This window comes from Kogia breviceps, chromosome 3 (genome assembly GCF_026419965.1).
Source record: "Kogia breviceps isolate mKogBre1 chromosome 3, mKogBre1 haplotype 1, whole genome shotgun sequence".
NCBI lineage: Eukaryota > Metazoa > Chordata > Mammalia > Artiodactyla > Physeteridae > Kogia > Kogia breviceps.
Window position 1 is genome coordinate 132,488,589 of NC_081312.1, and position 71,459 is coordinate 132,560,047.

Genomic DNA, 71,459 nt, shown 5'->3' on the forward strand with positions numbered 1-71,459 from the left:
GACCCTGAATGGGGCTTAAAGAACGTGTGAAAGATGTCACTCAGACAGTGACAGTCACTGGAAGACAGACCCTGTGTGAGGACATCCTGCTCCATCCATTCAAATCCCTGCGATCTCTGAACTTTACGTGGCTACGCAGGATTGTTAGAGCAGGTGCGTGCGGACATATCTGGGGCACAATTCAGTCTGCAATCAACTTGCAAGTGGTTGCAGAAAACACACAGGTGTGCGCAAAGGTAGACACAGCACACACACAAACATATGCATGCGCACAGCACAAATATATTCACACACTAGCCTATGAACACACACGCACGCGTGTACCCACGCACACACTAATGTGTGCCAGTGCACATACCTATGCACATGCACAGCACATGTACGCATACAGGCACATGCACACACGTAGCGCACACACAGGGAATAAAGTGAATCCGTAAAGCATTAATTCCTGAAAGCAAGTGAAGCTGACATGTATTTTTCCCTTTTTCTTAGCTTTGATGTTTTTCACAATAAAAACTTTAAGAAAAGAGTTAATGGCGAATGACTTTTTTTTTTTGCACAGGTGTCGCGGACTCCTCAGAGGCAGTGACCCAGGACTGAGGCCCCCGAGCGTCCTTCTGAGGGTCGTGGCCCCGGTGTCCCTCTCACGGGAGTTGCTGTCAGCCTTGATGGTCGAAGCAGCCATGGTATCGAGATTTCACTGGTAGAAACTATTCCTTTTCTTCCCTGGGAGGAGCAGGTCTCCTTCTACTTTGTTGGGGAGACTCCCTTTTTACTAAACAAAAATGAGAAGCTGTAAGTACATATTAAGGTTTAGGTTATATACATGTAAAGAATAATCATAAAGATCAAGGAACAGAACATGATGAGTGGACACCCAGGAGTGCCCTTCCCTCGTCACAGCCTCCTCCCCACCGTGAGGGAGCTGTTCTCCTGATTTTGTGCCAGTGACTTGTCCTCAGAGTTTTTGCCCAGGGACGCATCTCTGCGCAACGCAGCCCAGCTTTGCCTAGTTCCAAAGTCGGTAAATGCGTGTACCGTGCATGCTGCTTTATTGCTCTTGATGGCGCAGCATCGTGTCCATGGGATTCCTTCACCTTGTGAATAGAGATGTTTAAAAAATAATTTTTATAGTTTTACGAACTTTAAACAAAATGTACTCCATTGCTGTGGAATATTCCTTCATAGGAGCGTGCATGGTTCATTTCTGCATCTGCTTGTGATGGCCTTCATGTTCTTTCCAGTTTGGCTCCTGTGGCTGTGGAGTCCATGTCCGTGTGTCCTGGTGCAGTGCCGGTAGGTTTGTGTTCAGCTGGGAGGAGCCCTGCGGGTCTGCGTGCGTGCGCGGACTTCGCTCTCTGAGGCCCGATTGTTTCAGAAGCGGTTGCATCGGCCCGCTGCGTGCCAGGTTTTCCATTGCCCCACAGCCTGCTGATATTTGATACTATGTCTTTCATGTCTGCATTCTGGTAGGTGTATGCACAGTATTTTTCTTATGGTTTTAATCCCTCGGTGGTTAGTGAAGTTGTGCATCTAGTAGTATTCATACACTATTTCCTGTTCGTTTTTAAAAAGTTTTAAAAATTGTGGTTCAATACACATAACATAAAATTTAGTATCTTAACCATTTTTAAATGCCATTTCAGGGTCAAGAAGTAATTGGCGCTGTTGTGCAAACCTGACCGCCATCGTCCTCCAGAACTTTCTCATCTTGCAACATTGAAACAGTCCCCATTAAACACGCACTCCCCATGCTCCCTCCCTCAGCCCCTGGCACTCAACATGCTACTTTCTGTCTCTATGTTTCTGACTGCTCTAGGGGCCTCGTGTGAATGGAGCCAGCACTGCGTGTTGTTTTGTGTCTAGCTTACATCACTGAGCATAATGCACTCGAAGCTCAACCCTGCTGAAGGCTGTGTCAGAATTGCCTTTCTTTTTAGGCTGAACAACATTCCCTTGTATCGAAGGACCGTGTTTTTCTTCTCCATTCATCCATTAGTGGACATGTGTAATATCTACATTCATTTCTCATTTCATAATAATTGTGGAATAACGTCAGAAAGTCCTTTGAATCTAAAGTCATCTGCCATTAACTCTTTTCTTAAACTTTTTACTGTGAACAACATCAAAGCTAAGAAAAAGGGAAAATACATGTCAGCTTCACCTGTATTCAGGAATTAATGCTTTACAGATTCACTTTATTCCCTGTGTGTGTGCTACGTGTGTGCATGTGCCTGTTTGCCTACATATGCTGTGCATGTGCATAGGTATGTGCACTGGCACACGTTAGTGTGTGCGTGGGTACATGCGTGCGTGTGTGTTCATAGGCTAGTGTGTGAATATATTTGTGCTGTGCGCGTGCGTATGTTTGTGTGTGTGCTGTGTCTACCTTTGCGCACACCTGTGTGTTTTCTGGAACCACTTGCAAGTTGGTTGCAGACTGAATTGTGCCCCAGATGTGTCCGCACGCATCTGCTCTAACATTCCTGCTTTTCCACATAAAGATCAGAGCTGTCAGGGATTTGAATGGATGAAGCAGGATGTCCTGACACAGGGTCTGTCTTCCAATGACTGTCACTGTCTGAGTGACATCCTTCCCACCTTCTCTAAGTCCCATTCAGGGTCCACCTGAGGCCCCCATTACATTCAGTCACCTGCCCCAGGTCCCCTATAAACTACAATGTCACAGTTGGAGAATCTGCCCAGGGCTGGGGGGGGCCCTCCTGTTGGCCTGGCCTCCAGGCCCTGCACATGGCTCCTGTGTTCCCATCTGTCAGCCAGACCCCGACTTGGATGGGGCACCACATGTTTCATCACAGGGTCCCATCGCCCAGTCAAGGGGGTTCATTCTCCCCAAACGGAGCATCAGGAGTGGGAGGGGCGACAGTCCCCACTGAGTCTACTTCATGTGAGACCCTGTGCTGTTGAAAGAGCAGGTGCCCTGCCCTCGGGGGTGGGGGCTGGGGGGGACATTTGGCCCACGATGGGCTCTCGGGTCCCCGGGTGGGGCCAGCCAGTGTGCAAGCGTTTCCACGGTGGGTTCTCCTCTCCAACGGAATCTGGGCCCCTACCTCTCCCCGTGCCTCCCATCGGAGACAGCACGGTGCCCGGGACGGGAGTCGTGGGAGCCGTCAGCCACTGCCCCCTCTACACACACACACACATACACGCACACGCACATGCTTCAGGGAGGCAGGACTTGAGCGCGGGGCTCTCAGCAGCCCTGAGCACCCCGCCCGGAATCGGCCAGTGGAATGGACAGACAGGCTCTCCTGGCCCGCACCATGCAGAACTGCCCTGCCTGGGCCTCCTGTGCAGCCGCCTCCTTCTGGAAACCTGGGAGGCTGGAATCAGGCCACTTCTTGTCTGGCCTGGCCGCAGACTGGGCTGCACTCTAAGAAATTCTTGGATCACATGTGGATCCTGACCATCAGGTGGCCAGAGACACTGGTAACATTTCTGTTTTGCCTGTTGAAATGTTTAATGACAACGATATTGTTCAGTTTCCTGATGTGGGTGTCCAAAGATGAGAGACCCATATGTGTGATCTGTACCTCCTATGAGCTCAGCCCTAAGCTAGTTGAAACATGATCAAGTTCTGTCTACACGGTAAATTTAGACCTCTCCATGTGCTGACTACTGTTTATGTTTAGAGCTGACCATGTGTTGTCTATAATAAGAAGATTTAGACCTGACCATGTTCCGTGTACGCTAGGAGTATGGAGAGCTGGGAAGAGAGCCAGCCTGGCCTCAGTACTGGGAAGCTCCGTGCCTGCATTTGAAAGTCAGTGCTTAGATGTCTGGGTCTGGAGCCGAGGTGGGCTTGTCTAGGTAACACCCTCTCTTCTGAGTGTGGTGACCTGGTCCTCCTAAGGGCAGTGCTATGGTCGGGGCCATACTCTTTATTCCTGCAAGGTTCACCTTCCTTGGGGCTCGTGGATAACCCTCAGGAGGGCTACCTGCTGATTATTCCAATTTACCAGCACGTGCATGGTGCGAAGGGAGGCAGGTTTAGCTGGTGAATTGATTGCAGGGCACGCAGATCGGGCAAAAGGCCGATGGGTAACAGCTGAGGCTGCTGCTGAGCTCTCCTTCCCGTCTGCCGTCCCTAGTCAGCAGCGTCCAGAGCTGCCCTTCGGCTTTCAGCCCTGCTGTCCTGTGAGTTTTCTCAACAAGTAAGTGAGACAAGAAAGTGAGACTGTGCCTGCCAGAACCAAGTAATGTGTTCAACTCTAGCATGAAAGCTTTAAAAAGAGGTAAAATCACACAGAACCAAAGTGAAAAGAGGAGGACTTCTGTGGGACAAGTGTGGGGACAGGAGACCCACCTTACACTTTTTCTCATCCCAGCAGGTCCCAGGAACCCAGCTTGTTTCCAAATTAGGGAGCCAAGAGCAGAGCTATGGTGCCCTGACCAAGGGGACATGTGACCCCAGGTGCACAGTCTGGTGAGGTGAGGTCACCCTGGAGGATGTGCACGTGTGACCCCAGTTGGGGGAGTCTGCGGAGGGCAGTTCACCCTGGGACTGTGGACATGTGACCCAGGTGGAGGGGTCTGAGGAGGTGGGGTCACGTGTTGAGAGAGAACGTGTGACTTTAGGTGCAGGGTCTGGGGAGGTGGGGTCACTGTGGTGAGTGTGGATGTGTGACCCCAGCTATAGGGTACGGGCACTGTATGGGTCTCACCACATCTGCATGGGTCAGGATCACATGTATGCGGAGACCCCTATGTGCTCTTTGCCTGCAGTGTGTCTTTACCCCTTTGACATTTCCAACCTCTGCCTTAAGGGTGTTGCCCTGATTAACCGGTGGTTCCTTTTCTTCCCTTAATCTTGTCGCATTCATATGAGGTCATGCATGTTTGAGTGGGGTGCTGCTCTGTGTGCTGCTGAGTGACAATGTTCGGTGGTGTCATATGAATATCATAGCATATCATATGTCTAATCTATGGGGGTCACCACTGCCTGGGTCTCCCTGGACAGAGGTGAGGTGAGCACAGACTAGGCCCCCGTGAGAACGGTCTCCCATGTGCCATGTGAGGGCACCGTGATGGCCCCTAAGGTAGGGGAATGTGTTTGGGTCTCCGACATTTGTGATGAACGGGAGTCGAAATGGACTCTGATTTAAAAAGACATTATTTTATGAATTTAAGTGAAATAAAACACACGTCACATACCCTTTACCATCGTCACCATTTTAAGTGCACGTTTCTGAGGCATCAGATCTATTCACTTTCTCGTGGAGCCATCACCACCACGCCTAGAACTTTTCATCTTGCAAAACCAGCATTCCACAGCCATGAAAGTCTCACTCCCCATCCCCTCACACTGGCCCTGGCACCGATGTCCCCTTCAGTCCCTGAGTTGTGGACTCCAGGGCCCCCACTGGAGCGCAATCCTGCAGTGTTTGCTGACGGGTCATTTTGGAAGAGCTGACTTTCAGTCTGAGGCTCTGCCTGTTTGCATCTGAAGAATCTGCATTTCAGGAGGGGATGTATGAGGAAGGGGCGTAGGAGGGACAAAGGTGTCCGGGATGCAGTTGAGTCAGGACCTGATCAGCTGCCTTTTGTGTCCTCTGGTCGCATCTCTTGGTCTGGGCCTCATCTGCATCATCACTGTCCCCGCTGGCACCCCTGGGTGTTGTTGTCTGAGTGAGATTCCCCTGGTGCCCCTGCTCTCCTCCCCTCCTCCTGCTGGTTGGGGAGCGAACTGCTTGCTGGGTGGTCTCTACTCCTGAGGCAAGAAGGACCCTGTAGCATGGACCTGCAGAGTGTGGGTGTGGTCCCCACAGCATGGTGCCCACATAGGACACAACATCGGGGCGTGACAAGTGCTAGGTTGCCTCATCACTGACAGGGAATGTTGCCAAGATCCTGCTCGGGAGGGTGTGGTGTGGGTGGCCTGGGACCCCAGAGGTCCATTAAACCAATAATGGCCCATTCCTATCCTGGAGCTTGGAGAGTGCATCCCCATGGGCTCCAGATTCACCCGTCATCTCAGCCATATCCCTCTGGCCTGTCTTTGAACTCAGGAAAATGAGCTCTCTTGTCTACAACATAGGCCTGGTCCTGTTGGTATTAGGATTCTTTAATTTAGGCGTTCTGGGATAGCAGCCCTTTTTAGGCCTGAGAAGGAACAGCTCAGGAGTGTACAACAATTTCAGATGAAACTAATATTCTATGACTCTCTCTAACTCCGTGGTTGTTGACTTCTATTAGTCATTATTCTCCTGGTTTTAGCCCTGATGTGGGGATTACAGAGGAGCCAACATTTAAATCTTCATAATCTGTGTATTTGTAGCTTCAGTATCATTACTGACCCATCGATTTTATGGTTTGGGAAGAGTTATTGATTTCATGTATCATGTAAAGGATTCACAATGATGATAGAGCAATTAAGATTACAATAATGGCTGATAAATTGTTCACATTTTCTCTACCTGTGCATCTATTATATGTATATGAGTTAGTTTAGTTGTCAATGTTAGAGAAATAATATAGAGAACTAGTTTCAAAAATCACTATTAATGTGTGATGATGAGAATGTAAATGTTCTTCCATAATCGGTGATGTTATATCTTGAGATCCTAGATGAAATTGATATGCCTTCGTGATATACAGGATTTTAGCCTCTGATTTAAGTTTGACAAAGCTACATCACTTTTTACTTTTATCTCATTTATTGAGAAAGACATAATTGTTACGGTGTTGGCTTGAAAGTGGTTGAAAAGGACTTGAGACCTTCCTTATTTTATATTTACATAGGTAGGATCTTGAAACATAGGATATGGTGGAGGGCATTTATGTAACAATTCTAGGTTAGGAGTATCAGTTTCTAGTGCTTAGCCTTCTTGTTTAGATGCAAATGCTTTTCAAAGTATGAAGATTATGATTAGCATTACTGCTGCTATTGAGATGAGTGAGCCAAAAGACACAATATTTCATGTTGTGTGTGCCTCCGAGTACTGAGACTAAAGTAATGACATTCCTGAGAGGCCAGAAAGTGCTGCGGGAAGTCATATTTACTACTACAAATATACGCGTGAAGTGACTTTTCGCTCATGCTGAGTTCACTGTGTAACCTGAGAATAGTGGGAATCCGTGTAGGAAGCCTCCCGTAATAGTGAAGCCCGCTCCCATGGACATTAGGTCATGGAAGTGTGCTGCTACATAGTATGTATCCTGGAGGATAGCGTCCGGGGATGAGTTCACTAAGATGATTCCTGTGAAACCTCCTACTGTAAAAAGAAAAACTAAAGCCTAAAACTCATAATATATTGGAGGTCATATAATATTACCTCCGTGAACAGTTGCTAACCAGGGACTTCCCTGGTGGTGCAGTGGTTAAGAATTTGCCTGCCAATGCAGGGGACACGGGTTCGAGCCATCGTGTGGGAATATTCCACCTGCCGTGGAGCAAAAAGCCCATGTGCCACAACTACTGAGCCTGCCCTCTAGAGCGTGAAAGCCATGCTCTGCAATAAAGAAAGCCTTTTCAGTGAAAAGGCAATGCACCGCAGCGTAGAGTCGCAACTGCTCACTGCAACCAGAGAAAGCACACTCCTGTCGGGATAGAAGCAATTATGGTAGCTTTTGCCAAGTATGCTCCTGAGTGGACAGCTATCCCTATGGTAAATATATGATGGGCCCACAAGAGAAATCCTAAAAAGCCAGTGGGCATGACTCATACTATTCCTAAATAGCTGAAAGGCACCTTTTGTCCTAAATAGTGTGTAATGATGTGTGAATTTATAACAAACCCTGGTAGGCCATGAATACAGACTTCAGAGTGACCAAAGAATCAAAATAGGTGTTGGTATAGGATTCGGCCTCCCCCTGCAGGGTCAGAGAAAGTAGTGTTGAGATTTCTATCTCTTAAGAGTATGGCAATTCTGGCTGCTTGGACTGAGAGTGGTAATTATAGTAATATGGCTATAGTTGGGGAAGATTAAACAAATAATGGTGTTTGGTATTGGGGTATGACTGCTGGTTTTGTATGAAAGACTATAGTAATAAAAGCAATAGCACCAAGAATTGAGGAGACACCTGATAAATGTAAGGAGGAAATGGTTATGTCGACAGAGGCTCCTGCGTGGGCCAGGTTGCAGGCTAGAGCTGAATACACGGTCCACTGGTACCAGAACAAGCTTCTACTATTGGTGACATGAGTAGGAGTAAGAACGATGGGGGAAGTAGTCAAAAATTTACATGGTTTACTCGGGGAAATGCTACCTCAGGTGTGCGAGTTATTAGTGGCCCAAGTGAGTTTTCAAACCCTGCAATATAAGGGGTACAACAATAAAGAAAATTATTACAAGTGCAGGGACTGTTGTGACCACGTTACAGATTTGTGCGTCTCCAAGTAGCGCTCCAGGTTAGCATAGCTCAGCCTGGATTAATATTCTTAAGGTGCTGCCTGCTACTCCAGCTCAAGCACCAAATAGTAATTATAAGATGCCGATATCTTTGTGATTTGTTGAAAATAATCAACAGTGTATGAACAGAGGTAAAATGACTGAGCTAGCATTCGACTGTAAATCTGAAGACAGAGATTGAGCCCTCTTTCTCACAAACCCTGTGGTGAATCAACAAATTGAATTGTAATTTCAGAGAAGCAGCTTCAATTCTGCCAGAGATTTTCCTGCCTTTTTTCTTTTTTTCTTTCTCAAATGAAGAAGAAGCAGATTGAAGCCAGTTGACTAGAGGATTTGCCTGTTAACTAAAGTTTCCTGGGGTTAAAACTCATCAGTCTCCTAAAGATTTGGCTTAACTACAATGTTTGCTTTACATTCAATTGATGTAGGATGAAGTCTTTCAATCCTTATTTTTAGAAATTAAGTAAATTTTACTTGTTTTGGGTTATGAAAGCTCTTGGTCTGAACTAACCTAAATTCCTAGTCCAGCACGGATGGAATGGGTGTTCTGTGGAGTAATTGTCTGGGTTTTATGATTGGTAATGATAGGAAGGTTATTTCTTTGAATGTTCAATGTGCTTTGTTTTTGTGTTGTTTCATGAAGGGAATACAGTTAGTGATGTGGAGTATGTTAGCTGCAAGTAGAAATATATGCTGAGCACTGCTGTGATGGCTATTAATGTTGGTAGAATGATGTTGTCATTTTTGTTATCTCTTGGATAAGTATTCATTTGGGTAAAAACCCTGATAGTGATGGACTATGTCCTAATGATACTATAATGGTGAGGAAAAGGATTGTGATGGGAGGTGTTTTACCTCATGTGTGTGATAATGACACTCTTGTAGTCCATGCTCTGGGCATAAATAATAAGAAGAGAGTATTGTTATGATATAAATTAGTATGTTTAGGATTGTTATAATCGGAATATACTTTATAACGGCTGTTATTCATCCTATATGGGCAATTGATGAGGAGGGTTTAATTTTTTCCAGGTGAGTCTGACTAAATCTCCCTCAGCCTCCAGCTATGATTTATAATATCACTATGATTAATAGTATATTTAGGTTGATGGATGGTGACATGTGGTATAAAACTGACAGGGGTGCACTTTTGTCATATTAATAGCATCAGGCCTGCTGTTCATGGGACGCCTTGTGTGACTTGAGGCACTCAGAAGTGAAATGGGGAAAGTCCTACTTTTGTGACAAGGGCGATTGTCATGAGGGTGGATGCTGCTGGATGAAAGATTTTTGTTATTCATTGTGTTCCATGACCAGAGTATATTAGATTAATGATACTAGCCATTATAAGTAGTATTGGTGTGGTGGATTGTTTTAGGAAATATTTGTTGGATGCTTCTGTAGCTTATGGGTTTGTGTTTTTTATTAGAATGGGGATACCATTAACCAGTGTGAGCTTCTTATACAATTATATTTCCTGTGATAATGGTCAGTAGAATGATAGTAAAAACAATGAGAGTTTATTAGTACAGGAAGGATCTACGACAACATGTTGGGGGTATGGGCCTGAAGCTTACCTAGTGAACCTTAGTATATAGCATGTGCTGTAATGTGGTAACATGGAGAATATAAAATTCTTAGGAAGAATTCAATTCCAGGAATAAGAGCATTGAAACCTCTATAATTTACTCTATCACAGTAACTCTTTTGTCAGACATATTTCTTAAGTTTGTGGTGGGTTGCCTGGTATGATGACAGGTAGTGAAAACTCTCATATACATCGGGCTAATGTTAGTAGAAAAAAAATTTTTATACGAGATGTAGACGTTGATCATATCAAAATTGTGGGTAGGATGCTCAAATTCATAGAAAGGAGATTGTTAGATGTGTTTTAATGATGACTTGGCGTGTATATAATTCTGGCACCTAGGGATTGTCGAATGCTCCTACAAATGGATTGTTGTGGAAATGTTTATTATAAGGAAATTGACATATTGTCTAGCAAGGAAGAGGTGAATGGGCCTGCTACATCTTCTACATTGAAGTCATATACAGGTTTTGATTCTACTTCTGTTGAATCAAGTGAGGCTTCATTGAATCTCTGCTACTGCGGAGATAATAAAATTCTGAGTAGGGGTCAGAAGAAAATAGTCATAGGTGTTCCTGTGTAATAATTACTGTTGAAAGTGTAAATGATCCATTTATCAGTAAGACTGAGGATAGAATAACTGCTACATTACTTCATATGAGATTGTCTATGCTACTGTCCCTAGAGCTCCAGTGAGTGAGTATGTTGAATGTGAAGCTCATCCAGAACTGAGGACGGAATAAATGGCTAGGTGTGATATGGCTAATATAAAGAGTATGCCTACATTTATATTAATTAGTGGCTAAGATATGGGAAGAGGAATTCATGTTGTGAGAGCCGGGGTTAAGGCTAGCATTGGGGCAATAATATATAAATTGATGCTGTTGATGGACATAGTGGGTCTTTAATAAGTAATTTGAATGCCTCAGCAATGGGTTGTAATAATCCATGTGGGCAGATGATTTTTGGCCCTTTCTGGATTTGTATATAGCTTAGGATTTTCCATTTAGTTAATATGAGGAATGCTATGGTGAATTAAATTGGGTAACTTGTGAAAGAGTGTTGATTATAAACATATTCTTAGGAGGAGGACTTGAACCAGTGCAGATAAAAGTTTCAGTTTTACATAATTACCGGGCTCTGCCACCGTAACAAACCCTGCTCTACAGTAGGGTATGTATAAATTAATTGAATGTAGATTATGTCATCATTTAGTTTGAAGACATTGTGTAAAGTAAGCCGTATTGCTCTTGTCCTTTCATACTGGAAGAAATCTGCAATAGACAGAAACCAACCAGGAGGGCTCCAGTCTGAACTCAGATCATGTGAGACTTTAATCATTGAACAAAGAGACAATTAATAGCAGTTATACCATTGAAATGTCGTGATCCAGCATCAAGGTCAAAAACCATATTGCCGATATGAACTCTAGAATACAATTACACTCTTATCCCTAGTAAAACTTGTTCCATTGATCAGTGTTTGAGAAGAACAGGTGATAAAGAATTTTGACTAGCTGGTCTAAATTGTAATCACTCAGAGGTGATTTTATTCTCTAAAAATAAATGGCACACAGGCTCAAGGTGCACCAGCTTCAGTAGTTGTGGCACGCAGGCTCAGTAGTTGTGGCCCACTGGGTTAGTTGCTCCGTTGCACGTGGGATCTTCCCAGACTAGGGATCGAACCCGTGTCCCCTGAATTGGCAGGCTCAGTCTTAACCACTGCATCACCAGGGAAGTCCCAGAATCGCCGTCTCCCTTTTAATACACCTTAAGCCCAAAGAATCCATGGAAGGTTGTTACAGATGATAAGAGAATAAAATATTGTAAGGACTATAACAGAAACATATAGTACACTGTTCATATAGACACATCCCAAGCAGTTACAAAGTATATTAAAAAGGAGGCTGCAATTTGCAAAGAATAACATAAATTATACCCACAAACTCCCAATATTTCCTGAAACGTTGCAATCTGAAACCCTATTGTAGGAAGCAGAACATTCCAGGAGACATTCTACAAATGAAGGACTCTAAACCCTGTGGGTGGATAAGGAATTCTGGAAGGAAGGTATCCTCACCCAAGGAGAGCATGATCCTATACTTTTGTCACATCACATCCCTGTACAATTCCCATTGATCTCGGTCCAGTCATTCCCAGTTCTCTTGAGAGAAATCTATGGGCACATCCTGGGATGTCAGCAGTCCCTGAAATTAAAAGTACACATGACATGTGGCCACGGGAAGAGTTCATAATGTGACCCAAGAAGAAAAGAGCAAATTAAGAGAACTGGTTTTAATTTAGAAGAGTGTCTTCTATTATCCACATATATATATATATATATATATATATATATATATATATATATATAAAATTTTTTTTACAAAGTAGCTTTCTCTATTTCTAACTACAAAAAAGAGTATGTCATGTGATCCATAAAACCAGTATAGAGACTATAGTTATCTGGAAAAGAAATGATAAAATGGTGGTTTCAACACGGACATATGCATTTTTGAGTGTTTTATTTATATCAAACTGGATAAAATGTGCGTATTTCTCAGACAGAAAAGACATGTCGAGGTAGAAATGTACCTTTCAACTATTCATGGGTCCACAAGTACACTGGAGAGAGTGTAAAATTGCAGATTCTGATACAGTAGGGCCGGTGGGCCTGAGTTCTATTTTTTAAACGAGCTCATTTTTAACTAGTGATGCCACAGCCTCTGATTCATTAACGACAATTGTGAATAGCAGAGACATAATAAGGAAAGGTAAACATTCATAGTTAACTTCTAACTTCAAGTGTGTTATGGATTTCCCACGTTTAATAGGATAGTAAGCACAGCAGCAACCACCATTTGTGAACATTCACTGTAGACCGTGTGTATCTTTCTGACTTTTTGTGTAGGATTGCAGGGAAAAGGCCTGCGCTGCGGCCACAGTGGGCGGGGCCCTCAGGCCGGGCCGCCCCTCCAGGACCCCCGACGGGGCCCTGAGCTCCTGGCGGCTCCTCCCCCGGCGCCCCGCTCCCTCCCAGGAGGCCTCAGGCAGAGCGGCCCCACCCGCAGCGCCCAGAACGGAGCCCGCGTTTCCTCAGAGCTGGAGCTCCCGGCTCGGGGTCTCTTCCCTCCGCCGTCACGGAGCTGCCCTGGAGCCCGAGGGGAGGGCGGCCTCACTGACGCTGCCGGCTGCGGAGGGGCCCCGGCGGCCGAAGCCGCGACAGTCGTGGGGACGGCGGGCCGGGTAAGTGGGTCCCGTGCCCGGGCGGCCGCGCAAGAGCAGCTTCTGAGGGGAAGCGTTTCGCTGCCACCCGCCGCTGCTGTGCAGAACGAGCGGCCTCGGGGTCTGGTCCCGGGGAACTTCGGCCCCTCCTCTCGGCCCTGCCCTCGGCCTGGCTCGCGGGGCCCGGGGGGCGTGGGGAGAGGGCGGCTGAACGTCCTGAGGGGACACGGGGCGAGGGAGGCGCAGGGTCCGGCCGCAGCGTCAGCGACCCTCCTCCCGACGGCGGGGAAAGCGGCCGAAAGTTCCTCCCGAGGCTCCCAGGCCTCTTGTTCAGCCGAGGCCCTGTGCGCCCCTTCCTCCCTGAGCTAAAGCACCGGGGGGGGGGGAGGGGACAGGGCGGGGGGCTGGCGCAGTTGATGGGGGACGTGAAAAGGTGATTGTCAGCTAAGGAGAACCTGCTCTCCCAAGGTGAGCAATGCAGGGCTTTCCTTTGTATGCGAAGATGCCGGAGTCAGGCTCAGAATTCCTTCCTTTGATATGCACCTCAGCTCTCTGGGGCCTGCATCCTGTAATTGCATATCCTGAGTTCCTCAGGGCCTGCCCGCTCACATTGGAGAGGATGACTGTGGCATCTTTTGTTTACTGAGATGGCAAGAAATATTCCATTTCTCACAGGCTTGAGGGGTAGACAGTGAAGAAGCGTCGGAGAGTCTCACTTGGCATGTACTTTGGTTTACATATAGATAATAGTTATACTTACTTAACTGTGCTAATAGAGGCTCTGGAGTACAATCAACTTGTACTACTGCCCTCTATGTATTAATTTCATCAATATCATAAGATAAATGCCTGTAGAATTGACTTAATCCAGTTAAATAGCATAATGATTTTTAAAGGAAACATAATAGAAATATAACAACAAAACCTTTACCACTACAGGCTGGGTCTGGAACAAGGTAAATAAATGTTCCATTGTTAAAATATTGAAAGAGTATTCAATAGAAATATCAAGAAAAATGACAAATAATAAGGGCAGCAGAATGTTGAAATGTTCTATCTTTATCATTAAAGTGGCAGAAAATCATTTATGAGCAGGCACTGGGGCAGAAGATGCCTGATTTTATATCTTTGTCATATTTGTGCAGTTGTTTCAACAAGTAACTTAAAGACACAATGGAAAAGCCAGGAGGTTTGTGCCTGAGATCATGTTGATGTGAAACCCGGGATGGCCGCCTTGTGCCAGGTGAGTTAAGTTTACCTCGCAGGTAGACCCCAGAGCTCCTGAGAAACAAGGGCTGGAATTTTTTTTCTGCGATGAATAGGAGCTGTTGAGTCCAGTTCATTGAGCAAGGAGTAGGTCTTGTCTATTACATATTTGGTTTTTGGAACGGTATCTGTGCTAATTTCAAACTCTTGTTTTATGAAAACCCCCCCTCACCTTTCCCCTGAAGCAGGCATAAGTGTGTTTTCTAAAAGCGTGACTCTGTTCTGTTTTAATTCAGTTCTTTGTAGCCATGTTTACATTCCCTCTATAAGTGATATGTTTTGATAAATTTCTTTTTCTGTGTGACCTTTTTCACTTTGAATTATCGTACCTAAATCCACTCATTATGCTGCTACTAGCCTTATGACATTGATTTCATGGCTGAGTGATATTCCATTGTACATAAGTTTCACAACTTCTGTATCCATTTTTCTCTTTCCTGGGATATGGAACGGGTACCGAAGTCGAGGTTCTTGTAAACAGAGCAGCCCTAAGCTTTGGGGTGCCTGTGTCTTGTTGATTTTTAGTCTTCCCAAGATATACGCCCATGAGTGGAAGTGCCCTATGCTCTGTAGCTCTGTTGTTTAGATGTTTTAGGAAACACCATACACTTTTGTAGAGTGTCTGCGGCAATTTTCATCCCGCCCGTCAGCATAACAAGGTTTCCTGTTTTCCATGGCCTGTCCTGCATTTGTGGTTTTTTACACTTTTTTCAGATGGCCGTTTTGACCGGGGGGAAGTGAGACTTCTTTGTAGTGCTGATTTGCTCTCCCAGCTTGCTTGGTTGGCCAAAACGTGTGTATGCTTTTTTACCTGAATATATTCAGGAAGGAACACATACTCCCTTTTTGGCCAACTGCATCATTGTCCAAGTTCTGCCGCTTTTCATGTGCTTTCAAGGAAACTCCAATCTACCTCTTGAAATCTGTTTCCTGCAATTCTGCCTTGCTTTCAAATCCTCTTCGTTGCCTTAACTCAATGTATTTTTGGATGGTAGTTGTCATTTATCACTGTGCAGGTTTGTGAGTTGCAGTGCCCCTGAGCTCCATGTTTCAACTGCCCTTTTTGTGAGCTGGCCCAGAAAACCACAGCATCGCCTCAGGCCCTATCCTGGTTTCGGGGCTTCAGGCTGAGCCTTTGGTGAATTCTTCTTCGTGATGGGAAATGAGAGTAACATGTGCCCGACCAAACACCTCCAGCGAGTCTCTCATTGGTTCCCCCTTTTCCCGTTCATCCTCGGCACATATTGCAAACTGTTCGAAACAGGAGGTTAAAGGTGCTGATTCTCCAAGTGGGGAGATTGTTAGTAAAGCGGCTGGAATGGTGAACCCGAGCACCAGGAGATGAAAAATGAGGTGCGCTGTCGAAACCTTTCATCATCACACGGTGTATCATCCTCTGGGCTTCCCATGCATCTTTTAGCTGTAGGAAGGTTGCGTTGCACCTGGAGAGTTGGGACCCATGGAATGGGTAGCACACAGTATTACTTTAAAGGGTCTGCATTTGCTCACTCAACCTCACCAATCCTCTCAGTCCCAAGAGTGTCCAACCTTATGTCTCATCCTGCTGTGTGTCTAGGTGTGTTCAATCCATGTTGCATCATAGCCCCTGAGCAAAAGTTATAAGGGTTTTTATGTCTGTCACTGTCTTTTTCTACTATTGTTATATTGGTTACAGCTGATTTTCAACGCTGTTTGTTGCTGTTCTACATCCACTTGATTCACGTAGAAACAGACATCAATAAATTCTTTTTCAGATTCTTAACAGTCGTATAGAATTTTTTCTGGTGACTTGAATGTGCTGAGTGCAGTTCTTTGAGGTTCCGTGTAGGCCTCGTCTATTATCAATTTGGTATTTGGAACGGTATCTTTGCTAATTTCAACCTCCTGGATAATGCCTCACCCCTCCCCACCTTTCCCCTTTGGCAGCCTTATGTGTGTTTTCTACATATTTGACTATGTTTCTGTTTTGTAATTTGTTTCATGTGTAGCCATTGTTGATTCTACCTTTAAGTTATATCTTACGATATGTGTCTTTTTCTTTCTGACTTATGTTACCTAGAATGATCTTACATAACTCCTCCTGAGTTGATGCAACTGGCCTTATTTCATTGATATCCTGGCTGAGTTATATTCCACTCTACATATGTACCACATCTCTTTTATCCATTTTTTCCTTCCAGGTATATTTAGGTTTTATCCAAGTCGAGGCTCTTTTAAACAGAGAGGCGGTAAACGTTGGGGTGCCTGTATCCTGACGATTTTTGTTTTTCCCAAGATATTCACCCATGAGTGCAAGTGCCCTATGCTCTGTAGCTCATCTGTTTAGATGTTTTAGTAAACACAGTACACTTCTTCAGTGTGCCCGTTGGCAATTTACATTTCCACTATCAGCCTCACAGGGCTCCCTTCACTCCTCGCCCTGTCCTGCATTTCTGGTGTTTACACTTTATGAGGATGGCTCTTCTGACTGATGCGAAGTGTGATACTTTTTGTAGTATTGATTTGCAATGCCCACCTGTTTGGTTGGCTGAAAAGGGTGTATGCCCTTTTCTTGAATATATTCAGGAAAAAAGCATACGCCCTTTTTGGCTAACTGCACCGTTGGCGATGTTCAGCCCCTTTTTTGTGCTTTCATGATGAGTCCTTTTTACCTCTTCAAATCCCTTTCCTGCCATTCTCCCTTGCTTACAATTCCTTTTCGGTGACTTCCCTCAAGACATTTTTCAATGATAGATATTTTCAACTCTGCAGTTTCGTGAATTTTAGTGATCCTGAGTTCCATTTTTCAACTTGTGTTTTTGGGAACTGGCCACAAAACAGTGGGATTTCCTCAAGCCGTATTCTTTTTCCATGGGCAATCTTAGCCTTTGGTCATTTCGTCTTCCTGATTGGAAATGAGAGTGACATGTGCCTGTCCGAACACCTAGGACTTTTCTCTCATTGTTTCTCATCCTTCCGCTTCATCCTCTGGACAGATTCCAAACTGTGCGCAACAGGAGGTTGAAGGTGCTGACATCCCCAAGTGGGGAGATTGTTAGGAAAGACACTGGGGGGGTGAACCCGACTCCCTGGAGATGAGGAGATGAGATGCTTTTTCCAAACTCTTCCCGATCAAATGGTGTACCACCTTCTGGGTGTCAGAGTCATGTTTTAGCTGTAGGAAGGGTCCCGTGCATGGTAAGAGAACACCAGGGATGTTTCCAAATCAGTGTCTCCCTGAACCCTAAACTGGGGAATTTTACACTATGGCTACACGTATGTTCATTAAGGGCCTTGGGCAGTAGGCAGAGTCCGAACTTAAGATGATTAAAGTCTTCAGGGTCAGAAGCGCTGACCATCGGCCTCCGTTAGGGTACATTGTATCTGTCATTGATAGATGATGTCAATAAAAATATCTATTCGTTTTCAGATTATTCCCGCTTCTAGGTTATTACAAAATATTGAGTGTAGTTCCCTGTGCTGTACAGTAGTTCTGTGTTGATGATCTATTTTATACATAGCAGGGTGTACGTGTTAATCCCAAACTGTTCATTTATCCCTCCCTGCACCTTTCCCCTTTGGTAATAATAAATTATAAGATTTTATGCTTCTCAGAAATGGGGGAGCTGAAAGAGAGGTATCATTTTCAATGGAAAAGCATTCAAAACTATATTGAAGCTTCAGCCAAGATTATTCGATGTACATCCTTGGAAAGAAATCACTTCATTTCTCTAATGTTGACCTGACAAATAAGACAAACCCCTTCACTGAACTTGCCTATACTAAAGTGATGGAAATATCAAATGGAAGTGTTGGAAACATCTTATTTTACCCGAGCCTTATACACGGCTCTAGGTTAATTACAGTTTGGCTCACACATCTGTTCATTGAAGTTACAATGTTCTCAATTTCTGTCACTGATCCTGCAGAGTGGGCCCCAACAAGGGTCCCCTGCCCCGTGTCATTGGAGCCAAGAGAACGAGACTGAGTTTGGTTCAGAAGCAAAGGAAACTTTAGATTCTGATCAGAGAACGGGGAGAGGTGGGAGCGTGCGCTCCCCCGAGGGCTGTGGGCGGGGCTGCTGTGTGGGGATCCCGGCAGCATCAGCGGGACGGAAGGGGCGGAGTCTCGAGGGCCGGGTTGGCTGGAGCTCAGACTCCATGTCGCGGAGTCTGCATGGGGCCCCGCGAGCTGAGGTGTCGGCCCAGCCATTTTGCACCAGGAAATAGGTTCTGAAGTGCCGGGTGTGGGACCTCTGCATGTGGAAACCTAGGGGCAAGTGAAATTAGACAAAGCACAAAGGAATAAACGTTAGACTTTACTTTATTGCCCGGATTCTATTTTTATCTCCCAGGATTTTTTCATGGGCTCTGCCGGTGACAAACCCCTCCTCTGCCTTTTGTCCCATTCCTCATTGTTGGGGCGCTGAGGGTGCAGACCCCGCTTCTGTAACTGCTTCGTGCTGAGTCGGGAGGCCTCATACCCGGGGGGAGGGGCAGAACTTCTCCCCAGCAGCCTCCAGGTGAGGTTGACTGTCCCCAGGGCTCTTCCCTCACTGCTCGTCCGCCTGAGCCCCAGCATTTGAAGTGTTATAGATTCTAATGACCTTTAAGGGTGCAGGAAAGAGATGCGCAGAGACTCTGGGGTGGCCGGTTTTACCCCGCCCACATTTGTTCGGCCACCTTAGGCAGACGGTTTCTGCCAGCCTAGATGCTCTGACCAGTAGTCTGCGCTTTCTTCAATTAGGCCCCTGAATTAACGTACAAACAGCACCAGGTGTCAGAACCCTGCCTGCTCAACTCCCACACAGTCCAGGGCCGGTGGTGATCCAGACCCATGACGGCCACTGAGTCAACGGCCTTTTCAAGTAGCCAGGAGTGCAGCCGGTCTCATCGGCTGCCGCCTTCACCGCGGTGTCTGTAGGCGTTTCTATGGTGACAGCGTTATTTAGGGTTCCCCCGCCAAGCTTATGAGCTCCGCTCTGGGTGCAGTAAGTCCTGCAAGCAGTAGTCTGCTCTTTTGGGGCACGCTCTTGTTGTTTTCTGAGAGAAGATCCACGTCAAGTGATGGTCACACGGGTCATCATGGGGACCCGTTGCCCCCAGTTGTCCCTCTGGAGGTTGGAGTTGGAGGGCTTCCTCACTCGAGGTCAGTGTGCCCACGGAGCGACGCCTGCAACTTCAGGGCATGGTGGGTGGTTAGGATCACCGCGTGCGGTCCTTTCCCCTTAGGAGGGAGTTGGCCTTGCGGGCTGCGGATTCCAGGTTTTTAGATACCCCCAGTATCTTGGCCGGATGGGGCGGCGGGCCAAGCCCTTGGTGACCGTACTTTCTCCTACCTGGAGGGCATTCTTGCATTGTTCCATTTCAAGAGGTCCCAGTTTTTGCACTAATACTCCAAGGGCGATTCACTTTCTACCCAGAATGTAAAGGTCAAAGGGTTTAGCTAAGTTAGGGAGGTCCAGGGCAAGGGTCTGAATTAACTGCTCTTTCCATTCTTGAAAGACTGCTTCTGGATTCTATTCGAACAGATCATCATCTTTTCCTTTCAATGTTTCCTATAGAGGCCCAGCTATTAGACTGTAGTTAGGGATCCAGATGCAGCAAACCCCGACCTCCCTAGGAACCCTTAAGCTGTCTTCTAGGTTTAGAAGGGGTAAGGCTGCAAATGACTTCTTCCCTTTCCTGGGATGGGCTTCTCCGACCTTCTGTGAGAATGAAGCCCAGGCAGGTCACCTTAGTCTGTGATATTTGAGCCTTTGTCTTGGACACCTTCTATCCTTTATTGGCTAGGTAGTTCAGAGGCCTCCTTAGTAGGGCTGGGGATCAGAATGTCGTCTGCATATTGAAGGAGGGTTCCCTTCTCCAGAGGTAGATCTTTGAGGTTTTAGTTAAGTTTCCCCAAAGGTGGTGCGGGAAGTTTTGAACCCTTGGGGGAGGACGGCCCAGCAGTACTGTCTTCCTTGTATGCTGAGTCCTGCCAGTCACAAGCCAAAATTTCTGTGACCTCTGGGACTAATGGAATACAGAAGAAAGCATCATGTAAGTCTCATACAGAATACTATGTCCTGGGGGATGGTACAATGACCAGCAGGGTGTAGGAATTAGGAACTATTGGATGCATATCCTCAGTGGCTTCACTGACTGTCCCGACATCTTTACCAGTTCCCCAGTAGCCCACGGGGCTCTCGTGGTCAGGCCCCTCGCAGGATATACAGCTCACCTGGGCAGGTACCCAGCAGCCCACGGGGCTCTCGTGGTCAGGCCCCTCCCAGGGTATGGAGCTCACTTGGGCAGGTACCCAGCAGCCCACGGGGCTCTCGTGATCAGGCCCCTCCCAGGATATGGAGCTCACCTGTGCAGCTACCCAGCAGCCCATGGGACTCTCGTGGTCAGGCCCCTCCTTGGATACGGAACACCCTTGTGCAGGTACCACGGCAGGGCTGGGCACACAGGAACCGTGCGCATAGCCCTCATTGCAGAGCACCCCCATCTCACCTGTCACTCAGAGCTGACACAGAGCACCTCAGAGCAGGACTTGAACTAACAAACAGCAGCTCCGACAGGTCTGTGACCCTGGGCTTCACTCTGTGTGGCCTCCCTCCGCCTGGTCTTCCAGAGACTTCCACTGCAGCCGGGGCACCAGGTCTCTGTCTCCACCCACCACCCCTCCTCTCCCTGACTCCTGGGTTCCTTTTATTAGGAGAGGGTCTTCTTGAAGTTGTCTCCCACTCATGGGCCAGATAAAATGGTTAGAAAACAAGCCAGGGCTGCAGCCCCTTGTCTATCCTGACCCTCAGGACCTACACGTGTTCCTTGGAACTGACCGGTGCAGCAAGGTCCATTTTATGCAACTGTGAGCCCCTGAGGGGCGAGGAGTGGCTGACCTGGGCAGTCTGACCCGGCCGGCCAGTCCTCCCCAGGTGTGCCTGGGCTGAGGTCAATATAAACACCGCTCCAGGCAGCAAGAGCCCCTGCAGCTGTGCCTGACGCCATATTCTCTGCCCCATCGGCAGTCTCGGGGCTGGGCTGGTGGGAGGGAGTAGGGCCCACGGCTCTGTGCGTGGCCCGGTGCGAGTGGGGCTCTGGTGGACTTTCTGCAGGAGTTGCCGCGCTGCCACCTGCTAAAGAAGAGGATGTGTCACCCATACCTGCTGCTGGAATTTCTCCCCGGGCAGAGGTGAGGACGGAGAAAAGCGGTGGGGGCCGGGACAGGAGGGGTACATTGGGCAGGGAGATGGAAAGCTTCCAGAAGAGCGCCCGGGGCCAGGACCATGCTGGCTGGCCTGCAGGCCCCAAGTCGGCCTCCGTGCTGGTGTGGCTCCATGGCCCTTCCTCTAGGCTTTCAAGTCCTTGCACACATTCAGGTGTTTTAGCTGGGAAGGGTGGGAACAGTTCAGCAGCAGCTGGCCTGGGGGTCAGCTCATGTTTACTCAGGGACGCCTTGACATGGTCCCCCAGCTTTGCAATGAGGACGTTCCTTGCGGGGGGGCTGCTGGCTGCATGAGAGATGATTCCCCACCTCTGACCAACTTCAGAATTGTTTACCACTGGAGCAAGGGTTTTCCTGATAGGGTTTTCCTCTGTGTAACTAGTGGGTTCTTAATTGGCAGCGTGAATGGTGATATCAGAGGTCCTGAATCAGGATGGAAATACTTATCCCCAACTTGTACAGGCAGGCATAAAAACCTGGGGAGGCCGTGTGCAGCCGGCACCCTTAGGGATTGGCTTCCGACTGACCCCTCAACGTTCTGGTGTCCAGCCACTGCTTTAGAATTTCTGGGGCCCAGTGCTGACTCTAAGGGTTCTGTAACCCAGCCTCTGTTGGTCTTTAATGAGACCCGCACTTCCAGGGTCCCACAGAGCAGGGTCCGTGTGACTGTTCTGTGGCTTCTGTAACAAATGACCACAAGCTGGGTGGTTTAAAACAACAGGAATTCATCCTCCCCCAGTCCTGGAGACCAGACATCTGAGATCAAGGTGTTCCAGGATGGACGTCCCTCCAGAGGCTCCAGGATAGGGCTCTTCCTGCCTTTTCCAGCTTTGGGGGGCTCCAGGCATCCCCAGGCTTGCGGCTGCAGCCCTCCTGTCTCTGCCTTCACGTGGCTTCTCCTCTATGTTTGTGTTTCTCCTCTTTTGTCTCATAAGGACTCTCTCAATTGGATTGGGGGCCACGCTAACCCCAGATGGCCTCACCTTGGGACCCTTAACTACATATACAAAGACGCTTTTCCCAGATATGGTCCGGTTCCGGTGTTCTGGGGGGAACATATTTTGGGACCAGCATTCAACCCATTACCTGTGTATAAAATAACCCTAATTTTAGGAGATTACCAAGGTCCCGTATAGATAGCAGCCAGCAGCCATGTGGGTGGGGGTCTGGGGAGAATGAGGACCCTGGAATCACCTGGAAAGGATGAAGTCCTGGCTGCATTAGGTGAGCTCTTCCACCACGGGGCCCGTGGAAACAGCCACTCCACTCTGTCTGTGGAAAGGGACCCAGTGCCGAGTCCAGAAATGGTGATATTGCAAAGCTGGCTCTTCTGGGATGTCATCATCAGTAGCATCATGTAACCAGTAACTACGGGCTTGGAGGAGTCACCCTGTGGCACGTGATGACAGCACTGTCACTTTAGGCTCATCAAGCTTAGAATAGGAATGTTTGAAGGAGAAGAGTTTGGGAGATTGCGAAGCTTGGTTGTTAAGGAAACTGAGCAGGTTTGTCAAGGTAGGTTGTCAAGGAAACTTCTCCCTTAAACTGAAGGCAGGGCGGGGAGAGCTGAAATCCAGGGATCTTTTAAAGGGGCTGCTCTGAAACACCATCACCTGAGAGGTGGTCTCAGCGTGAGCTGGTGTTTGAGAAACGTGTGATGAGATGAAGCCTGACTTTCTGTGACAGCTGGGGAGGGGTTTGTAAAGCAACTTAGCGTTTAAGGCCAAGTTTGTTGCTGGAACATAGTGTCTCCCAAAACTGGGCTGAAGCTCAAGATGTCTCTGTCCCCTTCCTGTGAGAGTCCAGGGCAGGTGGGTGTCAGTTCCCAGGCTCTGCCCCCACTTTGTTTCTCCTCCCTGCTTCCAGGTGAGTGTTTCAACCAGCGGGGTGGGGTGACCACAGGGACATCGTGCCCTCCGTCCTAGGATGCAGGCTGGCCAAGGCCCTCACCACCTCCACCCCTTCCCCTTGGTAACACGAGACACTGTGCCCCAGCTGTAAGGGGTGGGAAGGCTGGGATGTGCAGGGTAGCTGTGCACAGGAAAAAGGGAAATGGGTTCTGATGGGCAGCTGTGCGGCTCTGTTGTGAGGGTCGCCCAGACACTAGCGCACAGATTCTGGGTTCTGTGAAGCTTCGATGCTCTGTGGTTCTGGAAATCCTATAGGAGATGGTCCACAGCAGGTGAAGCTAATGCTCGCAGTGGAGGTGGTGAAGCCAAAGGTCTGCAGTTCAGACTAAAGGTGCCGATGTACATGCAGGACAAAACCATCTCAGGTGAATGGACTTCAGGCACGTTTAACATGAATGCAGTCGTGTTAATGCCTAGCATCTTCTATCTTGTGCCTCCTCAGGGACCCCCTCCTCAGTGCCTGGGGCTCCTGTAACTCACGTACAAGGGGATGGAGAGCGGGGTCTGTCCAGTCTGAGCCCTGAGTTACCCTGTGAGTCTGCTCGGGACCACCGTAACAAATACCACAGACTGCGCAGCTTGAATAACAGGCCTATCTCCCAGTCCTGGATGCTGTCGGAGATCAAGGTGTCTGCACGCTGGCTTCTCCTGAGGCCTCGCTCCTTGGTGCTTAGACAGCCACCTTCTCCCCAGGTCCTCACATGGTCTCCCCCTGTGCCTATCTGTGTCCTAATCTCTTCTTGTAGGACATCAATCCTATTGGATTAGGATCCACCCTAGTGACGTCATTTTTACTTTGATCATCTCTTTAAAAATCCCATCTCCAAATACAGACACATCCTGGGGTCCTGGGGGTTAGGCATTCAGCATGTGGATTTGGGGAGACATGACTGAGCCTATAGCATCCTCCTTAGGAACCAAGTGTGCCTCGGTCCTTCCTTCCCTCAAGTCATACGAGGTGAGCTAATGGCTCAAGGAGAGGCCACTCGTGCAGAGTTTGTGTCCCAGCTGGGGAACCCTTCTCTGCTCTCTTTGATCAGGCAGTGGCAGTGCCAGCCCCCTCCTGAGGTGAGCAGTTCTGGGGTTTCCTGCCGTGTCACCTGGCCTGCTGAGGTGCTCAGTGTCTGGGAACCCAGGAGTCAGCAGCCTAGTGGGGCTGCCGGGGACTCTCAGGGCCTTGGCAGATACCCTAGCGAAAGTGGGGAAACTTTGGGGGATTACAGGAGGGAGAGAGTCACAGTCTCGTTTATGCTTCAGAAAGACCACGTTGGGGTGGGATGTGAGACGCACCGTGGGGCAGGGAGGTTTGTCAGGTCTGATGGAGGAACCAGGCACAAGATCCGGCTTGGGCCAGGGCTGTGGGCGTAGAGGGGAATTAGTGTGGGAACTGGCCACAGACCGTTGTCAAAGTATCGGTTTCCCTGTGCACCGAGGCCGAACAGAAATACGGAGACAGGGGTTTTGGAGGAAGAGACAGATGGCTTTATTTTTCTGCCAGGCAGCAGGGAAGACACAGCTGGCTAGCACCTCAAGAACTGGGCACCCCTCTTTGAGAATCAGGGAAGATTTTATATGTGGGGCTTCCGCAGTCCAGGGTAGAGGATAAGGATCAAAGTAGTGAAGGTCTTGCATTCCTCCTTTCCTTTGCATTATTTCAAAACAGTCATCGCTGGCATCAGGTCGCCGGTAATTGGGGTCCAGCAGACTGGTAATTGCGTCCGTTTGCCTCTGGTTTATTGGCCAGTGACCTTGTTTCTGAAATGAAAAACTAGGGGGTGATTTGTTATGAGGAGCGTATAGAATCTAAGTGCGTTACATAATAAGGTTAGGGAGTGAGAAGCAGGGGCTGTAACACACACAGTGAGGGGTGATGGGTGCCGAAGGTAAATTCCATAGTGTCGGAGTGAGGTTAGCTTTGTAGGGTACAAATCTAGTTACTACAAATGAGTGACAAAGTGAAACAAGGAGTGATGAGCTCTTTCAGGCCAGGTTACGTTTCTTCTCTAGTCTTTTCGCTGTCCCCTTGTTCTCAGGGCAGGGAAACTTCGTTTCTGTTTTTGCTGCAACAAGACTGTGGAGAAGGAGCTGACAGTCACTGGGGCACAAGGCGAGTGGGAGCCTGGGAGGCCCCAGTGTTACCGAACCGAACGTGGGTCCACTCGCCCGAGGGCAGCAGAGCCAGTCTACTGACACCGGGGGTGGTGGAGGAAGGTGCAGCCTAAATTGTCAAAGTGCGGATACAAGGAGGCCAGGTGGCCTGTGCTCTAAAACCCCGAGCTCCCTGAAGGATTTCAGCAAAGCAATTTTCAAGGCCAAGTGAAGGAGGGGGGTCGCAGGGTATGTGATCAGCTGGTGCACAATTCTCTGATTGATGGTGAGGTAACGGGCGGTTAACGTTATAAATTCTTAAGCACCAGGAGCTCCGGGGTTACCTGTTCCTGATCATCAAGTAGTTAATTCCTTCCACTTGGTGGTGGAGGAAGCATGCATCGGGCACTGTTATCCAGGTACTTCAGAGAGGAGCTACAGCAGAGGGTGTGGGGGAGGGGTCTGTCCTGGGAAGGCCCCACAGGGTCCTGCTCGGTTACACCTGGTGCCTGGGCTCAGCAACCTGGGAAGGTGGGGCTGCTCCTGGGTGTGGGGAGCTGCAGGATCCCAGTCCTCTGAAACCCTGCTAAGCCCCCAAGGTGAGATGGGTGTGCAGTGACTGGACGGAGGCGTCTGGCCTGGGAGAGGGGTCCGGGCTGGAAATGTCACTGGAATCATGGCAGGGAGGGAGAGGAAAGGCAAAGTGGGGGCAGATGGGTCACAGCAGACTAATGCAGGTGACTGCGGTCTTGTTGGAAGCAACTCAGAGCCAGAAAGGAGTGGCCGTCAGGGGCTCAGCTCCATTCTCTTGTTCCTTTGTAAAACCACTGTGTCAGAGTTTGAGACGCCGCCAGGAGACGTCTGGGCCCAGTGCTGCCATGGCTTCATCAAAGGGCCCAGGGGGAACACAGAACCACTGCAGGCCCCGCCCATGTCCTCACTGGGAATGAGTCCCATCGGGGCTCCTGGGCTCACAGACTTCAGGGCACCTCTGTCCTCAGGACTGGTCTTCCTCCTTCCTCTCACCTGCTGGTCAGAGGCCCAGGAACCCCCAACCTGGCTCCACCCCCAGGGCCTGGATTCAGAGGCCCAGGAGCCCCCAACTTGGCTCCACCCCCAGAGCCTGGATTCAGAGGCCCAGGAGCCCCAACCTGGCTCCACCCCCAGGGCCTGGATTCACAGGCCCAGGAATCCCCAAACTGTCTCCATCCCCAGGGCCTAGATTCTGGGACAGCTTAGGGGTAAGCCAGACCCTCACGCTCCTTTATCTGCTTAGGGGTGAGAATGTCTTAAACGCTGCAGTTGACTGATTACGGAGGGCTGAGTGTTTCCAGCAGGTGTGGATGGAAAGATGGGGTGCGAAGTTCCTATGTCTGCAGGGTCTTCCCGGCGTGAAGATCTGTGTGTTCCCCCCGGCCAGTCGGCATCCTCCCAGGAAGCCCAGATCCAGGATTACGAGGGCAGAGGCTCTCCCCTTGCGTACCTGTAAGTTCGCACTCCCACAGCAAGGAGCCTGGCTCCCACCATCTGCCATTTATCTATGCATTGTTCCTTTCCACATTACATGTGCAGAGGTTTCAGAATTGTTAGCTACTACACCCTGGAAAGAACTTCATAAAACAAAGCCCACTGTATATATACGGGCCATTTTGCCTTTAGCCTACAGATTCCATTCATTTCCAAAGGTAACTTAAGTCAGCAGCTTTTACCCCATCCCCTACAGTGAGTTGTTTCCATATATTTCTAATCGTTAGATTCTGTCACATGACGTATTCCATCGTGCAACATCCTACACCCTAAATAACTAAATTTGAGTAGATTATGATTGGCCCCTTGGGCTACACACATCTATGGGCTTAGACAAATGCATAGTGACAGGTATCCATCCTAGAGTATCACATGGACTACTTCAAACCCCCCACCCCATGATCTGCTTATCATCTATGTAGCTTTGCCTTTCCCGGGATGTCATCAATGGGGTCATACTGTGTGCAGCCTGCTCAGGCTGGATTTTTCACTTGCAGTACACGCTGAAGGTTTATCCATGTCTTTCCATAGGTGGATGGTGCATTCCTTTCTGCTGAGTAGTATTCCACTGCATGTGTATGGGAGGAAAAACAATTTTCCCTCTACTTTTCTAGGTTCTTGGTTGAGGCCCCCCCCCGCCCCTGTAATAAAAGACAGATTACCAGGAGAAAAGCAGAAGTTTAATAACATGTATACCTTCTGAATAGAGGGGGGATACCACGGAAAACTGAGTCACTCCCCAAACCATCCCCTTCAATACCGTCTTCAGCTAAAAACAGAAAAGATGCTGGGGAAGGGGGGAAGGCCAGTTATGGAAGGTTATCATGCAAAGCACAGTAAACAAGGGTATGGCTGTGTGCACATTTAAGTCAGGACTTCCCCATTGAAAAGAGTTACTTAAGATTTAATTATCCTTCTATTTTTGGTGCAAAGAGGGACATACCCTTATAAATGGAGATTTCTCTATTGTAAATGCCCTTCATAAAACGGCAATCTCAGTTTTCTGAGATTTTTTTAAAAATAAATTTATTATTTTATTTTTGGCTTCATTGGGTCTTCGTTGCTGCGTGCAGTCTTTTCTCTGGGTGTTGGCGAGCAGGGGCTTCTCATTGTGGTGGCTTTTCTTGTCACGGAGCACAGGCTCTAGGCATGCAGGCTTCAGTAGTTGTGGCACACGGGCTCAGTAGTTGTGGCTCGCGGGCTCTAGAGCACAGGCTCAGTAGTTGTGGCGCACAGGCTTAGTTGCTGTGCGGCATGTGGGATCTTCCCGGACCGGGCCTCGAACCTGTGTCCCCTGAATCGGCAGGTGGACTCTTACTCACTGAGCCACCAGGGAAGCCGTATTCTTTTTAAAGCAGACCAATAACCCTTATGCCAGAGAGACATATTTTGAGGTGGCATATTCTACTCGCCTTGACATGGATGTATCCCAATTTGCTTATGCATTCATCTTTTGAAGGATATCCTGATTTCAAGTTTTTAGCCATTATGGAAGTGCTGCTGTGCATAATTGCATCCTTGTTTGCATTTGAACATAGATTTTCAAAGCAGTTGCCTAAATACTGGAAGTATGATTGTTGGATCCCAACGTGAGACTTGTTTAGCTTTGGAAAAAACTGCCAAATTGTCTTACAAAGTGGCTGCACAGGCATCCCCCCAGCTATGAGGGAGAGTTCCTTTTGTTCCTCACCCTCTAGCAATTGGTATTGTCATATTTTTGGAGCTTAGCAGTCCCAATTGGTGTGCTATGGTGTCTCATGATTTTAATTTGTAGTTCCCTAATGGTATATGATGTTGAGCTTTCTTCTGTATGACTTTTACTATCTGTAACTTTTTTGGCAGGATGTCTGTTCAGATCACGCTGTTCATGTTCATGCTGGGAGGAGCCCTGTCTCCTCGGGACCTGCTGGGGCTTTGGCTTCAGGAACACGCGGGGCTGAGTCCACGCTGATGGCCGGGCTTCGGTACAACCCGGGGTCAAGTCCACACTAACGGAAACCGGGTCTCCTCAGGACCCGCCGAGGCTTCAGCTCTGGGACACTGGGGGGTCCAGTTCAGGCTGACATGAGCCTGATCTCCTCAGGACCTGCTAGGAGGTGATGCCGCTGAGGGAGAAGGTGAGGAAAAGTGGGGAGAAGGTTCCTGTGCAGGGCTGACCGCTGTGGGTGTCTGTCTCCAGAGGACCCAGGAGAGGAAGGGCTTGATGTGGAAAACTGGGTTTTTGGCCCATTTTGTGTGGGGTGTAGACAGTTGAATGTTGTTTGGCGTGTGGTGTCTGGTTTTCCCAGCACCGTTTATTGAGGGGCCTGTCCTTTCCCTGGTGTATGTTCTTGGCTCCTTTCTTGTGAATTAACTGATTACATACCTGTAGGTTGATTCCTGTGCTCTCTGCTTTATTCCTCTGGTCTGTGTGCCTGTTTTTCTGCCAATGCCACAATTTTTGGGGACTAGCTTCATAATGAAGTGTGAAGTCAGGGAGTGAGATGCCTCCACACGTTCCCCTGCCTCAGGGTCGCTTTGGTTCTTCTGGGTCCTTTGTGGTTCCACACACAACCTAAGATGGTTCGTCCTGTTTCTATGGAAAATGTCATTGGACTTTTGGTAAGGATTGCGTTGAATGTGTACATTAACAGGATCTTAGCTGGAGAAACTGTCAGGGCATGACTTAAGAGCAGCATCAGGGCCTTTGTTGGGTCAACATTATGGTCTCAGTGAAAGATATGATCAGAACCTGAGTTACTAAGAACATCAAGTCTTCATTTAGGAAAAGCTTCAGGGCCTGAGTTAGGCACAGCCTCAGGACTTCACTTAAGGACACTGACAGGGCTTTCTTTGGGACAGAATCAGGAACGTGCATAGAAATGTGGCAGGAAATTATCTCAGGATAGTGTCCAGATTTTAGTTATTGATTTCAACAGGTCCCATGTTAGGGACAGATTCCGGGCCTTAGTGAGAGCGAGTGTGAAGGACTTATTTAGGGTTAGTCAGGGCTTAGTTAGGGAGACTATTAGGGTTTCAGTTAGGATAAGATGCAGGATATTAACTTGGGACAGAGTCAGGTTGCGGGCCAGGGATAGCGTCACGAAATGACCCAGGAAAAGCGTGAAGACCTTCGTTATTGAGAGCCTCAGGGCCGTAGTTAGGACCAGCGTGAGGGCCTAAATCAGGACCACTGCCAGGGCTTCCTATACAGACAGCGTCAGAGCATAAGGAAGGTACAGCCAAAGGGTCTAAGTGAGGCTTATCTTCAGGGCCTGAGTTCGGGACACTGTCAGGGCATGACTTAGGAGCAGCAGAAGGGCCTCTGTGGGATCAGCGTCAGGTTCTTCATTAAAGACATTATCAGGGCCTCTGTTAGGGAGAGCCTCAGGGCCTCATTTTTGGACAGCATCAAGGCTTACTTTGGGTCAGTTTCAGGACCTTGGTAAGACCTGGGTCAAGATATTAACTCAGGATAGTATCAGGACTCTAGATATTGGCGGCACTAGGGCCTTAGTTAGACACAGTGTCAGGGCCTGAGTTAGGAGTAGCATTATAGCCTTTGTTAGGCATAGTGTCAGGGACTGAGCTAGGAGGAGCCTCCAGGCCTAAGTTTGGAACAGGTTTACAGCCTCGGGACTAATTTCAGGGCGTTATTTAGGGACAGCATCAAGGATTTAGTTAGCATAACAGGAGGAATTCCTACAAGCACCCTGAAAGCCAACACACGCAGATGCAGAAGTAAACCATACACGCTGGTATAAAGGAATATTCCACAGAAGTTGAGTACATTTTGTTTAAGGTGCGTAAGAGTTTAAACATTATTTTTTTCAGAAAACTATATTCAGAAGATGAAGGAATTTCATCCTAAAGAATCTCTTTAGCTAAATTTAACATTAGCAAAAGAGAAGTTTACGTTCAGGTCTAGGGCTAGTGTCAGGTAATGACCTAGGTTTGGAAACAAGCCCTTAGTTACGTAGAGAATCAGGGCCTAATTTAGGACCTGTGCCAGGGCTTCAGGTAGGGACAGTGTCAGAGCCTGATATAGGGAGAATGTGAGAGCCTGAGTGAGGCCTAGCGTCAGGCCCCTAGATGCAGACACTGTCAGGGCATGACTTAGGAGCAGCATCAGGGCCTTTGTGGAGTCAGCATTCAGATCATATAGTTAAAGACATGAGCAGGGCTTGAGTGAGTCACAGAATCAAGGCCTCGGTTAAGGAATGCTTCGGGGCCTGAGTTAGGCACAGCCTCACGTCTTCAGTTAAGGAGAGCGACAGGGCTCTCTTTGGGACAGTGTCAGAACCTTGGATAGAAATGTGTCAGCATATTAGCTCAGGATAGTGTCCGGATTTTAGTTATTGATTGCAGCAGGACCCATGTTAGGGACAGATTCCAGGCCTTAGTGAGAGATAGTGTCAAGACCTTAGTTACTGAGAGCATCAGGGCCTTCTTTAGAAGCAATGTTAGGGCTTCATGTAATAATAGCATCACGGACTGGCTTCGGGCGAGCGACAGGGCCTGAGTGAGGCCTAGCGTCATTCCTGTAGGTGGGGACACTGTCAGGGCGTGACACAGGAGCAGCATCAGTGCCTTTGTTGGATCAGCATTATGGTCTTCGTTAAAGACATGAGCAGGCCTTCTGTTAGGGACAGCGTCACGGATTACGTAGCGATATTTTCAGGACCTTAGTAAGAGATGGGATAGTAAATTAGCTGAGGATAGTGTGAGGACTTTAGATATTGATGGCATCAGGGCCTTAGTTAGGGACAGTGTCAGGCCGTGAGTTAGGCCTAACATCCAGGCCTTAGTTAGGGACAGTGTGACGGCGTGGGGACTCAATTCAGGTCCTGACATCGGCACAGCATAAGGGCTTCAGTTAGCATAAGAGGCAGGACATTAGCTAGGGACAGGGTTAGGGTAAAGTCTAGGGATTGTGTCAGCAAATGACCTCGGGATAGTGTCAAGACCTTAGTTACTGAGAACCTGAGGGCTTATTTAGGACCAGCATCAGGGTCGGACTTAGGGCAAGCAAGAGGGCCTGAGTGAGGCCCAGCTTCAGGCCCCTAGCTGGAGACAGTGTCAGGGCATGACGTCGAAGCAGCATCAGGGCCTTTGTTGGGTCAGCATTTGGGTCATAGTAAAGGACATGAGCAGGGCCTGAGTGAGTCAGAGAATCGAGGCCTCCGTTAGGAAAAGCTTCAGGGCCTGAGTTAGGCACAGCCTCTCGTCTTCATTTAAGGACAGCGACAGGCCTTTCTTTGGGACTGTGTCAGGTCCGTGGATAGAAATGTGTCAGGATATTAGCTCAGGATAGTGTCCGGATATTCATTATTGATTGCAGAAGGTCCCATGTTAGGGACACATTCTGGGCCTTAGTGAGAGATAGGGTCAATGCCTTAATTAGGATTAGTCCGGGCCTTAGTTAGGGAGAGTATTAGGGTTTCAATTAGGATAAGATGCAGGACATTAGCTTGGGACAGACTCATGATCCGAGCCAGGGATAGTGTCAGCCAATGACCAGGGCTGGTGTCAAGACCTTAGTTACTTAGAGAATCGGGGCCTAATTTAGGACCTGTGTCAGGGCTTCGTGTAGGGACAGCATCAGAGCCTGACTTAGGGAGAACGTCTAGGCCCGAGTGAGGCCTAGTGTCAGCCCACTAGCTGGAGACACAGGGCATGACGTAGGAACAGCATCAGGGCCTTTGTTGGGTCAGCATTCGGGTCATAGTGAAAGACATGAGCAGGGCCTGTGTTAGTCACAGAATCAAGGCCTCAGTTAGGGAAAGTTTCAGGGCCTGAGTTAGGCACAGCCTCAGGTCTTCACTTAAGGATTGCAACAGGCTTTCTTTTGGAAAGTATCAGGAGAGTGGATAGAAATGAGTCAGGGTAATAGGTCAGGACAGTGTCCGGATTTTAGTTATTGATTGCAGCAGGGACCATTAGGGATAGATTCTGGGTGTTGGTGAGAGATAGTGTGAAGGCCTTTGTTAGGTTTAGTCGGGGCTTAGTTAGGGAGAGTATTAGGGTTTCATTTAGGATAAGATGCAGGACATGAGCTTGGGACAGAGTCAGGTTCCGGGCCAGGGATAGCGTCGCGAAATGACCCAGGAAAAGCGTGAAGACCTTCGTTATTGAGAGCCTCAGGGCCTTACTTAGGACCAGCGTGAGGGCCTAAATCAGGACCACTGCCAGGGCTTCCTATACAGACAGCATCAGAGCATAAGGAAGGTACAGCCAAAGGGCCTAAGTGAGGCTTATCTTTAGGGCCTGAGTTCGGGACACTGTCAGGGCATGACTTAGGAGCAGCAGAAGGGCCTCTGTGGGATCAGCGTGAAGGTCTTCACTAAAGACATTATCAGGGCCTCTGTTAGGGAGAGCCTCAGGACCTTATTTTCGGACAGCATCAAGGCTTACTTTGGGTCAGTTTCAGGACCTTGGTAAGACCTGGGTCAGGATATTAACTCAGGATAGTCTCAGGACTTTAGATATTGGCGGCAGTAGGGCCTTAGTTAGAGGCAGTGTCAGGGTCTGAGTTAGGAATATCATTATGGCCTTTGTTAGGTATAGTGTCAGGGAGTGAGCTAGGAGTAGAGTCAGGGTCCAAGTTACGTGTAATGTCAGGGTCTTGGTTTGGGACAGTGTCAGCGCCTGGGTTAGCACGAGTCTCCAGGCCGTAGTTAGGGACAGGTTCACAGCATCGGGAGTAATTTCAGTGCCTTATATATGTTCAGCATCAGGGATGATTTAGTTAGCATAAGAGGAGCCATTCCTGCAAGAGCCCTGAAGGCCAACACACAAGAATGTAAAAGTGAACCATGCACGCTGCTATGAAGGAATATTCCACAGCAGTTGAGTACACTTTGTTTAAGGTTAACAAGAGTTTAAAAATTATTGTTTTAAGAAACCAATATTCATATGATGAAAGAATTTCATCGTAAAGAATCTCTTTCCCTAAACTTGACATTAGCTAAAGTCAAGATTAGATTAAGGTCTAGGGGTAGTGTCGGTTAATGACCTAGATTTGGTGTCAAGACCTTACTTACTTAGAGAATCAAGGCCTAAAATTTAGGATCTGTGTCAAGATTTTCGGTAGGGACAGCGTCAGACCTGACTTATGGAGAACGTCAGGGCCTGAGTGAGGCCTAGCGTCAGCCCCCTAGCTGCAGACACAGTCAGGGTACGACTTAGGAGCAGCATAAACACCTTGGTTGGGTCAGTGAAAGGTCATAGTGAAAGACATGAGCAGGCCTTGAGTGAGTCACAGAATCAAGGCCTCACTCAGGGAAAGCTTCAGGGCCTGAGTTAGGCACAGCGTCAGGTCTTCACTTAAGGACACCGACAGGTTTGGGACAGTGTCAGGACCGTGCATAGAAATGTGTCAGCAAATTATCTCAGGACAGTGTCCGGATTTTAGTTATTGATTGCAACAGGTCCCATGTTAGGGACAGATTCCGGGCTTTAGGGAGAGATAGTTTCAAGGACTTTGTTCGGATTGGTCAGGGCTTAGTTAGCGATACTATTAGGGTTTCATTTAGGATAAGATGCAGGACATTAGCTTGGGACAGAGTCAGGTTCCGGGCCAGGGATAGCGTCACGAAATGACCCAGGAAAAGCGTGAAGACCTTCGTTATTGAGAGCCTCAGGGCCTTACTTAGGACCAGCGTGAGGGCCTAAATCAGGACCACTGCCAGGGCTTCCTATACAGACAGTGTCAGAGCATAAGGAAGGTACAGCCAAAGGGCCTAAGTGAGGCTTATCTTTAGGGCCTGAGTTCGGGACACTGTCAGGGCATGACTTAGGAGCAGCAGAAGGGCCTCTGTGGGATCAGCGTCAGGTTCTTCATTAAAGACATTATCAGGGCCTCTGTTCGGGAGAGCCTCAGGGCCTCATTTTTGGACAGCATCAAGGCTTACTTTGGGTCAGTTTCAGGACCTTGGTAAGACCTGGGTCAGGATATTAACTCAGGATAGTCTCAGGATTTTAGATATTGGCGGCAGCTGGGCTTTAGTTAGAAACAGTGTCAGGGCCTGAGTTAGGACTAGCATTATAGCCTTTGTTAGGTATAGTGTCAGGGACTGAGCTAGGAGTTGTGTGAGGGCCTTTGCTAGGGACAGTGTCAGGGCCTGAGCTAGGATGAGCCTCCAGGCCTCAGTTTGGGACAGGTTCACAGCCTTGAGACTAATTTCAGGACGTTATTTAGGGACAGCATCAGGGATTTAGTTAGCATAACAGTAGGCATTCCTACAAGCACCCTTTAAGCCAACACACGCAGATGCAGAAGGAAACCATACACGCCGGTATAAAGGAATATTCCACAGAAGTTGAGTACATTTTGTTTAAGGTCAGTAAGAGTTTAAACATTATTTTTTTCAGAAAACTCTATTCAGAAGATGAAAGAATTTCATCCTAAAGAATCTCTTTAGATAAATTTGACATTAGCAACAGACAAGGTTACATTCAGGTCTAGGGCTAGTGTCAGGTAATGACCTAGGTTTGGAATCAAGCCCTTAGGTACTTAGAGAATCAGGGCCTAATTTAGGACCTGTGCCAGGGCTTCGGGTAGGGATAGCGTCAGAGCCTGATATAGGGAGAAGGTGAGGGCCTGAGTGAGGCCCCTAGATGCAGACACTGTCAGGGCATGCCTTAGGAGCAGCATTCAGGGCGTTTGTGGAGTCAGCATTCGGGTCATAGTGAAAGACATGAGCAGGGCCTGAGTGAGTCAGAGAATCGAGGCCTCAGTTAGGGAAATCTTGAGGTCCTGAGTTAGGCACAGCCTCTCGTCTTCAGTTAAGGACAGCGACAGGCCTTTCTTTGGGACTGTGTTTGGTGGGTGGATAGAAATGTGTCAGGATATTAGCTCAGGATAGTGTCCGGATTTTCATTATTGACTGCAGCACGGCCCATGTTAGGGACTGATTCTGGGCCTTAGTGAGAGATAGGGTGAAAGTCTTAGTTAGGATCAGTGAGCGCCTTAGTTAGGGAGAGTATTAGGGTTTCAATTAGGATAAGATGCAGGACATTAGCTTGGGACAGAGTCACGATCCGAGCCAGGGATAGTGTCAGCCAATGACCTGGGTTGGTGTCAAGACCTTAGTTACTTAGAGAATCAGGGCCTAATTTAGGACCTGTGTCAGGGTTTCGGGTAGGGACAGCGTCAAAGCCTGACTTAGGGAGAACATCTAGGCCTGAGTGCGGCCTAGTGTCAGCCCACTAGCTGGAGACACAGGGCATGACGTAGGAACAGCATCAGGGCCTTTGTTGGGTCAGCATTCGGGTCATAGTGAAAGAAATGAGCAGGGCCTGTGTTAGTCACAGAATCAAGGCCTCAGTTAGGGAAAGTTTCAGGGCCTGAGTTAGGCACAGCCTCAGGTCTTCACCTAAGGACGGCAACAGGCTTTCTTTTGGAAAGTATCAGGACAGTGGATAGAAATGAGTCAGGGTAATAGGTCAGGACAGTGTCCGGATTTTAGTTATTGATTGCGGCAGGGACCATTAGGGATATATTCTGGGTGTTCGTGAGAGATAGTGTGAAGGCCTTTGTTAGGTTTAATCAGGGCTTAGTTAGGGATACTATTAGGGTTTCATTTAGGATAAGATGCAGGACATGAGCTTGGGACAGAGTCAGGTTCCGGGCCAGGGATAGCGTCGCGAAATGACCCAGGAAAAGCGTGAAGACCTTCGTTATTGAGAGCCTCAGGGCCTTACTTAGGACCAGCGTGAGGGCCTAAATCAGGACCACTGCCAGGGCTTCCTATACAGACAGCGTCAGAGCATAAGGAAGGTACAGCCAAAGGGCCTAAGTGAGGCTTATCTTTAGGGCCTGAGTTCGGGACACTGTCAGGGCATGACTTAGGAGCAGCAGAAGGGCCTCTGTGGGATCAGCGTGAGGGTCTTCACTAAAGACATTATCAGGGCCTCTGTTAGGGAGAGCCACAGGACCTCATTTTCGGACAGCATCAAGGCTTACTTTGGGTCAGTTTCAGGACCTTGGTAAGACCTGGGTCAGGATATTAACTCAGGATAGCATCAGGACTTTAGATATTGGCGGCAGTAGGGCCTTAGTTAGAGTCAGTGTCAGGGTCTGAGTTAGGAATATCATTATGGGCTTCGTTAGGTATAGTGTCAGGGACTGAGCTAGGAGTAGTGTCAGGGTCCGAGTTACGTGTAATGTCAGGGTCTTGGTTTGGGACAGTGTCAGCGCCTGGGTTAGCACGAGTCTCCAGGCCGTAGTTAGGGACAGGTTCACAGCATCGGGAGTAATTTCAGCGCCTTCTATATGTTCAGCATCAGGGATGATTTAGTTAGCATAAGAGGAGCCATTCCTGCAAGAGCCCTGAAGGCCAACACACAAGAATGTAAAAGTGAACCATGCACGCTGCTATGAAGGAATATTCCACAGCAGTTGAGTACACTTTGTTTAAGGTTAACAAGAGTTTAAAAATTATTGTTTTAAGAAACCAATATTCATATGATGAAAGAATTTCATCGTAAAGAATCTCTTTCCCTAAACTTGACATTAGCTAAAGTCAAGATTAGATTAAGGTCTAGGGGTAGTGTCGGTTAATGACCTAGATTTGGTGTCAAGACCTTAGTTACTTAGAGAATCAAGGCCTAAAATTTAGGACCTGCGTCAAGATTTTCGGTAGGGACAGCGTCAGACCTGAATTATGGAGAACGTCAGGGCCTGAGTGAGGCCTAGCGTCAGCCCCCTAGCTGCAGACACAGTCAGGGTACGACTTAGGAGCAGCATAAACACCTTGGTTGGGTCAGTGAAAGGTCATAGTGAAAGACATGAGCAGGCCTTGAGTGAGTCACAGAATCAAGGCCTCACTCAGGGAAAGCTTCAGGGCCTGAGTTAGGCACAGCGTCAGGTCTTCACTTAAGGACACCGACAGGTTTGGGACAGTGTCAGGACCGTGCATAGAAATGTGTCAGGAAATTATCTCAGGACAGTGTCCGGATTTTAGTTATTGATTGCAACAGGTCCCATGTTAGGGACAGATTCCGGGCTTTAGGGAGAGATAGTTTCAAGGACTTTGTTCGGATTGGTCAGGGCTTAGTTAGCGATACCATTAGGGTTTCATTTAGCATAAGATGCAGGACATTAGCTTGGGACAGAGTCAGGTTCCGGGCCAGGGATAGCGTCACGAAATGACCCAGGAAAAGCGTGAAGACCTTCCTTACTGAGAGCCTCAGGGCCTTACTTAGGACCAGCGTGAGGGCCTAAATCAGGACCACTGCCAGGGCTTCCTATACAGACAGCGTCAGAGCATAAGGAAGGTACAGCCAAAGGGCCTAAGTGAGGCTTATCTTTAGGGCCTGAGTTCGGGACACTGTCAGGGCATGACTTAGGAGCAGCAGAAGGGCCTCTGTGGGATCAGCGTCAGGTTCTTCATTAAAGACATTATCAGGGCCTCTGTTCGGGAGAGCCTCAGGGCCTCATTTTTGGACAGCATCAAGGCTTACTTTGGGTCAGTTTCAGGACCTTGGTAAGACCTGGGTCAGGATATTAACTCAGGATAGTCTCAGGATTTTAGATATTGGCGGCAGCTGGGCTTTAGTTAGAAACAGTTTCAGGGCCTGAGTTAGGACTAGCATTATAGCCTTTGTGAGGTATAGTGTCAGGGACTGAGCTAGGAGTTGTGTGAGGGCCTTTGCTAGGGACAGTGTCAGGGCCTGAGCTAGGATGAACCTCCAGGCCTCAGTTTGGGACAGGTTCACAGCCTTGAGACTAATTTCAGGACGTTATTTAGGGACAGCATCAGGGATTTAGTTAGCATAACAGTAGGCATTCCTACAAGCACCCTTTAAGCCAACACACGCAGATGCAGAAGGAAACCATACACGCCGGTATAAAGGAATATTCCACAGAAGTTGAGTACATTTTGTTTAAGGTCAGTAAGAGTTTAAACATTATTTTTTTCAGAAAACTCTATTCAGAAGATGAAAGAATTTCATCCTAAAGAATCTCTTTAGATAAATTTGACATTAGCAACAGACAAGGTTACATTCAGGTCTAGGGCTAGTGTCAGGTAATGACCTAGGTTTGGAATCAAGCCCTTAGGTAGTTAGAGAATCAGGGCCTAATTTAGGACCTGTGCCAGGGCTTCTGGTAGTGATAGCGTCAGAGCCTGATATAGGGAGAAGGTGAGGGCCTGAGTGAGGCCCCTAGATGCAGACACTGTCAGGGCATGCCTTAGGAGCAGCATTCAGGGCGTTTGTGGAGTCAGCATTCGGGTCATAGTGAAAGACATGAGCAGGGCCTGAGTGAGTCAGAGAATCGAGGCCTCAGTTAGGGAAATCTTGAGGTCCTGAGTTAGGCACAGCCTCTCGTCTTCAGTTAAGGACAGCGACAGGCCTTTCTTTGGGACTGTGTTTGGTGGGTGGATAGAAATGTGTCAGGATATTAGCTCAGGATAGTGTCCGGATTTTCATTATTGACTGCAGCACGGCCCATGTTAGGGACTGATTCTGGGCCTTAGTGAGAGATAGGGTGAAAGTCTTAGTTAGGATCAGTGAGCGCCTTAGTTAGGGAGAGTATTAGGGTTTCAATTAGGATAAGATGCAGGACATTAGCTTGGGACAGAGTCACGATCCGAGCCAGGGATAGTGTCAGCCAATGACCTGGGTTGGTGTCAAGACCTTAGTTACTTAGAGAATCAGGGCCTAATTTAGGACCTGTGTCAGGGTTTCGGGTAGGGACAGCGTCAAAGCCTGACTTAGGGAGAACATCTAGGCCTGAGTGCGGCCTAGTGTCAGCCCACTAGCTGGAGACACAGGGCATGACGTAGGAACAGCATCAGGGCCTTTGTTGGGTCAGCATTCGGGTCATAGTGAAAGAAATGAGCAGGGCCTGTGTTAGTCACAGAATCAAGGCCTCAGTTAGGGAAAGTTTCAGGGCCTGAGTTAGGCACAGCCTCAGGTCTTCACCTAAGGACGGCAACAGGCTTTCTTTTGGAAAGTATCAGGACAGTGGATAGAAATGAGTCAGGGTAATAGGTCAGGACAGTGTCCGGATTTTAGTTATTGATTGCGGCAGGGACCATTAGGGATATATTCTGGGTGTTCGTGAGAGATAGTGTGAAGGCCTTTGTTAGGTTTAATCAGGGCTTAGTTAGGGATACTATTAGGGTTTCATTTAGGATAAGATGCAGGACATGAGCTTGGGACAGAGTCAGGTTCCGGGCCAGGGATAGCGTCGCGAAATGACCCAGGAAAAGCGTGAAGACCTTCGTTATTGAGAGCCTCAGGGCCTTACTTAGGACCAGTGTGAGGGCCTAAATCAGGACCACTGCCAGGGCTTCCTATACAGACAGCGTCAGAGCATAAGGAAGGTACAGCCAAAGGGCCTAAGTGAGGCTTATCTTTAGGGCCTGAGTTCGGGACACTGTCAGGGCATGACTTAGGAGCAGCAGAAGGGCCTCTGTGGGATCAGCGTGAGGGTCTTCACTAAAGACATTATCAGGGCCTCTGTTAGGGAGAGCCGCAGGACCTCATTTTCGGACAGCATCAGGGCTTACTTTGGGTCAGTTTCAGGACCTTGGTAAGACCTGGGTCAGGATATTAACTCAGGATAGCATCAGGACTTTAGATATTGGCGGCAGTAGGGCCTTAGTTAGAGTCAGTGTCAGGGTCTGAGTTAGGAATATCATTATGGGCTTCGTTAGGTATAGTGTCAGGGACTGAGCTAGGAGTAGTGTCAGGGTCCGAGTTACGTGTAATGTCAGGGTCTTGGTTTGGGACAGTGTCAGCGCCTGGGTTAGCACGAGTCTCCAGGCCGTAGTTAGGGACAGGTTCACAGCATCGGGAGTAATTTCAGCGCCTTCTATATGTTCAGCATCAGGGATGATTTAGTTAGCATAAGAGGAGCCATTCCTGCAAGAGCCCTGAAGGCCAACACACAAGAATGTAAAAGTGAACCATGCACGCTGCTATGAAGGAATATTCCACAGCAGTTGAGTACACTTTGTTTAAGGTTAACAAGAGTTTAAAAATTATTGTTTTAAGAAACCAATATTCATATGATGAAAGAATTTCATCGTAAAGAATCTCTTTCCCTAAACTTGACATTAGCTAAAGTCAAGATTAGATTAAGGTCTAGGGGTAGTGTCGGTTAATGACCTAGATTTGGTGTCAAGACCTTAGTTACTTAGAGAATCAAGGCCTAAAATTTAGGACCTGCGTCAAGATTTTCGGTAGGGACAGCGTCAGGCCTGACTTATGGAGAACGTCAGGGCCTGAGTGAGGCCTAGCGTCAGCCCCCTAGCTGCAGACACAGTCAGGGTACGACTTAGGAGCAGCATAAACACCTTGGTTGGGTCAGCGAAAGGTCATAGTGAAAGACATGAGCAGGCCTTGAGTGAGTCACAGAATCAAGGCCTCACTCAGGGAAAGCTTCAGGGCCTGAGTTAGGCACAGCGTCAGGTCTTCACTTAAGGACACCGACCGGTTTGGGACAGTGTCAGGATCGTGCATAGAAATGTGTCAGGAAATTACCTCAGGACAGTGTCCGGATTTTAGTTATTGATTGCAACAGGTCCCATGTTAGGGACAGATTCCGGGCTTTAGGGAGAGATAGTTTCAAGGCCTTTGTTCGGATTGGTCAGGGCTTAGTTAGCGATACCATTAGGGTTTCATTTAGGATAAGATGCAGGACATTAGCTTGGGACAGAGTCAGGTTCCGGGCCAGGGATAGCGTCACGAAATGACCCAGGAAAAGCGTGAAGACCTTCGTTATTGAGAGCCTCAGGGCCTTACTTAGGACCAGCGTGAGGGCCTAAATCAGGACCACTGCCAGGGCTTCCTATACAGACAGCGTCAGAGCATAAGGAAGGTACAGCCAAAGGGCCTAAGTGAGGCTTATCTTTAGGGCCTGAGTTCGGGACACTGTCAGGGCATGACTTAGGAGCAGCAGAAGGGCCTCTGTGGGATCAGCGTCAGGTTCTTCATTAAAGACATTATCAGGGCCTCTGTTCGGGAGAGCCTCAGGGCCTCATTTTTGGACAGCATCAAGGCTTACTTTGGGTCAGTTTCAGGACCTTGGTAAGACCTGGGTCAGGATATTAACTCAGGATAGTCTCAGGATTTTAGATATTGGCGGCAGCTGGGCTTTAGTTAGAAACAGTGTCAGGGCCTGAGTTAGGACTAGCATTATAGCCTTTGTTAGGTATAGTGTCAGGGACTGAGCTAGGAGTTGTGTGAGGGCCTTTGCTAGGGACAGTGTCAGGGCCTGAGCTAGGATGAGCCTCCAGGCCTCAGTTTGGGACAGGTTCACAGCCTTGAGACTAATTTCAGGACGTTATTTAGGGACAGCATCAGGGATTTAGTTAGCATAACAGTAGGCATTCCTACAAGCACCCTTTAAGCCAACACACGCAGATGCAGAAGGAAACCATACACGCCGGTATAAAGGAATATTCCACAGAAGTTGAGTACATTTTGTTTAAGGTCAGTAAGAGTTTAAACATTACTTTTTTCAGAAAACTCTATTCAGAAGATGAAAGAATTTCATCCTAAAGAATCTCTTTAGATAAATTTGACATTAGCAACAGACAAGGTTACATTCAGGTCTAGGGCTAGTGTCAGGTAATGACCTAGGTTTGGAATCAAGCCCTTAGGTAGTTAGAGAATCAGGGCCTAATTTAGGACCTGTGCCAGGGCTTCGGGTAGGGATAGCGTCAGAGCCTGATATAGGGAGAAGGTGAGGGCCTGAGTGAGGCCCCTAGATGCAGACAATATCAGGGCATGCCTTAGGAGCAGCATTCAGGGCATTTGTGGAGTCAGCATTCGGGTCATAGTGAAAGACATGAGCAGGGCCTGAGTGAGTCAGAGAATCGAGGCCTCAGTTAGGGAAATCTTGAGGTCCTGAGTTAGGCACAGCCTCTCGTCTTCAGTTAAGGACAGCGACAGGCCTTTCTTTGGGACTGTGTTTGGTGGGTGGATAGAAATGTGTCAGGATATTAGCTCAGGATAGTGTCCGGATTTTCATTATTGACTGCAGCACGGCCCATGTTAGGGACTGATTCTGGGCCTTAGTGAGAGATAGGGTGAAAGTCTTAGTTAGGATCAGTGAGCGCCTTAGTTAGGGAGAGTATTAGGGTTTCAATTAGGATAAGATGCAGGACATTAGCTTGGGACAGAGTCACGATCCGAGCCAGGGATAGTGTCAGCCAATGACCTGGGTTGGTGTCAAGACCTTAGTTACTTAGAGAATCAGGGCCTAATTTAGGACCTGTGTCAGGGTTTCGGGTAGGGACAGCGTCAAAGCCTGACTTAGGGAGAACATCTAGGCCTGAGTGCGGCCTAGTGTCAGCCCACTAGCTGGAGACACAGGGCATGACGTAGGAACAGCATCAGGGCCTTTGTTGGGTCAGCATTCGGGTCATAGTGAAAGAAATGAGCAGGGCCTGTGTTAGTCACAGAATCAAGGCCTCAGTTAGGGAAAGTTTCAGGGCCTGAGTTAGGCACAGCCTCAGGTCTTCACCTAAGGACGGCAACAGGCTTTCTTTTGGAAAGTATCAGGACAGTGGATAGAAATGAGTCAGGGTAATAGGTCAGGACAGTGTCCGGATTTTAGTTATTGATTGCGGCAGGGACCATTAGGGATATATTCTGGGTGTTCGTGAGAGATAGTGTGAAGGCCTTTGTTAGGTTTAATCAGGGCTTAGTTAGGGATACTATTAGGGTTTCATTTAGGATAAGATGCAGGACATGAGCTTGGGACAGAGTCAGGTTCCGGGCCAGGGATAGCGTCGCGAAATGACCCAGGAAAAGCGTGAAGACCTTCGTTATTGAGAGCCTCAGGGCCTTACTTAGGACCAGCGTGAGGGCCTAAATCAGGACCACTGCCAGGGCTTCCTATACAGACAGCGTCAGAGCATAAGGAAGGTACAGCCAAAGGGCCTAAGTGAGGCTTATCTTTAGGGCCTGAGTTCGGGACACTGTCAGGGCATGACTTAGGAGCAGCAGAAGGGCCTCTGTGGGATCAGCGTGAGGGTCTTCACTAAAGACATTATCAGGGCCTCTGTTAGGGAGAGCCGCAGGACCTCATTTTCGGACAGCATCAGGGCTTACTTTGGGTCAGTTTCAGGACCTTGGTAAGACCTGGGTCAGGATATTAACTCAGGATAGCATCAGGACTTTAGATATTGGCGGCAGTAGGGCCTTAGTTAGAGTCAGTGTCAGGGTCTGAGTTAGGAATATCATTATGGGCTTCGTTAGGTATAGTGTCAGGGACTGAGCTAGGAGTAGTGTCAGGGTCCGAGTTACGTGTAATGTCAGGGTCTTGGTTTGGGACAGTGTCAGCGCCTGGGTTAGCACGAGTCTCCAGGCCGTAGTTAGGGACAGGTTCACAGCATCGGGAGTAATTTCAGCGCCTTCTATATGTTCAGCATCAGGGATGATTTAGTTAGCATAAGAGGAGCCATTCCTGCAAGAGCCCTGAAGGCCAACACACAAGAATGTAAAAGTGAACCATGCACGCTGCTATGAAGGAATATTCCACAGCAGTTGAGTACACTTTGTTTAAGGTTAACAAGAGTTTAAAAATTATTGTTTTAAGAAACCAATATTCATATGATGAAAGAATTTCATCGTAAAGAATCTCTTTCCCTAAACTTGACATTAGCTAAAGTCAAGATTAGATTAAGGTCTAGGGGTAGTGTCAGTTAATGACCTAGATTTGGTGTCAAGACCTTAGTTACTTAGAGAATCAAGGCCTAAAATTTAGGACCTGCGTCAAGATTTTAGGCAGGGACAGCGTCAGGCCTGACTTATGGAGAACGTCAGGGCCTGAGTGAGGCCTAGCGTCAGCCCCCTAGCTGCAGACACAGTCAGGGTACGACTTAGGAGCAGCATAAACACCTTGGTTGGGTCAGCGAAAGGTCATAGTGAAAGACATGAGCAGGCCTTGAGTGAGTCACAGAATCAAGGCCTCACTCAGGGAAAGCTTCAGGGCCTGAGTTAGGCACAGCGTCAGGTCTTCACTTAAGGACACCGACCGGTTTGGGACAGTGTCACGATCGTGCATAGAAATGTGTCAGGAAATTACCTCAGGACAGTGTCCGGATTTTAGTTATTGATTGCAACAGGTCCCATGTTAGGGACAGATTCCGGGCTTTAGGGAGAGATAGTTTCAAGGCCTTTGTTCGGATTGGTCAGGGCTTAGTTAGGGATACCATTAGGGTTTCATTTAGGATAAGATGCAGGACATTAGCTTGGGACAGAGTCAGGTTCCGGGCCAGGGATAGCGTCACGAAATGACCCAGGAAAAGCGTGAAGACCTTCGTTATTGAGAGCCTCAGGGCCTTACTTAGGACCAGCGTGAGGGCCTAAATCAGGACCACTGCCAGGGCTTCCTATACAGACAGCGTCAGAGCATAAGGAAGGTACAGCCAAAGGGCCTAAGTGAGGCTTATCTTTAGGGCCTGAGTTCGGGACACTGTCAGGGCATGACTTAGGAGCAGCAGAAGGGCCTCTGTGGGATCAGCGTCAGGTTCTTCATTAAAGACATTATCAGGGCCTCTGTTCGGGAGAGCCTCAGGGCCTCATTTTTGGACAGCATCAAGGCTTACTTTGGGTCAGTTTCAGGACCTTGGTAAGACCTGGGTCAGGATATTAACTCAGGATAGTCTCAGGATTTTAGATATTGGCGGCAGCTGGGCTTTAGTTAGAAACAGTGTCAGGGCCTGAGTTAGGACTAGCATTATAGCCTTTGTTAGGTATAGTGTCAGGGACTGAGCTAGGAGTTGTGTGAGGGCCTTTGCTAGGGACAGTGTCAGGGCCTGAGCTAGGATGAGCCTCCAGGCCTCAGTTTGGGACAGGTTCACAGCCTTGAGACTAATTTCAGGACGTTATTTAGGGACAGCATCAGGGATTTAGTTAGCATAACAGTAGGCATTCCTACAAGCACCCTTTAAGCCAACACACGCAGATGCAGAAGGAAACCATACACGCCGGTATAAAGGAATATTCCACAGAAGTTGAGTACATTTTGTTTAAGGTCAGTAAGAGTTTAAACATTACTTTTTTCAGAAAACTCTATTCAGAAGATGAAAGAATTTCATCCTAAAGAATCTCTTTAGATAAATTTGACATTAGCAACAGACAAGGTTACATTCAGGTCTAGGGCTAGTGTCAGGTAATGACCTAGGTTTGGAATCAAGCCCTTAGGTAGTTAGAGAATCAGGGCCTAATTTAGGACCTGTGCCAGGGCTTCGGGTAGGGATAGCGTCAGAGCCTGATATAGGGAGAAGGTGAGGGCCTGAGTGAGGCCCCTAGATGCAGACACTATCAGGGCATGCCTTAGGAGCAGCATTCAGGGCGTTTGTGGAGTCAGCATTCGGGTCATAGTGAAAGACATGAGCAGGGCCTGAGTGAGTCAGAGAATCGAGGCCTCAGTTAGGGAAATCTTGAGGTCCTGAGTTAGGCACAGCCTCTCGTCTTCAGTTAAGGACAGCGACAGGCCTTTCTTTGGGACTGTGTTTGGTGGGTGGATAGAAATGTGTCAGGATATTAGCTCAGGATAGTGTCCGGATTTTCATTATTGACTGCAGCACGGCCCATGTTAGGGACTGATTCTGGGCCTTAGTGAGAGATAGGGTGAAAGTCTTAGTTAGGATCAGTGAGCGCCTTAGTTAGGGAGAGTATTAGGGTTTCAATTAGGATAAGATGCAGGACATTAGCTTGGGACAGAGTCACGATCCGAGCCAGGGATAGTGTCAGCCAATGACCTGGGTTGGTGTCAAGACCTTAGTTACTTAGAGAATCAGGGCCTAATTTAGGACCTGTGTCAGGGTTTCGGGTAGGGACAGCGTCAAAGCCTGACTTAGGGAGAACATCTAGGCCTGAGTGCGGCCTAGTGTCAGCCCACTAGCTGGAGACACAGGGCATGACGTAGGAACAGCATCAGGGCCTTTGTTGGGTCAGCATTCGGGTCATAGTGAAAGAAATGAGCAGGGCCTGTGTTAGTCACAGAATCAAGGCCTCAGTTAGGGAAAGTTTCAGGGCCTGAGTTAGGCACAGCCTCAGGTCTTCACCTAAGGACGGCAACAGGCTTTCTTTTGGAAAGTATCAGGACAGTGGATAGAAATGAGTCAGGGTAATAGGTCAGGACAGTGTCCGGATTTTAGTTATTGATTGCGGCAGGGACCATTAGGGATATATTCTGGGTGTTCGTGAGAGATAGTGTGAAGGCCTTTGTTAGGTTTAATCAGGGCTTAGTTAGGGATACTATTAGGGTTTCATTTAGGATAAGATGCAGGACATGAGCTTGGGACAGAGTCAGGTTCCGGGCCAGGGATAGCGTCGCGAAATGACCCAGGAAAAGCGTGAAGACCTTCGTTATTGAGAGCCTCAGGGCCTTACTTAGGACCAGCGTGAGGGCCTAAATCAGGACCACTGCCAGGGCTTCCTATACAGACAGCGTCAGAGCATAAGGAAGGTACAGCCAAAGGGCCTAAGTGAGGCTTATCTTTAGGGCCTGAGTTCGGGACACTGTCAGGGCATGACTTAGGAGCAGCAGAAGGGCCTCTGTGGGATCAGCGTGAGGGTCTTCACTAAAGACATTATCAGGGCCTCTGTTAGGGAGAGCCGCAGGACCTCATTTTCGGACAGCATCAAGGCTTACTTTGGGTCAGTTTCAGGACCTTGGTAAGACCTGGGTCAGGATATTCACTCAGGATAGCATCAGGACTTTAGATATTGGCGGCAGTAGGGCCTTAGTTAGAGTCAGTGTCAGGGTCTGAGTTAGGAATATCATTATGGCCTTCGTTAGGTATAGTGTCAGGGACTGAGCTAGGAGTAGTGTCAGGGTCCGAGTTACGTGTAATGTCAGGGTCTTGGTTTGGGACAGTGTCAGCGCCTGGGTTAGCACGAGTCTCCAGGCCGTAGTTAGGGACAGGTTCACAGCATCGGGAGTAATTTCAGCGCCTTCTATATGTTCAGCATCAGGGATGATTTAGTTAGCATAAGAGGAGCCATTCCTGCAAGAGCCCTGAAGGCCAACACACAAGAATGTAAAAGTGAACCATGCACGCTGCTATGAAGGAATATTCCACAGCAGTTGAGTACACTTTGTTTAAGGTTAACAAGAGTTTAAAAATTATTGTTTTAAGAAACCAATATTCATATGATGAAAGAATTTCATCGTAAAGAATCTCTTTCCCTAAACTTGACATTAGCTAAAGTCAAGATTAGGTTAAGGTCTAGGGGTAGTGTCAGTTAATGACCTAGATTTGGTGTCAAGACCTTAGTTACTTAGAGAATCAAGGCCTAAAATTTAGGACCTGCGTCAAGATTTTCGGTAGGGACAGCGTCAGACCTGACTTATGGAGAACGTCAGGGCCTGAGTGAGGCCTAGCGTCAGCCCCCTAGCTGCAGACACAGTCGGTACGACTTAGGAGCAGCATAAACACCTTGGTTGGGTCAGTGAAAGGTCATAGTGAAAGACATGAGCAGGCCTTGAGTGAGTCACAGAATCAAGGCCTCACTCAGGGAAAGCTTCAGGGCCTGAGTTAGGCACAGCGTCAGGTCTTCACTTAAGGACACCGACCGGTTTGGGACAGTGTCAGGATCGTGCATAGAAATGTGTCAGGAAATTACCTCAGGACAGTGTCCGGATTTTAGTTATTGATTGCAACAGGTCCCATGTTAGGGACAGATTCCGGGCTTTAGGGAGAGATAGTTTCAAGGCCTTTGTTCGGATTGGTTAGGGCTTAGTTAGGGATACTATTAGGGTTTCATTTAGGATAAGATGCAGGACATTAGCTTGGGACAGAGTCAGGTTCCGGGCCAGGGATAGCGTCACGAAATGACCCAGGAAAAGCGTGAAGACCTTCGTTATTGAGAGCCTCAGGGCCTTACTTAGGACCAGCGTGAGGGCCTAAATCAGGACCACTGCCAGGGCTTCCTATACAGACAGCGTCAGAGCATAAGGAAGGTACAGCCAAAGGGCCTAAGTGAGGCTTATCTTTAGGGCCTGAGTTCGGGACACTGTCAGGGCATGACTTAGGAGCAGCAGAAGGGCCTCTGTGGGATCAGCGTCAGGTTCTTCATTAAAGACATTATCAGGGCCTCTGTTCGGGAGAGCCTCAGGGCCTCATTTTTGGACAGCATCAAGGCTTACTTTGGGTCAGTTTCAGGACCTTGGTAAGACCTGGGTCAGGATATTAACTCAGGATAGTCTCAGGATTTTAGATATTGGCGGCAGCTGGGCTTTAGTTAGAAACAGTGTCAGGGCCTGAGTTAGGACTAGCATTATAGCCTTTGTTAGGTATAGTGTCAGGGACTGAGCTAGGAGTTGTGTGAGGGCCTTTGCTAGGGACAGTGTCAGGGCCTGAGCTAGGATGAGCCTCCAGGCCTCAGTTTGGGACAGGTTCACAGCCTTGAGACTAATTTCAGGACGTTATTTAGGGACAGCATCAGGGATTTAGTTAGCATAACAGTAGGCATTCCTACAAGCACCCTTTAAGCCAACACACGCAGATGCAGAAGGAAACCATACACGCCGGTATAAAGGAATATTCCACAGAAGTTGAGTACATTTTGTTTAAGGTCAGTAAGAGTTTAAACATTATTTTTTTCAGAAAACTCTATTCAGAAGATGAAAGAATTTCATCCTAAAGAATCTCTTTAGATAAATTTGACATTAGCAACAGACAAGGTTACATTCAGGTCTAGGGCTAGTGTCAGGTAATGACCTAGGTTTGGAATCAAGCCCTTAGGTACTTAGAGAATCAGGGCCTAATTTAGGACCTGTGCCAGGGCTTCGGGTAGGGATAGCGTCAGAGCCTGATATAGGGAGAAGGTGAGGGCCTGAGTGAGGCCCCTAGATGCAGACACTGTCAGGGCATGCCTTAGGAGCAGCATTCAGGGCGTTTGTGGAGTCAGCATTCGGGTCATAGTGAAAGACATGAGCAGGGCCTGAGTGAGTCAGAGAATCGAGGCCTCAGTTAGGGAAATCTTGAGGTCCTGAGTTAGGCACAGCCTCTCGTCTTCAGTTAAGGACAGCGACAGGCCTTTCTTTGGGACTGTGTTTGGTGGGTGGATAGAAATGTGTCAGGATATTAGCTCAGGATAGTGTCCGGATTTTCATTATTGACTGCAGCACGGCCCATGTTAGGGACTGATTCTGGGCCTTAGTGAGAGATAGGGTGAAAGTCTTAGTTAGGATCAGTGAGCGCCTTAGTTAGGGAGAGTATTAGGGTTTCAATTAGGATAAGATGCAGGACATTAGCTTGGGACAGAGTCACGATCCGAGCCAGGGATAGTGTCAGCCAATGACCTGGGTTGGTGTCAAGACCTTAGTTACTTAGAGAATCAGGGCCTAATTTAGGACCTGTGTCAGGGTTTCGGGTAGGGACAGCGTCAAAGCCTGACTTAGGGAGAACATCTAGGCCTGAGTGCGGCCTAGTGTCAGCCCACTAGCTGGAGACACAGGGCATGACGTAGGAACAGCATCAGGGCCTTTGTTGGGTCAGCATTCGGGTCATAGTGAAAGAAATGAGCAGGGCCTGTGTTAGTCACAGAATCAAGGCCTCAGTTAGGGAAAGTTTCAGGGCCTGAGTTAGGCACAGCCTCAGGTCTTCACCTAAGGACGGCAACAGGCTTTCTTTTGGAAAGTATCAGGACAGTGGATAGAAATGAGTCAGGGTAATAGGTCAGGACAGTGTCCGGATTTTAGTTATTGATTGCGGCAGGGACCATTAGGGATATATTCTGGGTGTTCGTGAGAGATAGTGTGAAGGCCTTTGTTAGGTTTAATCAGGGCTTAGTTAGGGATACTATTAGGGTTTCATTTAGGATAAGATGCAGGACATGAGCTTGGGACAGAGTCAGGTTCCGGGCCAGGGATAGCGTCGCGAAATGACCCAGGAAAAGCGTGAAGACCTTCGTTATTGAGAGCCTCAGGGCCTTACTTAGGACCAGCGTGAGGGCCTAAATCAGGACCACTGCCAGGGCTTCCTATACAGACAGCGTCAGAGCATAAGGAAGGTACAGCCAAAGGGCCTAAGTGAGGCTTATCTTTAGGGCCTGAGTTCGGGACACTGTCAGGGCATGACTTAGGAGCAGCAGAAGGGCCTCTGTGGGATCAGCGTGAGGGTCTTCACTAAAGACATTATCAGGGCCTCTGTTAGGGAGAGCCGCAGGACCTCATTTTCGGACAGCATCAGGGCTTACTTTGGGTCAGTTTCAGGACCTTCGTAAGACCTGGGTCAGGATATTAACTCAGGATAGCATCAGGACTTTAGATATTGGCGGCAGTAGGGCCTTAGTTAGAGTCAGTGTCAGGGTCTGAGTTAGGAATATCATTATGGGCTTCGTTAGGTATAGTGTCAGGGACTGAGCTAGGAGTAGTGTCAGGGTCCGAGTTACGTGTAATGTCAGGGTCTTGGTTTGGGACAGTGTCAGCGCCTGGGTTAGCACGAGTCTCCAGGCCGTAGTTAGGGACAGGTTCACAGCATCGGGAGTAATTTCAGCGCCTTATATATGTTCAGCATCAGGGATGATTTAGTTAGCATAAGAGGAGCCATTCCTGCAAGAGCCCTGAAGGCCAACACACAAGAATGTAAAAGTGAACCATGCACGCTGCTATGAAGGAATATTCCACAGCAGTTGAGTACACTTTGTTTAAGGTTAACAAGAGTTTAAAAATTATTGTTTTAAGAAACCAATATTCATATGATGAAAGAATTTCATCGTAAAGAATCTCTTTCCCTAAACTTGACATTAGCTAAAGTCAAGATTAGGTTAAGGTCTAGGGGTAGTGTCAGTTAATGACCTACATTTGGTGTCAAGACCTTAGTTACTTAGAGAATCAAGGCCAAAAATTTAGGACCTGCGTCAAGATTTTCGGCAGGGACAGCGTCAGGCCTGACTTATGGAGAACGTCAGGGCCTGAGTGAGGCCTCGCGTCAGCCCCCTAGCTGCAGACACAGTCAGGGTACGACTTAGGAGCAGCATAAACACCTTGGTTGGGTCAGCGAAAGGTCATAGTGAAAGACATGAGCAGGCCTTGAGTGAGTCACAGAATCAAGGCCTCACTCAGGGAAAGCTTCAGGGCCTGAGTTAGGCACAGCGTCAGGTCTTCATTTAATTACACCGACCGGTTTGGGACAGTGTCAGGATCGTGCATAGAAATGTGTCAGGAAATTACCTCAGGACAGTGTCCGGATTTTAGTTATTGATTGCAACAGGTCCCATGTTAGGGACAGATTCCGGGCTTTAGGGAGAGATAGTTTCAAGGCCTTTGTTCGGATTGGTCAGGGCTTAGTTAGGGATACCATTAGGGTTTCATTTAGGATAAGATGCAGGACATTAGCTTGGGACAGAGTCAGGTTCCGGGCCAGGGATAGCGTCACGAAATGACCCAGGAAAAGCGTGAAGACCTTCGTTATTGAGAGCCTCAGGGCCTTACTTAGGACCAGCGTGAGGGCCTAAATCAGGACCACTGCCAGGGCTTCCTATACAGACAGCGTCAGAGCATAAGGAAGGTACAGCCAAAGGGCCTAAGTGAGGCTTATCTTTAGGGCCTGAGTTCGGGACACTGTCAGGGCATGACTTAGGAGCAGCAGAAGGGCCTCTGTGGGATCAGCGTCAGGTTCTTCATTAAAGACATTATCAGGGCCTCTGTTCGGGAGAGCCTCAGGGCCTCATTTTCGGACAGCATCAAGGCTTACTTTGGGTCAGTTTCAGGACCTTGGTAAGACCTGGGTCAGGATACTAACTCAGGATAGTCTCAGGATTTTAGATATTGGCGGCAGCTGGGCTTTAGTTAGAAACAGTGTCAGGGGCTGAGTTAGGACTAGCATTATAGCCTTTGTTAGGTATAGTGTCAGGGACTGAGCTAGGAGTTGTGTGAGGGCCTTTGCTAGGGACAGTGTCAGGGCCTGAGCTAGGATGAACCTCCAGGCCTCAGTTTGGGACAGGTTCACAGCCTTGAGACTAATTTCAGGACGTTATTTAGGGACAGCATCAGGGATTTAGTTAGCATAACAGTAGGCATTCCTACAAGCACCCTTTAAGCCAACACACGCAGATGCAGAAGGAAACCATACACGCCGGTATAAAGGAATATTCCACAGAAGTTGAGTACATTTTGTTTAAGGTCAGTAAGAGTTTAAACATTATTTTTTTCAGAAAACTCTATTCAGAAGATGAAAGAATTTCATCCTAAAGAATCTCTTTAGATAAATTTGACATTAGCAACAGACAAGGTTACATTCAGGTCTAGGGCTAGTGTCAGGTAATGACCTAGGTTTGGAATCAAGCCCTTAGGTACTTAGAGAATCAGGGCCTAATTTAGGACCTGTGCCAGGGCTTCGGGTAGGGATAGCGTCAGAGCCTGATATAGGGAGAAGGTGAGGGCCTGAGTGAGGCCCCTAGATGCAGACACTATCAGGGCATGCCTTAGGAGCAGCATTCAGGGCGTTTGTGGAGTCAGCATTCGGGTCATAGTGAAAGACATGAGCAGGGCCTGAGTGAGTCAGAGAATCGAGGCCTCAGTTAGGGAAATCTTGAGGTCCTGAGTTAGGCACAGCCTCTCGTCTTCAGTTAAGGACAGCGACAGGCCTTTCTTTGGGACTGTGTTTGGTGGGTGGATAGAAATGTGTCAGGATATTAGCTCAGGATAGTGTCCGGATTTTCATTATTGACTGCAGCACGGCCCATGTTAGGGACTGATTCTGGGCCTTAGTGAGAGATAGGGTGAAAGTCTTAGTTAGGATCAGTGAGCGCCTTAGTTAGGGAGAGTATTAGGGTTTCAATTAGGATAAGATGCAGGACATTAGCTTGGGACAGAGTCACGATCCGAGCCAGGGATAGTGTCAGCCAATGACCTGGGTTGGTGTCAAGACCTTAGTTACTTAGAGAATCAGGGCCTAATTTAGGACCTGTGTCAGGGTTTCGGGTAGGGACAGCGTCAAAGCCTGACTTAGGGAGAACATCTAGGCCTGAGTGCGGCCTAGTGTCAGCCCACTAGCTGGAGACACAGGGCATGACGTAGGAACAGCATCAGGGCCTTTGTTGGGTCAGCATTCGGGTCATAGTGAAAGAAATGAGCAGGGCCTGTGTTAGTCACAGAATCAAGGCCTCAGTTAGGGAAAGTTTCAGGGCCTGAGTTAGGCACAGCCTCAGGTCTTCACCTAAGGACGGCAACAGGCTTTCTTTTGGAAAGTATCAGGACAGTGGATAGAAATGAGTCAGGGTAATAGGTCAGGACAGTGTCCGGATTTTAGTTATTGATTGCGGCAGGGACCATTAGGGATATATTCTGGGTGTTCGTGAGAGATAGTGTGAAGGCCTTTGTTAGGTTTAATCAGGGCTTAGTTAGGGATACTATTAGGGTTTCATTTAGGATAAGATGCAGGACATGAGCTTGGGACAGAGTCAGGTTCCGGGCCAGGGATAGCGTCGCGAAATGACCCAGGAAAAGCGTGAAGACCTTCGTTATTGAGAGCCTCAGGGCCTTACTTAGGACCAGCGTGAGGGCCTAAATCAGGACCACTGCCAGGGCTTCCTATACAGACAGCGTCAGAGCATAAGGAAGGTACAGCCAAAGGGCCTAAGTGAGGCTTATCTTTAGGGCCTGAGTTCGGGACACTGTCAGGGCATGACTTAGGAGCAGCAGAAGGGCCTCTGTGGGATCAGCGTGAGGGTCTTCACTAAAGACATTATCAGGGCCTCTGTTAGGGAGAGCCGCAGGACCTCATTTTCGGACAGCATCAAGGCTTACTTTGGGTCAGTTTCAGGACCTTGGTAAGACCTGGGTCAGGATATTAACTCAGGATAGCATCAGGACTTTAGATATTGGCGGCAGTAGGGCCTTAGTTAGAGTCAGTGTCAGGGTCTGAGTTAGGAATATCATTATGGGCTTCGTTAGGTATAGTGTCAGGGACTGAGCTAGGAGTAGTGTCAGGGTCCGAGTTACGTGTAATGTCAGGGTCTTGGTTTGGGACAGTGTCAGCGCCTGGGTTAGCACGAGTCTCCAGGCCGTAGTTAGGGACAGGTTCACAGCATCGGGAGTAATTTCAGCGCCTTCTATATGTTCAGCATCAGGGATGATTTAGTTAGCATAAGAGGAGCCATTCCTGCAAGAGCCCTGAAGGCCAACACACAAGAATGTAAAAGTGAACCATGCACGCTGCTATGAAGGAATATTCCACAGCAGTTGAGTACACTTTGTTTAAGGTTAACAAGAGTTTAAAAATTATTGTTTTAAGAAACCAATATTCATATGATGAAAGAATTTCATCGTAAAGAATCTCTTTCCCTAAACTTGACATTAGCTAAAGTCAAGATTAGGTTAAGGTCTAGGGGTAGTGTCAGTTAATGACCTACATTTGGTGTCAAGACCTTAGTTACTTAGAGAATCAAGGCCAAAAATTTAGGACCTGCGTCAAGATTTTCGGCAGGGACAGCGTCAGGCCTGACTTATGGAGAACGTCAGGGCCTGAGTGAGGCCTCGCGTCAGCCCCCTAGCTGCAGACACAGTCAGGGTACGACTTAGGAGCAGCATAAACACCTTGGTTGGGTCAGCGAAAGGTCATAGTGAAAGACATGAGCAGGCCTTGAGTGAGTCACAGAATCAAGGCCTCACTCAGGGAAAGCTTCAGGGCCTGAGTTAGGCACAGCGTCAGGTCTTCATTTAATTACACCGACCGGTTTGGGACAGTGTCAGGATCGTGCATAGAAATGTGTCAGGAAATTACCTCAGGACAGTGTCCGGATTTTAGTTATTGATTGCAACAGGTCCCATGTTAGGGACAGATTCCGGGCTTTAGGGAGAGATAGTTTCAAGGCCTTTGTTCGGATTGGTCAGGGCTTAGTTAGGGATACCATTAGGGTTTCATTTAGGATAAGATGCAGGACATTAGCTTGGGACAGAGTCAGGTTCCGGGCCAGGGATAGCGTCACGAAATGACCCAGGAAAAGCGTGAAGACCTTCGTTATTGAGAGCCTCAGGGCCTTACTTAGGACCAGCGTGAGGGCCTAAATCAGGACCACTGCCAGGGCTTCCTATACAGACAGCGTCAGAGCATAAGGAAGGTACAGCCAAAGGGCCTAAGTGAGGCTTATCTTTAGGGCCTGAGTTCGGGACACTGTCAGGGCATGACTTAGGAGCAGCAGAAGGGCCTCTGTGGGATCAGCGTCAGGTTCTTCATTAAAGACATTATCAGGGCCTCTGTTCGGGAGAGCCTCAGGGCCTCATTTTCGGACAGCATCAAGGCTTACTTTGGGTCAGTTTCAGGACCTTGGTAAGACCTGGGTCAGGATACTAACTCAGGATAGTCTCAGGATTTTAGATATTGGCGGCAGCTGGGCTTTAGTTAGAAACAGTGTCAGGGCCTGAGTTAGGACTAGCATTATAGCCTTTGTTAGGTATAGTGTCAGGGACTGAGCTAGGAGTTGTGTGAGGGCCTTTGCTAGGGACAGTGTCAGGGCCTGAGCTAGGATGAGCCTCCAGGCCTCAGTTTGGGACAGGTTCACAGCCTTGAGACTAATTTCAGGACGTTATTTAGGGACAGCATCAGGGATTTAGTTAGCATAACAGTAGGCATTCCTACAAGCACCCTTTAAGCCAACACACGCAGATGCAGAAGGAAACCATACACGCCGGTATAAAGGAATATTCCACAGAAGTTGAGTACATTTTGTTTAAGGTCAGTAAGAGTTTAAACATTATTTTTTTCAGAAAACTCTATTCAGAAGATGAAAGAATTTCATCCTAAAGAATCTCTTTAGATAAATTTGACATTAGCAACAGACAAGGTTACATTCAGGTCTAGGGCTAGTGTCAGGTAATGACCTAGGTTTGGAATCAAGCCCTTAGGTACTTAGAGAATCAGGGCCTAATTTAGGACCTGTGCCAGGGCTTCGGGTAGGGATAGCGTCAGAGCCTGATATAGGGAGAAGGTGAGGGCCTGAGTGAGGCCCCTAGATGCAGACACTGTCAGGGCATGACTTAGGAGCAGCATTCAGGGCGTTTGTGGAGTCAGCATTCGGGTCATAGTGAAAGACATGAGCAGGGCCTGAGTGAGTCAGAGAATCGAGGCCTCAGTTAGGGAAATCTTGAGGTCCTGAGTTAGGCACAGCCTCTCGTCTTCAGTTAAGGACAGCGACAGGCCTTTCTTTGGGACTGTGTTTGGTGGGTGGATAGAAATGTGTCAGGATATTAGCTCAGGATTGTGTCCGGATTTTCATTATTGACTGCAGCACGGCCCATGTTAGGGACTGATTCTGGGCCTTAGTGAGAGATAGGGTGAAAGTCTTAGTTAGGATCAGTGAGCGCCTTAGTTAGGGAGAGTATTAGGGTTTCAATTAGGATAAGATGCAGGACATTAGCTTGGGACAGAGTCACGATCCGAGCCAGGGATAGTGTCAGCCAATGACCTGGGTTGGTGTCAAGACCTTAGTTACTTAGAGAATCAGGGCCTAATTTAGGACCTGTGTCAGGGTTTCGGGTAGGGACAGCGTCAAAGCCTGACTTAGGGAGAACATCTAGGCCTGAGTGCGGCCTAGTGTCAGCCCACTAGCTGGAGACACAGGGCATGACGTAGGAACAGCATCAGGGCCTTTGTTGGGTCAGCATTCGGGTCATAGTGAAAGAAATGAGCAGGGCCTGTGTTAGTCACAGAATCAAGGCCTCAGTTAGGGAAAGTTTCAGGGCCTGAGTTAGGCACAGCCTCAGGTCTTCACCTAAGGACGGCAACAGGCTTTCTTTTGGAAAGTATCAGGACAGTGGATAGAAATGAGTCAGGGTAATAGGTCAGGACAGTGTCCGGATTTTAGTTATTGATTGCGGCAGGGACCATTAGGGATATATTCTGGGTGTTCGTGAGAGATAGTGTGAAGGCCTTTGTTAGGTTTAATCAGGGCTTAGTTAGGGAGACTATTAGGGTTTCATTTAGGATAAGATGCAGGACATGAGCTTGGGACAGAGTCAGGTTCCGGGCCAGGGATAGCGTCGCGAAATGACCCAGGAAAAGCGTGAAGACCTTCGTTATTGAGAGCCTCAGGGCCTTACTTAGGACCAGCGTGAGGGCCTAAATCAGGACCACTGCCAGGGCTTCCTATACAGACAGCGTCAGAGCATAAGGAAGGTACAGCCAAAGGGCCTAAGTGAGGCTTATCTTTAGGGCCTGAGTTCGGGACACTGTCAGGGCATGACTTAGGAGCAGCAGAAGGGCCTCTGTGGGATCAGCGTGAGGGTCTTCACTAAAGACATTATCAGGGCCTCTGTTAGGGAGAGCCGCAGGACCTCATTTTCGGACAGCATCAAGGCTTACTTTGGGTCAGTTTCAGGACCTTGGTAAGACCTGGGTCAGGATATTAACTCAGGATAGCATCAGGACTTTAGATATTGGCGGCAGTAGGGCCTTAGTTAGAGTCAGTGTCAGGGTCTGAGTTAGGAATATCATTATGGCCTTCGTTAGGTATAGTGTCAGGGACTGAGCTAGGAGTAGTGTCAGGGTCCGAGTTACGTGTAATGTCAGGGTCTTGGTTTGGGACAGTGTCAGCGCCTGGGTTAGCACGAGTCTCCAGGCCGTAGTTAGGGACAGGTTCACAGCATCGGGAGTAATTTCAGCGCCTTCTATATGTTCAGCATCAGGGATGATTTAGTTAGCATAAGAGGAGCCATTCCTGCAAGAGCCCTGAAGGCCAACACACAAGAATGTAAAAGTGAACCATGCACGCTGCTATGAAGGAATATTCCACAGCAGTTGAGTACACTTTGTTTAAGGTTAACAAGAGTTTAAAAATTATTGTTTTAAGAAACCAATATTCATATGATGAAAGAATTTCATCGTAAAGAATCTCTTTCCCTAAACTTGACATTAGCTAAAGTCAAGATTAGGTTAAGGTCTAGGGGTAGTGTCAGTTAATGACCTAGATTTGGTGTCAAGACCTTAGTTACTTAGAGAATCAAGGCCTAAAATTTAGGACCTGCGTCAAGATTTTCGGTAGGGACAGCGTCAGGCCTGACTTATGGAGAACGTCAGGGCCTGAGTGAGGCCTAGCGTCAGCCCCCTAGCTGCAGACACAGTCAGGGTACGACTTAGGAGCAGCATAAACACCTTGGTTGGGTCAGCGAAAGGTCATAGTGAAAGACATGAGCAGGCCTTGAGTGAGTCACAGAATCAAGGCCTCACTCAGGGAAAGCTTCAGGGCCTGAGTTAGGCACAGCGTCAGGTCTTCACTTAAGGACACCGACCGGTTTGGGACAGTGTCACGATCGTGCATAGAAATGTGTCAGGAAATTACCTCAGGACAGTGTCCGGATTTTAGTTATTGATTGCAACAGGTCCCATGTTAGGGACAGATTCCGGGCTTTAGGGAGAGATAGTTTCAAGGCCTTTGTTCGGATTGGTCAGGGCTTAGTTAGCGATACCATTAGGGTTTCATTTAGGATAAGATGCAGGACATTAGCTTGGGACAGAGTCAGGTTCCGGGCCAGGGATAGCGTCACGAAATGACCCAGGAAAAGCGTGAAGACCTTCGTTATTGAGAGCCTCAGGGCCTTACTTAGGACCAGCGTGAGGGCCTAAATCAGGACCACTGCCAGGGCTTCCTATACAGACAGCGTCAGAGCATAAGGAAGGTACAGCCAAAGGGCCTAAGTGAGGCTTATCTTTAGGGCCTGAGTTCGGGACACTGTCAGGGCATGACTTAGGAGCAGCAGAAGGGCCTCTGTGGGATCAGCGTCAGGTTCTTCATTAAAGACATTATCAGGGCCTCTGTTCGGGAGAGCCTCAGGGCCTCATTTTTGGACAGCATCAAGGCTTACTTTGGGTCAGTTTCAGGACCTTGGTAAGACCTGGGTCAGGATATTAACTCAGGATAGTCTCAGGATTTTAGATATTGGCGGCAGCTGGGCTTTAGTTAGAAACAGTGTCAGGGCCTGAGTTAGGACTAGCATTATAGCCTTTGTTAGGTATAGTGTCAGGGACTGAGCTAGGAGTTGTGTGAGGGCCTTTGCTAGGGACAGTGTCAGGGCCTGAGCTAGGATGAACCTCCAGGCCTCAGTTTGGGACAGGTTCACAGCCTTGAGACTAATTTCAGGACGTTATTTAGGGACAGCATCAGGGATTTAGTTAGCATAACAGTAGGCATTCCTACAAGCACCCTTTAAGCCAACACACGCAGATGCAGAAGGAAACCATACACGCCGGTATAAAGGAATATTCCACAGAAGTTGAGTACATTTTGTTTAAGGTCAGTAAGAGTTTAAACATTATTTTTTTCAGAAAACTCTATTCAGAAGATGAAAGAATTTCATCCTAAAGAATCTCTTTAGATAAATTTGACATTAGCAACAGACAAGGTTACATTCAGGTCTAGGGCTAGTGTCAGGTAATGACCTAGGTTTGGAATCAAGCCCTTAGGTACTTAGAGAATCAGGGCCTAATTTAGGACCTGTGCCAGGGCTTCAGGTAGGGATAGCGTCAGAGCCTGATATAGGGAGAAGGTGAGGGCCTGAGTGAGGCCCCTAGATGCAGACACTGTCAGGGCATGCCTTAGGAGCAGCATTCAGGGCGTTTGTGGAGTCAGCATTCGGGTCATAGTGAAAGACATGAGCAGGGCCTGAGTGAGTCAGAGAATCGAGGCCTCAGTTAGGGAAATCTTGAGGTCCTGAGTTAGGCACAGCCTCTCGTCTTCAGTTAAGGACAGCGACAGGCCTTTCTTTGGGACTGTGTTTGGTGGGTGGATAGAAATGTGTCAGGATATTAGCTCAGGATAGTGTCCGGATTTTCATTATTGACTGCAGCACGGCCCATGTTAGGGACTGATTCTGGGCCTTAGTGAGAGATAGGGTGAAAGTCTTAGTTAGGATCAGTGAGCGCCTTAGTTAGGGAGAGTATTAGGGTTTCAATTAGGATAAGATGCAGGACATTAGCTTGGGACAGAGTCACGATCCGAGCCAGGGATAGTGTCAGCCAATGACCTGGGTTGGTGTCAAGACCTTAGTTACTTAGAGAATCAGGGCCTAATTTAGGACCTGTGTCAGGGTTTCGGGTAGGGACAGCGTCAAAGCCTGACTTAGGGAGAACATCTAGGCCTGAGTGCGGCCTAGTGTCAGCCCACTAGCTGGAGACACAGGGTATGACGTAGGAACAGCATCAGGGCCTTTGTTGGGTCAGCATTCGGGTCATAGTGAAAGAAATGAGCAGGGCCTGTGTTAGTCACAGAATCAAGGCCTCAGTTAGGGAAAGTTTCAGGGCCTAAGTTAGGCACAGCCTCAGGTCTTCACCTAAGGACGGCAACAGGCTTTCTTTTGGAAAGTATCAGGACAGTGGATAGAAATGAGTCAGGGTAATAGGTCAGGACAGTGTCCGGATTTTAGTTATTGATTGCGGCAGGGACCATTAGGGATATATTCTGGGTGTTCGTGAGAGATAGTGTGAAGGCCTTTGTTAGGTTTAATCAGGGCTTAGTTAGGGATACTATTAGGGTTTCATTTAGGATAAGATGCAGGACATGAGCTTGGGACAGAGTCAGGTTCCGGGCCAGGGATAGCGTCGCGAAATGACCCAGGAAAAGCGTGAAGACCTTCGTTATTGAGAGCCCCAGGGCCTTACTTAGGACCAGCGTGAGGGCCTAAATCAGGACCACTGCCAGGGCTTCCTATACAGACAGCGTCAGAGCATAAGGAAGGTACAGCCAAAGGGCCTAAGTGAGGCTTATCTTTAGGGCCTGAGTTCGGGACACTGTCAGGGCATGACTTAGGAGCAGCAGAAGGGCCTCTGTGGGATCAGCGTGAGGGTCTTCACTAAAGACATTATCAGGGCCTCTGTTAGGGAGAGCCGCAGGACCTCATTTTCGGACAGCATCAAGGCTTACTTTGGGTCAGTTTCAGGACCTTGGTAAGACCTGGGTCAGGATATTAACTCAGGATAGCATCAGGACTTTAGATATTGGCGGCAGTAGGGCCTTAGTTAGAGTCAGTGTCAGGGTCTGAGTTAGGAATATCATTATGGCCTTCGTTAGGTATAGTGTCAGGGACTGAGCTAGGAGTAGTGTCAGGGTCCGAGTTACGTGTAATGTCAGGGTCTTGGTTTGGGACAGTGTCAGCACCTGGGTTAGCACGAGTCTCCAGGCCGTAGTTAGGGACAGGTTCACAGCATCGGGAGTAATTTCAGCGCCTTCTATATGTTCAGCATCAGGGATGATTTAGTTAGCATAAGAGGAGCCATTCCTGCAAGAGCCCTGAAGGCCAACACACAAGAATGTAAAAGTGAACCATGCACGCTGCTATGAAGGAATATTCCACAGCAGTTGAGTACACTTTGTTTAAGGTTAACAAGAGTTTAAAAATTATTGTTTTAAGAAACCAATATTCATATGATGAAAGAATTTCATCGTAAAGAATCTCTTTCCCTAAACTTGACATTAGCTAAAGTCAAGATTAGGTTAAGGTCTAGGGGTAGTGTCAGTTAATGACCTAGATTTGGTGTCAAGACCTTAGTTACTTAGAGAATCAAGGCCTAAAATTTAGGACCTGCGTCAAGATTTTCGGTAGGGACAGCGTCAGGCCTGACTTATGGAGAACGTCAGGGCCTGAGTGAGGCCTAGCGTCAGCCCCCTAGCTGCAGACACAGTCAGGGTACGACTTAGGAGCAGCATAAACACCTTGGTTGGGTCAGCGAAAGGTCATAGTGAAAGACATGAGCAGGCCTTGAGTGAGTCACAGAATCAAGGCCTCACTCAGGGAAAGCTTCAGGGCCTGAGTTAGGCACAGCGTCAGGTCTTCACTTAAGGACACCGACCGGTTTGGGACAGTGTCAGGATCGTGCATAGAAATGTGTCAGGAAATTACCTCAGGACAGTGTCCGGATTTTAGTTATTGATTGCAACAGGTCCCATGTTAGGGACAGATTCCGGGCTTTAGGGAGAGATAGTTTCAAGGCCTTTGTTCGGATTGGTCAGGGCTTAGTTAGCGATACCATTAGGGTTTCATTTAGGATAAGATGCAGGACATTAGCTTGGGACAGAGTCAGGTTCCGGGCCAGGGATAGCGTCACGAAATGACCCAGGAAAAGCGTGAAGACCTTCGTTATTGAGAGCCTCAGGGCCTTACTTAGGACCAGCGTGAGGGCCTAAATCAGGACCACTGCCAGGGCTTCCTATACAGACAGCGTCAGAGCATAAGGAAGGTACAGCCAAAGGGCCTAAGTGAGGCTTATCTTTAGGGCCTGAGTTCGGGACACTGTCAGGGCATGACTTAGGAGCAGCAGAAGGGCCTCTGTGGGATCAGCGTCAGGTTCTTCATTAAAGACATTATCAGGGCCTCTGTTCGGGAGAGCCTCAGGGCCTCATTTTTGGACAGCATCAAGGCTTACTTTGGGTCAGTTTCAGGACCTTGGTAAGACCTGGGTCAGGATATTAACTCAGGATAGTCTCAGGATTTTAGATATTGGCGGCAGCTGGGCTTTAGTTAGAAACAGTGTCAGGGCCTGAGTTAGGACTAGCATTATAGCCTTTGTTAGGTATAGTGTCAGGGACTGAGCTAGGAGTTGTGTGAGGGCCTTTGCTAGGGACAGTGTCAGGGCCTGAGCTAGGATGAACCTCCAGGCCTCAGTTTGGGACAGGTTCACAGCCTTGAGACTAATTTCAGGACGTTATTTAGGGACAGCATCAGGGATTTAGTTAGCATAACAGTAGGCATTCCTACAAGCACCCTTTAAGCCAACACACGCAGATGCAGAAGGAAACCATACACGCCGGTATAAAGGAATATTCCACAGAAGTTGAGTACATTTTGTTTAAGGTCAGTAAGAGTTTAAACATTATTTTTTTCAGAAAACTCTATTCAGAAGATGAAAGAATTTCATCCTAAAGAATCTCTTTAGATAAATTTGACATTAGCAACAGACAAGGTTACATTCAGGTCTAGGGCTAGTGTCAGGTAATGACCTAGGTTTGGAATCAAGCCCTTAGGTACTTAGAGAATCAGGGCCTAATTTAGGACCTGTGCCAGGGCTTCGGGTAGGGATAGCGTCAGAGCCTGATATAGGGAGAAGGTGAGGGCCTGAGTGAGGCCCCTAGATGCAGACACTGTCAGGGCATGCCTTAGGAGCAGCATTCAGGGCGTTTGTGGAGTCAGCATTCGGGTCATAGTGAAAGACATGAGCAGGGCCTGAGTGAGTCAGAGAATCGAGGCCTCAGTTAGGGAAATCTTGAGGTCCTGAGTTAGGCACAGCCTCTCGTCTTCAGTTAAGGACAGCGACAGGCCTTTCTTTGGGACTGTGTTTGGTGGGTGGATAGAAATGTGTCAGGATATTAGCTCAGGATAGTGTCCGGATTTTCATTATTGACTGCAGCACGGCCCATGTTAGGGACTGATTCTGGGCCTTAGTGAGAGATAGGGTGAAAGTCTTAGTTAGGATCAGTGAGCGCCTTAGTTAGGGAGAGTATTAGGGTTTCAATTAGGATAAGATGCAGGACATTAGCTTGGGACAGAGTCACGATCCGAGCCAGGGATAGTGTCAGCCAATGACCTGGGTTGGTGTCAAGACCTTAGTTACTTAGAGAATCAGGGCCTAATTTAGGACCTGTGTCAGGGTTTCGGGTAGGGACAGCGTCAAAGCCTGACTTAGGGAGAACATCTAGGCCTGAGTGCGGCCTAGTGTCAGCCCACTAGCTGGAGACACAGGGCATGACGTAGGAACAGCATCAGGGCCTTTGTTGGGTCAGCATTCGGGTCATAGTGAAAGAAATGAGCAGGGCCTGTGTTAGTCACAGAATCAAGGCCTCAGTTAGGGAAAGTTTCAGGGCCTGAGTTAGGCACAGCCTCAGGTCTTCACCTAAGGACGGCAACAGGCTTTCTTTTGGAAAGTATCAGGACAGTGGATAGAAATGAGTCAGGGTAATAGGTCAGGACAGTGTCCGGATTTTAGTTATTGATTGCGGCAGGGACCATTAGGGATATATTCTGGGTGTTCGTGAGAGATAGTGTGAAGGCCTTTGTTAGGTTTAATCAGGGCTTAGTTAGGGATACTATTAGGGTTTCATTTAGGATAAGATGCAGGACATGAGCTTGGGACAGAGTCAGGTTCCGGGCCAGGGATAGCGTCGCGAAATGACCCAGGAAAAGCGTGAAGACCTTCGTTATTGAGAGCCCCAGGGCCTTACTTAGGACCAGCGTGAGGGCCTAAATCAGGACCACTGCCAGGGCTTCCTATACAGACAGCGTCAGAGCATAAGGAAGGTACAGCCAAAGGGCCTAAGTGAGGCTTATCTTTAGGGCCTGAGTTCGGGACACTGTCAGGGCATGACTTAGGAGCAGCAGAAGGGCCTCTGTGGGATCAGCGTGAGGGTCTTCACTAAAGACATTATCAGGGCCTCTGTTAGGGAGAGCCGCAGGACCTCATTTTCGGACAGCATCAAGGCTTACTTTGGGTCAGTTTCAGGACCTTGGTAAGACCTGGGTCAGGATATTAACTCAGGATAGCATCAGGACTTTAGATATTGGCGGCAGTAGGGCCTTAGTTAGAGTCAGTGTCAGGGTCTGAGTTAGGAATATCATTATGGCCTTCGTTAGGTATAGTGTCAGGGACTGAGCTAGGAGTAGTGTCAGGGTCCGAGTTACGTGTAATGTCAGGGTCTTGGTTTGGGACAGTGTCAGCGCCTGGGTTAGCACGAGTCTCCAAGCCGTAGTTAGGGACAGGTTCACAGCATCGGGAGTAATTTCAGCGCCTTCTATATGTTCAGCATCAGGGATGATTTAGTTAGCATAAGAGGAGCCATTCCTGCAAGAGCCCTGAAGGCCAACACACAAGAATATAAAAGTGAACCATGCACGCTGCTATGAAGGAATATTCCACAGCAGTTGAGTACACTTTGTTTAAGGTTAACAAGAGTTTAAAAATTATTGTTTTAAGAAACCAATATTCATATGATGAAAGAATTTCATCGTAAAGAATCTCTTTCCCTAAACTTGACATTAGCTAAAGTCAAGATTAGGTTAAGGTCTAGGGGTAGTGTCAGTTAATGACCTAGATTTGGTGTCAAGACCTTAGTTACTTAGAGAATCAAGGCCTAAAATTTAGGACCTGCGTCAAGATTTTCGGTAGGGACAGCGTCAGGCCTGACTTATGGAGAACGTCAGGGCCTGAGTGAGGCCTAGCGTCAGCCCCCTAGCTGCAGACACAGTCAGGGTACGACTTAGGAGCAGCATAAACACCTTGGTTGGGTCAGCGAAAGGTCATAGTGAAAGACATGAGCAGGCCTTGAGTGAGTCACAGAATCAAGGCCTCACTCAGGGAAAGCTTCAGGGCCTGAGTTAGGCACAGCGTCAGGTCTTCATTTAATTACACCGACCGGTTTGGGACAGTGTCAGGATCGTGCATAGAAATGTGTCAGGAAATTACCTCAGGACAGTGTCCGGATTTTAGTTATTGATTGCAACAGGTCCCATGTTAGGGACAGATTCCGGGCTTTAGGGAGAGATAGTTTCAAGGCCTTTGTTCGGATTGGTCAGGGCTTAGTTAGGGATACTATTAGGGTTTCATTTAGGATAAGATGCAGGACATTAGCTTGGGACAGAGTCAGGTTCCGGGCCAGGGATAGCGTCACGAAATGACCCAGGAAAAGCGTGAAGACCTTCGTTATTGAGAGCCTCAGGGCCTTACTTAGGACCAGCGTGAGGGCCTAAATCAGGACCACTGCCAGGGCTTCCTATACAGACAGCGTCAGAGCATAAGGAAGGTACAGCCAAAGGGCCTAAGTGAGGCTTATCTTTAGGGCCTGAGTTCGGGACACTGTCAGGGCATGACTTAGGAGCAGCAGAAGGGCCTCTGTGGGATCAGCGTCAGGTTCTTCATTAAAGACATTATCAGGGCCTCTGTTCGGGAGAGCCTCAGGGCCTCATTTTCGGACAGCATCAAGGCTTACTTTGGGTCAGTTTCAGGACCTTGGTAAGACCTGGGTCAGGATATTAACTCAGGATAGTCTCAGGATTTTAGATATTGGCGGCAGCTGGGCTTTAGTTAGAAACAGTGTCAGGGCCTGAGTTAGGACTAGCATTATAGCCTTTGTTAGGTATAGTGTCAGGGACTGAGCTAGGAGTTGTGTGAGGGCCTTTGCTAGGGACAGTGTCAGGGCCTGAGCTAGGATGAGCCTCCAGGCCTCAGTTTGGGACAGGTTCACAGCCTTGAGACTAATTTCAGGACGTTATTTAGGGACAGCATCAGGGATTTAGTTAGCATAAGAGTAGGCATTCCTACAAGCACCCTTTAAGCCAACACACGCAGATGCAGAAGGAAACCATACACGCCGGTATAAAGGAATATTCCACAGAAGTTGAGTACATTTTGTTTAAGGTCAGTAAGAGTTTAAACATTATTTTTTTCAGAAAACTCTATTCAGAAGATGAAAGAATTTCATCCTAAAGAATCTCTTTAGATAAATTTGACATTAGCAACAGACAAGGTTACATTCAGGTCTAGGGCTAGTGTCAGGTAATGACCTAGGTTTGGAATCAAGCCCTTAGGTACTTAGAGAATCAGGGCCTAATTTAGGACCTGTGCCAGGGCTTCGGGTAGGGATAGCGTCAGAGCCTGATATAGGGAGAAGGTGAGGGCCTGAGTGAGGCCCCTAGATGCAGACACTGTCAGGGCATGCCTTAGGAGCAGCATTCAGGGCGTTTGTGGAGTCAGCATTCGGGTCATAGTGAAAGACATGAGCAGGGCCTGAGTGAGTCAGAGAATCGAGGCCTCAGTTAGGGAAATCTTGAGGTCCTGAGTTAGGCACAGCCTCTCGTCTTCAGTTAAGGACAGCGACAGGCCTTTCTTTGGGACTGTGTTTGGTGGGTGGATAGAAATGTGTCAGGATATTAGCTCAGGATAGTGTCCGGATTTTCATTATTGACTGCAGCACGGCCCATGTTAGGGACTGATTCTGGGCCTTAGTGAGAGATAGGGTGAAAGTCTTAGTTAGGATCAGTGAGCGCCTTAGTTAGGGAGAGTATTAGGGTTTCAATTAGGATAAGATGCAGGACATTAGCTTGGGACAGAGTCACGATCCGAGCCAGGGATAGTGTCAGCCAATGACCTGGGTTGGTGTCAAGACCTTAGTTACTTAGAGAATCAGGGCCTAATTTAGGACCTGTGTCAGGGTTTCGGGTAGGGACAGCGTCAAAGCCTGACTTAGGGAGAACATCTAGGCCTGAGTGCGGCCTAGTGTCAGCCCACTAGCTGGAGACACAGGGCATGACGTAGGAACAGCATCAGGGCCTTTGTTGGGTCAGCATTCGGGTCATAGTGAAAGAAATGAGCAGGGCCTGTGTTAGTCACAGAATCAAGGCCTCAGTTAGGGAAAGTTTCAGGGCCTAAGTTAGGCACAGCCTCAGGTCTTCACCTAAGGACGGCAACAGGCTTTCTTTTGGAAAGTATCAGGACAGTGGATAGAAATGAGTCAGGGTAATAGGTCAGGACAGTGTCCGGATTTTAGTTATTGATTGCGGCAGGGACCATTAGGGATATATTCTGGGTGTTCGTGAGAGATAGTGTGAAGGCCTTTGTTAGGTTTAATCAGGGCTTAGTTAGGGATACTATTAGGGTTTCATTTAGGATAAGATGCAGGACATGAGCTTGGGACAGAGTCAGGTTCCGGGCCAGGGATAGCGTCGCGAAATGACCCAGGAAAAGCGTGAAGACCTTCGTTATTGAGAGCCTCAGGGCCTTACTTAGGACCAGCGTGAGGGCCTAAATCAGGACCACTGCCAGGGCTTCCTATACAGACAGCGTCAGAGCATAAGGAAGGTACAGCCAAAGGGCCTAAGTGAGGCTTATCTTTAGGGCCTGAGTTCGGGACACTGTCAGGGCATGACTTAGGAGCAGCAGAAGGGCCTCTGTGGGATCAGCGTGAGGGTCTTCACTAAAGACATTATCAGGGCCTCTGTTAGGGAGAGCCGCAGGACCTCATTTTCGGACAGCATCAAGGCTTACTTTGGGTCAGTTTCAGGACCTTGGTAAGACCTGGGTCAGGATATTAACTCAGGATAGCATCAGGACTTTAGATATTGGCGGCAGTAGGGCCTTAGTTAGAGTCAGTGTCAGGGTCTGAGTTAGGAATATCATTATGGCCTTCGTTAGGTATAGTGTCAGGGACTGAGCTAGGAGTAGTGTCAGGGTCCGAGTTACGTGTAATGTCAGGGTCTTGGTTTGGGACAGTGTCAGCGCCTGGGTTAGCACGAGTCTCCAGGCCGTAGTTAGGGACAGGTTCACAGCATCGGGAGTAATTTCAGCGCCTTCTATATGTTCAGCATCAGGGATGATTTAGTTAGCATAAGAGGAGCCATTCCTGCAAGAGCCCTGAAGGCCAACACACAAGAATGTAAAAGTGAACCATGCACGCTGCTATGAAGGAATATTCCACAGCAGTTGAGTACACTTTGTTTAAGGTTAACAAGAGTTTAAAAATTATTGTTTTAAGAAACCAATATTCATATGATGAAAGAATTTCATCGTAAAGAATCTCTTTCCCTAAACTTGACATTAGCTAAAGTCAAGATTAGGTTAAGGTCTAGGGGTAGTGTCAGTTAATGACCTAGATTTGGTGTCAAGACCTTAGTTACTTAGAGAATCAAGGCCTAAAATTTAGGACCTGCGTCAAGATTTTCGGTAGGGACAGCGTCAGGCCTGACTTATGGAGAACGTCAGGGCCTGAGTGAGGCCTAGCGTCAGCCCCCTAGCTGCAGACACAGTCAGGGTACGACTTAGGAGCAGCATAAACACCTTGGTTGGGTCAGCGAAAGGTCATAGTGAAAGACATGAGCAGGCCTTGAGTGAGTCACAGAATCAAGGCCTCACTCAGGGAAAGCTTCAGGGCCTGAGTTAGGCACAGCGTCAGGTCTTCACTTAAGGACACCGACCGGTTTGGGACAGTGTCACGATCGTGCATAGAAATGTGTCAGGAAATTACCTCAGGACAGTGTCCGGATTTTAGTTATTGATTGCAACAGGTCCCATGTTAGGGACAGATTCCGGGCTTTAGGGAGAGATAGTTTCAAGGCCTTTGTTCGGATTGGTCAGGGCTTAGTTAGCGATACCATTAGGGTTTCATTTAGGATAAGATGCAGGACATTAGCTTGGGACAGAGTCAGGTTCCGGGCCAGGGATAGCGTCACGAAATGACCCAGGAAAAGCGTGAAGACCTTCGTTATTGAGAGCCTCAGGGCCTTACTTAGGACCAGCGTGAGGGCCTAAATCAGGACCACTGCCAGGGCTTCCTATACAGACAGCGTCAGAGCATAAGGAAGGTACAGCCAAAGGGCCTAAGTGAGGCTTATCTTTAGGGCCTGAGTTCGGGACACTGTCAGGGCATGACTTAGGAGCAGCAGAAGGGCCTCTGTGGGATCAGCGTCAGGTTCTTCATTAAAGACATTATCAGGGCCTCTGTTCGGGAGAGCCTCAGGGCCTCATTTTCGGACAGCATCAAGGCTTACTTTGGGTCAGTTTCAGGACCTTGGTAAGACCTGGGTCAGGATATTAACTCAGGATAGTCTCAGGATTTTAGATATTGGCGGCAGCTGGGCTTTAGTTAGAAACAGTGTCAGGGCCTGAGTTAGGACTAGCATTATAGCCTTTGTTAGGTATAGTGTCAGGGACTGAGCTAGGAGTTGTGTGAGGGCCTTTGCTAGGGACAGTGTCAGGGCCTGAGCTAGGATGAGCCTCCAGGCCTCAGTTTGGGACAGGTTCACAGCCTTGAGACTAATTTCAGGACGTTATTTAGGGACAGCATCAGGGATTTAGTTAGCATAACAGTAGGCATTCCTACAAGCACCCTTTAAGCCAACACACGCAGATGCAGAAGGAAACCATACACGCCGGTATAAAGGAATATTCCACAGAAGTTGAGTACATTTTGTTTAAGGTCAGTAAGAGTTTAAACATTATTTTTTTCAGAAAACTCTATTCAGAAGATGAAAGAATTTCATCCTAAAGAATCTCTTTAGATAAATTTGACATTAGCAACAGACAAGGTTACATTCAGGTCTAGGGCTAGTGTCAGGTAATGACCTAGGTTTGGAATCAAGCCCTTAGGTACTTAGAGAATCAGGGCCTAATTTAGGACCTGTGCCAGGGCTTCGGGTAGGGATAGCGTCAGAGCCTGATATAGGGAGAAGGTGAGGGCCTGAGTGAGGCCCCTAGATGCAGACACTGTCAGGGCATGCCTTAGGAGCAGCATTCAGGGCGTTTGTGGAGTCAGCATTCGGGTCATAGTGAAAGACATGAGCAGGGCCTGAGTGAGTCAGAGAATCGAGGCCTCAGTTAGGGAAATCTTGAGGTCCTGAGTTAGGCACAGCCTCTCGTCTTCA

The 71,459-nt window shown here is 48.1% G+C and overlaps 1 long non-coding RNA gene across 1 annotated transcript; it reads left to right on the forward strand.

Moving 5' to 3' along the window:
• The first annotated feature begins 13,039 nt into the window (after window positions 1-13,039).
• LOC136793939 (uncharacterized) lies at window positions 13,040-29,185 on the forward strand. The gene is made up of 3 exons (XR_010840036.1): window positions 13,040-13,205; window positions 14,330-14,427; window positions 29,009-29,185. It is a non-coding gene; the product is annotated as an uncharacterized lncRNA (long non-coding RNA).
• The last annotated feature ends 42,274 nt before the right edge of the window (window positions 29,186-71,459 follow it).